This window comes from Porites lutea, chromosome 4, assembly GCF_958299795.1.
Source record: "Porites lutea chromosome 4, jaPorLute2.1, whole genome shotgun sequence".
Taxonomy (NCBI): Eukaryota; Metazoa; Cnidaria; class Anthozoa; order Scleractinia; family Poritidae; genus Porites; species Porites lutea.
Genome location: NC_133204.1, coordinates 45,571,906 through 45,622,470, shown reverse-complemented (window position 1 = coordinate 45,622,470; position 50,565 = coordinate 45,571,906). Strand labels below are relative to the sequence as shown.

General features: G+C 38.5%; 3 protein-coding genes across 3 annotated transcripts in view; 2 read left to right on the top strand and 1 right to left on the bottom strand.

Moving 5' to 3' along the window:
• LOC140933789 (catenin alpha-2-like) overlaps positions 1–14,630 on the top strand; it is a 21,476-nt gene extending 6,846 nt beyond the window's left edge. Inside the window, exons 9-26 of the mRNA XM_073383436.1 lie at positions 1–8; positions 568–817; positions 1,482–1,682; positions 2,542–2,645; positions 2,777–2,824; positions 4,121–4,241; positions 5,257–5,523; positions 6,339–6,539; positions 7,835–8,098; positions 8,593–8,799; positions 9,333–9,478; positions 10,350–10,531; positions 11,469–11,517; positions 12,022–12,078; positions 12,230–12,364; positions 12,653–12,745; positions 13,073–13,093; positions 14,157–14,630. The exon at positions 1–8 is cut by the window's left edge and continues 145 nt beyond it. Coding sequence (XP_073239537.1) covers positions 1–8; positions 568–817; positions 1,482–1,682; positions 2,542–2,645; positions 2,777–2,824; positions 4,121–4,241; positions 5,257–5,523; positions 6,339–6,539; positions 7,835–8,098; positions 8,593–8,799; positions 9,333–9,478; positions 10,350–10,531; positions 11,469–11,517; positions 12,022–12,078; positions 12,230–12,364; positions 12,653–12,745; positions 13,073–13,093; positions 14,157–14,333 — 2,531 coding nt within the window. The 3' untranslated portion in view covers positions 14,334–14,630. The remainder of the gene's footprint in view (positions 9–567; positions 818–1,481; positions 1,683–2,541; positions 2,646–2,776; positions 2,825–4,120; positions 4,242–5,256; positions 5,524–6,338; positions 6,540–7,834; positions 8,099–8,592; positions 8,800–9,332; positions 9,479–10,349; positions 10,532–11,468; positions 11,518–12,021; positions 12,079–12,229; positions 12,365–12,652; positions 12,746–13,072; positions 13,094–14,156) is intronic.
• A 3,695-nt stretch (positions 14,631–18,325) lies between these two features.
• LOC140933790 (vesicular integral-membrane protein VIP36-like) lies at positions 18,326–27,436 on the bottom strand. Its single transcript, XM_073383437.1, has 9 exons — positions 27,276–27,436; positions 25,217–25,332; positions 24,701–24,815; positions 23,143–23,225; positions 22,675–22,770; positions 22,510–22,581; positions 21,606–21,720; positions 20,829–20,951; positions 18,326–19,392 (listed from the first exon to the last, which is right to left on the bottom strand). Exons 1-9 carry the CDS (start codon positions 27,385–27,387, stop codon positions 19,238–19,240), a joined length of 987 nt encoding a protein of 328 aa, XP_073239538.1. The 5' UTR covers positions 27,388–27,436; the 3' UTR covers positions 18,326–19,237.
• Positions 27,437–27,713: 277 nt separating this feature from the next.
• Positions 27,714–38,621, top strand: LOC140933788 (pre-mRNA-splicing factor SLU7-like). Its single transcript, XM_073383435.1, has 18 exons — positions 27,714–27,870; positions 27,993–28,055; positions 28,220–28,307; positions 29,113–29,193; positions 30,155–30,255; positions 31,189–31,252; positions 31,645–31,790; positions 31,939–31,984; positions 32,669–32,766; positions 33,506–33,573; positions 34,098–34,237; positions 34,509–34,565; positions 34,975–35,017; positions 35,652–35,713; positions 36,011–36,124; positions 36,627–36,698; positions 37,425–37,514; positions 37,795–38,621. The coding sequence occupies exons 1-18, from the start codon at positions 27,755–27,757 to the stop codon at positions 37,969–37,971; spliced, it is 1,626 nt and encodes a 541-aa protein (XP_073239536.1). The 5' UTR covers positions 27,714–27,754; the 3' UTR covers positions 37,972–38,621.
• The last annotated feature ends 11,944 nt before the right edge of the window (positions 38,622–50,565 follow it).

Sequence of the window (50,565 nt, the reverse complement as noted above, 5' to 3'; positions counted from 1 at the left end):
TTGAAGAGGTAAGTTTGTGGTTTGTAGTTGTCAGAAGGTTAAAAACCCAGTTCTGGATTATTGTTATTATTTTTTTTTTTACACTACAAAAATGAAGATGATGCATTTACAAATAGGGTAATGATTTCAAATGATTCAGCACCCTTTAAGTGTGGCAATTTTGAACCAGCTTAACCCCAGTTAAGTGCCACCCTCAAATAAGAGCCCCATTTGGGCCAAAAAAGTTAGTAGGCCCTGCCTTGAATAAGCCTTCAACCCCAATATAATCAATGTCAAAAGATGTTAATTCTGTTAGTTTAATATAGAAAATATCAATACTGTAATTAAAACAATTCTTAGTTTCGTCCAACTTTCAAACAAAACCTGGCCCTCAAATACAACTATGAATTACTGCCCTCGGATAAGCACCTTATTTAATTCGTGAAAAATTTAATAAGTGCCACAGCGCTTATCCAAGTATTGGACAGTGGTGCAAATAACCATACAAGTCTTCTTTTTATTTCATGCCCTGTCATCTTCTCAAGTATCATCATTAACTTACACCAATTGATTTGTTAAATTCACCAGGTAGCCAATCTTGCCTGTTCAATGTCTGTAAACCCGGAGAAGGTGAAGATGGTGAGATTAGCAGCCAAACGCCTGCAAACACTGTGCCCTCAAGTGATCAATGCTGCTCGTACTCTTGCTGCACGTCCCCACAGCAAAGTGGCACGTGAAAACATGGATGTGTTTAAGGAAGCGTGGGAAAAACAACTACAAGTCCTGACAGAGGCTGTTGATGACATCACCAGCATTGATGAATTCTTGGCCACAACAGGTGGGGTAAAAAATGTGGAGAAAGTGTTTTTCATTTTTGTTGTTGGTTAAGGAGACCCAATTAACCTTTTGAATTCTGTTTATTTTCTGAATTTTAGTCTCACTTAATAGACAGAAGCTAGTTTAAGTTGCTACTAGATGTGAATGATAACTACACAGATTGAAAAAGAACTGACATTTCTTTGTGGAGAAACACTTTGCTACAATCCATGTATTACTTTACAAAGTAAAACCATGGAATATTTTGTTCCTCTCACGATGGGTTGTTTATTCACAAACTCAAGGAAACTACAAGCAGTTTTCACATTTCCATGAACGACAGGTCAAATGTCAATCACTTTTTCAAATCTGAAAACTCAGAAATTCCATTTAGTGTGCTGATGACAAGCTCAAAGAATATTTCCCGAAATAAACTTAAAATTTTGAAAACTTCAATGCCCATTTTCTTTCAGCTAATGCTAGACAAGATTAGTTGGTTTTACATAGGACGGGTCATCAATAAAACTTATGCGAAATAATAATTAGTGCTACTTCACTGATTTTCGTGCTATGCATTTGTCATAGTGCTTGATGAGAATCATGCAGTTTGCCATGATTCTCGTCAAGCAGGAAACGAGATGTGCAACTGGTAACTTACTTTTGAGTGGAATTGTATTTTCCATCAGAGGCACATATTTTGGAAGATGTGAACAAATGTGTTCAAGCGCTTCAAGACAGAGACCCAGAGACAGTTGATAGGACCGCTGGACAGATTAGGGGACGTACAGCCAGACTTGAAGATGTTGTGAGTGCCGAAATGGAGAACTACCAACAAGGGCCCTACACTGATAATGTCATGAGAGCAGTCTTGGTTATGCGCAACGAGAGTAAGTTTACAGTTCGTCAAGACTTAAAACATCAGAATGCCTCGTCATCTGGCCACTTCATCTCCTATGGGTGGTGAATGATAGTTAGGATGTTGACTCCTAGTCTGTACTGTAAATGATCTAATAGATGTCCTCTCTCTCCTGACTAATAGACCCCTCTGTAAGAGGTTAATTTTGAATTAGACACCCTTCTCTAATAAACACCCCATCTGATAGATGCCCCCAATCACATTTACACAAAAGTATTAGGAATTAGCAAAAATGAGCAAACTCATTAGGGTTATATGTGCATTGGATTTTGCTCAATGTCATCTTCAAAGTAAGGATAGATTAACAAAGATAACAAAATGACCTTGAGCCTTGAGCGAGGATTCTGACCGTGAAGTTAAGATGTGATCATCTCTACTGATCAGCCTCTTCATTTTTCGCTGAAAGAAAGATTATTACAGAAATGAAAACAATCGACTCTCTGTTTTAAAGACCCCTATCTATTAATTAAATGCCATCTCAGTCATGGACCCCTAAAATTAAATAGATACCCAAGGAATCTATTAGATTATTTAAGGTAGTCCAATTCTCCCTTTAATTTATGGTACAAGCACATGCAAGGAAAACTAGAAATTAATTGGCAGTTAGTCTCTTAGGGCTTCATTCTAGGCACCCCCTCAGTAATTGAGGATTTTTGAAACTTTTCACTCGATCTCAAAATCTTGGAAGCACTTTTGAGGAGTCTTGAATTCTCATGTTTTTCTTGGATTTTTGAACTTTTTGTAGCAGAGTCTCAAATTTTGAAGTCATGTCTATGGACCTTCCCTTATCTTGGGACTGACTGTTTTATAATTATGTTTCTTCTTTTCAGTTATCCCTCACTTTGCACAGAATGTGGAGAGGTCAGTGACCTCGCTTGCCAAAGATCCTCATGGGGAAGTTGATGAAGCACAGTTTATTGATGCTTCTAAACTGGTGGGTAAAACTTTCTTAACTTCTTGACTCATTTTTTGTGTAAATATAATCCAACTCCTTCGTCCCCTGCATTAGCACCCATGCATTTGAAGTACATGTACGCTAAACATTGTATATACATGTCCTTTTAGGTGTATGAGGGCATCAGAGATATAAGGAAAGCAGTTTTAGCTGGGAAAGTAAGTGTGCTTTTTTGTCATATTAATTTACAACCTGCTGTACATATTGTTTTTCCTGTAGTTATGTGGTTATAAGGTTCAATCTAAGTACGTAAATACAATCTTAGTACGCCTACGTCAGGTTTCCTAGCATAAAATATGTTCCAATAAGAATTGAAATTTTGCAAATTCATTTTCTCAAAATATTCCGATTTTCCACAATAAAAGAAAACTCTAATATGCCTATTATGGCAAACATCTTGTAATGCTTAGTACAGTTAATGGCACCGATGAAAATAATCAGTATTTAAGAGGCGTCTTAGGTATCTTGGAAGTGGCACTTGCTTTCACTTATTTCTGTTATCAAAAGAGGCAAGAGTCCCTAACTGAAACAAATAGATTGTATGGAAAATTGACAGTTCAAACAAAGGGGATAGTAGTTCTTTTCAGTTAGGATGGGGAGGGTAGGGTTGGAAGTTTCTATGTGTTTTCTAACAGAAACCTAAGGGTTCAGGACAAACTTAAAGGTTACCATCTTCACATTCACTTAACATTGTGCTGACGGTTGTAGATTGCGACTTAGCCAGGTGGACTGATAATAGTTAGGACCTTTGAAAGACCATTCACCATTTCTGTTAGGTCCTCATTGGTAAGATATGAGTCACAGACTGAGTGCGCAGATTAACAGTGTCCGTAAAGCAGGATTGATGATATATGGAACTTTGTGACTCAGGACGCAGGAAAATTTCCGTATTAACCGGTGTCCGTATTACGCGGGTTATTTTAGAGAAAATATATATGAGCTTTTGGTCAGGAGGGAAAGCGAAGCTGTTCATGTATATGGGTGTCCGTAAAGCGGGGTTCCACTGTACACCATAAGTTTTTTTCTTCTGTCCTTGCATTAGGCAGAGTTTTTACATAAACTACATGTACAGTCAAATCCCAATTGTAATGTACCTATTGTAAATTAAATTATTATTGCAGAATCGCGTGTTTCTCTTCCTTACTTATACTAAGTACATAAAAATGCATACAGTTACTACTAACATCGTTTCACATATTGTAATAAATTCATTAAGGACTTTTTTGACATTGTTGAGAAATCTTATGTCACGAATAAACAAACAACAACAACAAGTTTATTTCAAATTAAATATAGCTTACAAAGCTTGTGCCCGCAATTAGCGAAGGCTATTCGAGGCTGCACGAATCTATCTCGTTCGTGTTACAAGTATCAATCTATAATTATTCCAGTCGCACTGGAATCACATACTCTAGTTGGTTTTCTTTCCGACATTTTTCAAACATTTTTTCCAGAGCCGTGAAACTGGTGGAGTGGGCGAAGAGTATGAACTGGAGGATACAGCAGCAGAACTCTTTGCTGAAGCTCAGGCACGCGCTCGAGAACAAGCTGCTTATGAACAACTCAAAGCTAGTGGTAAGTGTTAGAGGGGAAAAATTCAATGCACACAGGGTTTGTAGAAAACCTAGAAAGCTTTAGAGTTTAAGAATTTCCTTTTCTAGGTCTGGAAAGTCATGGGATTAAAATTGTTGGTTCTGGAAATTATGGAAAATTATGTTTAGTAGATAAGTTATTGCAGATGCCACAGAAAGGACAATGTGATAAAGAGATGAGTAATTGAACAGCGCGAACGGCCCGCATTTTGGTGGACACCAGAGTTTTTGTCTGTTGAACTGAGTTAGGTAAAAAAAAAAATTTTGATACAAGAATAGTTTGAAAATTTTTGCAAGTGACAGCTAAACCTGAGGTATTGGAAAACTGGAAACGGTCATGGAAAAAGTCATTGAAAGTCCTGCAATTTGAAGAGCTCGTAAGAGTATGATCCCTGAAAGGTTTTGAAGTGCAGTAGATCCCCGATAACTCAAACTCGGATAACTCGGAACTCCCCGCTAACTCGAACTAAGTCCAGCTTCCGTTGGATTTCACCCCACTTTCCAGTCATTTTTACTCGGTTAACTCGAACACAGAAAACTCGAATTCCCCGGTTACCCGAACTAAATTTCCTTTCCCTTGTTAAAAGTTTCACTGAAATTTACCCAGATAACTCGAATTCTGCTCCTTGTAACTCCACTTTGATGCCATCCCTTTAGCTCTTCTTGCTTTATGATCGGCAAAAACCATGACTAAAACTATAACTTAACATCAATGATTTTAATTGGTGCAACGAACAGATCACGTTTTATAAAAAAAAAAAGCATAATCATGTTACCATTTCAGATGAAATTAATTAAATTTATACACTGAAGGGCTGAAAAATCAGTAACTATCAATTGTTAACATGGCAAATTGAATATTCAAACGATCCCGATAACTGTTTTTAGTTTCCCTTCAGAATTCGAGTTCCCAGGGTTCCACTGTAATTATTAATGCCCTCCTTTTCATGGTTTTCAAAAGTTGTAAAAGTAAGTCATTTTTATTATTATTATTTTAGGTAAGGTACAGTTTGAAGTGCGAGCCGAAGGAGGTGAAGATGAAGGGGGTATGGGCACGGCATCTATCAAAGTGAATGGTGTAGAGCATTGCCCCAGAAAAGTTGGGCACAATGTTGTAGTTCTTGATCCCAGTGGTGATGTCTGTGCTGTTAAAAATTTCAACACGAATGCTGGAGAAGGTCCTGCATTGGGACAGTTCCTTGATCAGTTGCCTGAGGATCATGTCGTTCTTGTAGCCACTCAAGGAGTAAATGGCAAAGAGCAAGGTGAGATAGGCTTATACTGTACCATGATGTAAGAAATTATGAAATAGCCTGGTGTCCAAGACAAGTACGTTTCAGCACTGGACTATCATATTGGTACATAATTTCGAGATTGTTGCGAGAAATTAACATTTGCGGGATTGTATTTTCGCGATTTCAAAGGGCAAATACGAAAAAAGGGCTATATTAAATTTTCGCAAGTCAAGTGTTGTCAACCTTTTTTAGTTTTCAAAACGTCTAAAAAGCTGTTGACCTGCGTAAGCTTGGATTTCATTTTTCTTTCTTAAAAAAACAGCAGTTTAAGGTCTCATTAGAGCAACATTTTTATATATATATATATATTAACTTTAAGATTGTCTACTCCGCCATATGTGAAATCTTTGCAAATTACGTTATTTCACAACGGAAGATAACAATGGAAGATACCATAGTAAACCCAGTGAGTAGTGTGGGTATTTGCCGATAGAATCATATCCTTTATATGTTTTTGTTATTACGTGATTATCTTTTCTTCTGGGATTTGAATTTTCTGTACTTTGGGTTCTATGGATTTTTATTTTCGCGATTTTTTCACAATTGCGACGCAAAACGCGAAATTAAAGATCCGCGCTGGCCCTTATGGAGAATTTTTTGAGAAAGTCTTGGATGTAGGCCATAGCTACTAACTTCAGGTGTTTTGATTAAATGCAAGAAAACAGCTATTTGTCACTTTTTTCTTTTGACTAAACCCTTACAAGTGCTCCCAATGTTTATGTGTCTATTACCCCCCTCTCCCTTAAAAAAGACTCTTTCATGCTTATGATGTTCATTGGTTTTAGGAAACAATGTCGCCGCAGCTGCTCCAGCGTTGGAACGTTTGGGAGCTGAGGGACCGTTTGATCCAGGTTACCATGGCTCATTCGCCTTCTCAGGCTGTACTGGTCCGACCCCAAGATTTTACTCTAAAGCAGAGATACGGCCACGATACTACGGACCAGCGATTGTTGCACAGCTCATCCCAACACCTGCTGCTCAGAAAGGTTTGTTTTTAGAAGAACAATCGAATCGGTGTAGTATTTCAGCTGCCAGGGTTTGTACACAGTCTTGAATAATTTCTTGAACAAATCTTGAAATTGTTTTACCCAGCAATTTTCTGGCCTTCGTCGCAGACATAATTTAACGTGCCACAAATGCTTTATAAGTGAATTTTTTCATTTTGGTCAAATCTTATTCAATCCCGCCCGTACGTTTGCACTGCATCATGAAAAAGCTTTGTTCCTGCGTTTTTAAGGTCTCTATTGATCACCCTTTTGATAACCTTGAGAAAAAGAACTTATTGTTTTGGAAAGAGTCTGGAAAAAGTCTGGAATTTTAGATCCGAAAATCTGTACCAACCCTGAGCTGCGTTTTGGAAATTATTCGAAAGTTCAGCGATTAGGCTGAAGATTACACGTGTTTCTTTCATTCACTGTTCATTGTTATAACGAGTTCAAAACTGATTATTCTTCTCTCAGTGAATTTTTTAAATGGAGGATGAATACCTGAAGAAGGGGAAAAAAAACGGAGAAAGGAAACTGAATGCCTCATGACCGAGTTTGAGTCACTCAGTTAGGAGGGAGTTCAGAAATGCAAGACGCTAGCCCTGTAATAATGAAGCTATCTTAAAAGTTATGAAGGATGCTCAGTGTCAACTTAAATCACAATCCTCACGAACTGCGGTAGTTTCGGAAAAGTGTGACGAAATCTCCACGGCGATTGATATTCAGATGGTACTGTAGATAGAAGGAACATATTAATTATTAATTGCAGCTATTTACTGCTTTGGCGGCCATGATGAAACCCTTGTTACGGGCCCAAGGTTGTTCTAGCCAAGAAGATACCTGCACCTGTAACACTCACGCAAATCCAGTCCTTAGCATGCGAGCTCCTCTTGCCATGATAGTAAAAGAATAGAATGATCTTCCCTTAGCTTGAGCAAGAGCTTTCTTGTCAAATGCCAAACACACTAGTTACCACTTGGAACACTAAACGTTCAAGTTTGTGGCGACCGGTCGTTCCGCTAACGCCCCGTTCGCTAACTTCTTAAGTAGTTTCGCTTACGAAACGAAACGAGCGGTACTCATGTGTATACTTCGTTCTTTCAGCCTTGCCACCAAAATGTCTGATAAACGTGTGTATACCTCGTTCTTTAACCAATTGATCAAGCAGTGGCGAAATGACTTAAGACGCTGGCGAAACGTCGGCGAAAGTTGCATGGAAAGTGCCGGTGAATATTGACAAAAATGATATATGCTAAAGCTTCTTGTTGCTTATACACCGTACCTATTCTTGACAGGTTTAGTGAAAGTTAATATAGTTGCTGAAGGAGAAGATGATCCAAAAGCAACAGGCCGGACATCAATCAAAGTCAACGGCATTGAGAGATCTCCAATGATGCGAGGACACAACATAGTCGTCCTGGACAGTGACAGAAATTTCATTATGGCTGCTAACTTTGACACAGCAGATTCAACCAAGGGGGAGGGTGTGAAAATGGCCAAGTTCTTACAACAGCTTCCCCAGGAGAGGATAGTGCTGATTGGTACTCAGGGGACTACTGGTGGGTACTGGTTTAAACACAGGGGGCCCACACAAGCTACTTGTGTAGTTGTAACCTTTTTTTTTCTGGGAACTCCACGCGTTTTACAGCGTAATTGTTAAAGATCGACAAAATACGTACTAATTGCCAATCAGCCTAAGACGAAGAAACTGAGCGTTCTCAGGGATTTTATTTTTAGACTTTACCTGATTTAACAGGATGAGACCCTTCTTAGACACCTTCTTGTGCCCTTGCTTTTGCTGTTGTTGTTATTGTCAATAAATTAGCCTGCGAGCAAGCTCTCCATTTGGGGGAGTCGCAAGAAGTCTTGCGTGAGAGGCTCGCGAAAGGAGACGAGAGCACGAGGGCGGGGAAAGAGCGCTCGCGGGTTCCCTCGCGGCTCGCGAGTTTGTTCGCAAGCTATCAATAAAGTATACCTGATATTCTGCCTTGTGTCGCTGAGATAGTGCTCTTAGAAATCACCACAAGCTGACACTAAACGTCTCCTTTATCAGGCACATCAGTGAACAATGCCAAAGAGGCCCTTTATGACTTAGGCGCATCAGGAAACGTCCACCCGGGCTTCCATGGATCATGGGCCTTTGTAGGTTACACAGGTCCGGAGCAAGTAAAATGGGCTAAGACAATCAGCCAACCACGATACAAGGGACCTGCTGTTATTGAGGAGATGATAACTAGTCCATCAGCTGAGGCAGAAATAAGTGAGTTATTAACCAGTCTGATTTTGACGACAGTGTGTTATTTAAAGGGCTACATAAGCTAGAATGATTTCGTGACCATTGCGACTGAGATAGGTCCCGTAATCAGCCTTTGGAAAACTCAGAGCCGGAAATATGGGGCATATTTTAATTTACCAGTTAGCTATTGCCCACTTTGTACCTACGGACCGCTGAAATTTTCATAGTACAATTTTATGAAAACTAGTTTTCCAGTCCTACACTGTTTGTTTACGTTCTTTTGTCCCCTTTCCGTTTTTTTTAGCGGTAAAACGTTTCAATTGCATTTTGTTGCCGAATTAATAGTGACGTAAACATCGGGAAAGTGAGAGATCGAAGAACTTTAATTAATTATTTCAGCGTTTAAGAATGGGGTTTGAATTTTTAAATCTTCAATGCCACCACGTTTCCTTTTAAAATTATAAACCATTTTTGTCAGTAACATGTCTAGCATGTCTCTCTCTGACACTCTCATGTCGGAAAGTTTCTCGAGCCATTGCTTTTTTCCGTGGTTTTAGGTGCAATGACTGCGACAGAATCCGAATATGAACCGGTATCAGATTACGAATGGGAGGGAGCTCAATCAGATTACGAAGCTCGGTCAGAGTTTGATGACACTGATGACTGGGACAAAGACAAGAGCATGTCCAAGAGAAGTGCACGGGTATAGTTTAACTTATTATTATGGTGGTAAATTATCAGTAGAGTGTATACTACATGTTTCAAAGCCTGCGAACGGAGCAAGCCGCGAGAGACCCGTCTGCTCTCGCGTGACTTCTCGCGAGAGCTTGCTCGCGGACCGCATGCTTCATGTTTCGTAGTTGTCATAACTAAACACTTTGCTAGTGTAATTGTGAAAGCATTTAAATGTAAATGGCGAACAACTTAAACTTAAAGAATTCGCTCTGTATTAATTGTTAAAGAAGTCATTTTTTTAACTACCGAAATGACGATAAGTTTAGTCACTCTGCTGCGCCAAAATCGCCCGTTTTGTCTGTTATTATGCCGCTTTCTTGGCGCATTCATGCCTGATTAGCCCGCCTCAATGGCTCGTTCATATGCGTAAATGTCCGACCATTTCTTCCGATGGTGTGTTTCATTAGATTCAAAAAGCGCCAATAAGAATCTTTTTTACTAAGATGTCGGGCAAAAGGAACTTTCATGTGTTGCCCAGTTTTGAAAGGCGAATAAATTTGAATCAGCATTTTCATGACTATATTTAATCATATAGCAGGCTCCATGAGCGGGCAAGGTAAAGCAAATTGATTGACCTAGCTTGGGATTTCTCGCTTCGTTCAGAGAGAATGTTTTCTCTTTTGTAGCTGTGTTATATGAAAAGAACAATTCATGCGTGCAGAACCAAAACCGCAATGGCTGGTAGAAAGCGCGGGAAAATGCTTGCATTTCTGATTGGTTGAGAAAGTGCCACGATTTATTTTTTTCGGCCAATTGCTACCCAGTAGCAGATTAACCACCAAATTAGGAACTCATTTGAAAGCTACTCGTAATTTCAAACTGTCCTATATTTTCTACAGTCACTCATGAGAGCTCTACCAGCAGAAGAAAAAGCCAAGATTGAGCAGCTGACAGAAGGACTGAAGTTAGAGAAGAGGAAGCTGGAAAGAGAATTGACCAAATGGGACCAGAGCGGAAACGATATCATCATCCTTGCAAAGAAGATGTGTATGATGATGATGGAAATGTCGGATTTCACTCGGTAGGTCTTCATTTATCGCGCAGAATCAAATGTCGGAAAGACCGGTGAACATTCCTTGTGTAGAAAGTTGCCAATACTGATAGTTGGGCACAGGCGAGAGGAAAACCTCTAGGATAGTTACCGTAAGGACAACACGATAAATTCGATTTGTTAAACCTGCAAACGTTCAGTTTAGTTCTCTTGGCACATCACCTTTAAAGCCCGAGAGGACGATTACCTCCGAATTAAAAAGCATCTGTTTAAAACAATCGCCACAGATGTTAATACTGCATATAACTTTGAATGAGGACTTATCAAAAAAATTAAGTGAAAAGTTATTTCTTTCGACTACCCTTTAACTTTCCTCTTTCATGTGCAAAGACAAAGGTCGTGGGATCGGACTTACATGGTCCTTACATCCTTTTAGTGATAGATTAGAGAGAACGTACGGTATTTGGGACTTTGAGCTGGTACGGTGTTGTGACGAAATGCACTATGGGACTTTTTTTAGGGACGCCATAACTTCTGTTTGCTATCACAAGATTGCGCTAGAAACTGGGGGCGCTTTCCATTCAGCCAAAACGTCGGGTTTGAATTTTCGGCAACTTCAGGAGCGAATGGAACGGCATTCTCCAAAATTTCCAAAAACAGGGCAACCTCGCGAGGTATACCCAAATTTTCGAAATTTTTTTCCCGGAGGTTTTCTTTCCATTCAACTTTGCTCCCAAGAAATCTAGAATTTTTGGTTGAATGGCTCCTAATTCGGAAATTCAACAGTTTCCGGAATTTCTGGAAACTTCTCCGGGAAATTTCTGTACGATTTGGTGCCGTTTCCAAATTTTGGAAAGTTTTGGTTGAATGGAAAGCGCCCTGGGTCTAAATTCGACACGACACTGTCCCAGTCTCTCGCGCGACCTCAAATGGCCATTCTCAACTGAATTTGCTATTTCATTCTTAGGGGAACTGGGCCTTTGAAAACAACAATGGATGTTATTGACGCTGCCAAGGTAATACTGTTATCGATATTACGTTTAGTGTCGATCAAAGGTGTGTCAAATTCATCCACTAGGAGCTGGCCGCCAAATTGAACAAAACACCTGTTTACGGTTAAAAAAAGTTGATGAAAGGCTTGAATGACACCGCAAATATAAAGAAAGCACGGATGGGCAAAATTAAAGAATATTGGAACGGATTCAAATAGGGTTTTAGAGACTGTTTAACCTAACATTCATAGAAGTTTCTCTCTGTTTTCAGGAGCCGATTGTTTATTTTTGTTTGTCAGGTAGCAGATTTCTCATTTACTAGTAATTTTTTCGCAAAACTTAAGTCCTTAAGGATTGGTAAATGAAAAAACTAAACCAACGGACTGGACTGTGACCAGTAACTTGATTGGTGAACAACCTGAGTCTTAAGAAAGTAAACAGTTTTTTTTGGTAGTTGTTGTATTAGAAAGCTTTGGTAGGATTTTCCCTTATTTATCTCTTATATAGCTGTCATTTTTCTTATTTTAGAGGATTGCTAAGGCTGGAGCTAGGATGAACCAAAAGGCGTCAGAAATTGCATCAAGGGTGAGCTCTGAGCAATTTTATTTGCTTTGACATAACCTGGAGTTGATAGTGCGAAACAAGGAGTTAATAGGTTTACGATGAAATGTTGACTCTTGCTATTCTTTATGTATTCTCTCTCTGAAATACTTTTATTATTTCTGCTTTTCAACAGTGTCCTGATTCAAGTTCCAAGAATGACCTGTTAGCGTACATACAGCGCATTGCACTCTACTCTCACCAGCTGACAATCACAGCGCGAGTCAAAGCTGATGTGCAGATGATTAGCGGTGAACTTGTCGTGTCGGGGGTAAGTGGTTCTTAAGTTTATTTCAATGACCAGCCCCGCATTTCTTCCTCGCAGGAATAATTTGCAAAAGAACTATGTACTCGCCGCTTGTAGCGTGCTGCACGCACAGTACGCGAGGATCATTCGTTAACGATTTTTCGATCGAAAAGTACTTTTAGGGCTGCATTGTGGTAGGAGTGGTTTGGGGGCGGTTTATGTTAACTTTGAAGCTTAAATGCTATGCACTAAGTTTAATGAAACCATTCTTTGACCCTCACGTTATCGTAATGATATATACTTTTCTTGCAGTTGGATAGTGCCACATCTCTGATCACAGCTGCCAAGAATCTTATGAATGCTGTTATCTTAACTGTCAAAGCATCCTATGTAGCTAACACAAAGGTACAGCAAACTGTTCATTTCAGTCTATTTCTATCTCTGTCTCTGCCTCCTTATTTTCTCGGAAAATTTTCTGTGTTATTTTTAAGGGAATCCAATCATCAACATCTTGCCAGAAAGAATTAAACTGAATTTACTTTTTAACCTTTCATATCTCAATTCAAATTTCGCACTAACCCTGGGTTATCTTAACGCAGCTTTGAACAACCCGGGCCAGGTTGTTATTATGGTGGAAAATATATGGTCTTTCCGTTGTGTTATAATATGCTTGTAACCAATTGTATTAAGCCTTGGTCTGACTTTATTTTGTTTATTTTCATCTTTCTGCAGCACAAGTCTGGAGAAGCTAGGGTAAGCTGTTACTGTAGGGTAAATTATTACTGTGTACATGTATATAAACCTTGACACCCAAGACTATTCACACCTCTGTTTTCTCGTATTAAGATTAACGCCCAAACTGGGAATATATTTTTAGTCTCGTTCGCCAACTTTCCACTCCTATCAGCTCACGCTTCGCTCTAGTTTTCGCTCACTCTTTTTCGCGGTCCTTCAAGTTTTCGACTGTTCTGTAGCCTGCGCCAAAGACGAAACTAAACCGACTTAGGAGTGGACCGTATTTACTTCCTCGGTAGCCTGTCATTTCCGTGGTGCTCTTCTCGCGGCTCCACCATCATCAAAAAACTGAACTACAGCACTCAAACGCTACTCCCTCCATATCATAGTTAATAGAATGCAATGGTTATGAAACCTGACGGTGCACAGCGTTCTATAGCATTCCTAACATTTTGATCTTATTGACCGACAAAAACGTCCCATTAATTTATTCCTTGACAATAGACCTCTTTAGCTTGTATGTTTTGTTTTCCTAATACAGGTCATGTGACAACACTCAAGGGAACTGTTTCTTTCAGATTTTGCCTTATTCACATGCATATCTACGCATGATTTATGAAAAGACAAAGGGTCAAGTTCCCCTGGGACCTCTATTAGGAAAACAAAACATACAAGCTAAAGAGATCTATATGCCAACAGAAAACAAGGGAGCTTCCAACATAAAGTGCAGCACTGTTGTTTTTGTATTTGATGTTTGCCGCCCTTCATAACCAGTCTCCTCTAATAACTATGTCCAGATACACAGGCTACTCTCTGAGTAATAGCCTGCGTAGCAAGCGTTTCCGCGCGTGTTCGTCGACAAAAGTTGGGACGAGAGCAGAAAAAAAGGAATGACGGGGTTTCTTTTTTTGGCTCCCGCTCAAACTTTCGCGCAATAACTCGATTGGAAACGCTTGCTACGCAGGCTATCCGAGTAATTAAGTCGAGGTTGATACAGAGCAGTAATGGGCCTCGACTGGATGCTAAATATGTCAATTGTATGCGATTCTTGAAGCGATGCTTTTCTCTTTTTCCATTGCAGACGTCTAGTATCACGTGGCGCATGCGTGCGCCGGAAAAGAAACCGCTGGTTAATCTGGAGAAAGACGACCGCGTTCCACAACTACAGAAGGCGGAGAAAGTCAGGCAAGAGTCACCCATACAAGCGCTTTCTGAATTTGACACTTCAGAGCAGAAACGACAGCCCGACTTCTACTAGTCTCCAGTTCTTTTTTCGGTCCGAAGTTGGCGTCAGCTGAGAAACGTCAAAACGCACAACCCACAACTTTGTAACGCACAACTTTGAAAGTATGGAGTTGATCTTCAAGTTATCTGATAGGATTTTAACTGCGATGGCTGTACATATTTTTTCGCTCTCTCCAGAGAGTTTTTAAACTGAACGAAGTAGTTTTGACACTGGTTCTGCAGGCCCTAGAATCTTTGAGAATTTGAGAAGTGCAAAGAAGTTAAGTTATGAGATAGGCTCTTTGTCATAAAAGGGGTTATGTCACAAGGATATTGCTGTTTTAGGTCAATTCTGTGATTAAGTTATTAATTAGTGTCCTTACCCATACACAAAATGCTCCTGTAGAGTTCTGTAGAAGATAACAGAGAACCATTTTAACTTTTTGGGATTTTTTTATGGCCTGCGACCAAGCTCTCCGGGGCGCTCTGGCGACGTGGCGGGAAAAGGAAGGAGAGCTTGCAACTACGTTTCAAATTTGAATATCTGCATCGAAAAAGTCGATGCGAAATGCTGATTGGCGGAGATGACATAAGTAATGACGTTATTATCCTTGGCACGTTTTTTTTTTTTTTTTTTTTTTCCAATGTTTGTCTACATTCTCGCTCTTTTCCCCGTCACGCTGACTGGCGGAAATCTGACAGCTTGGTCGACGGGGAGCCACAGGGGAATTGGAGGTGGAATATCAAATTCCAGAGACGTGTTGCAAGCTCTCCTTTTTTCTTCCGCCCCGTCGCCATAGCGCCCGGATAGCTTGCTCGCTGGCTAGATTTATTACAGTTGTAGCATTTTAAAAATGGTCCTATTTTTTAAAGTTTCAATGGCTCTTGTCTATGCCCATCCTTGCCATCCGCAGCAACAGACGACAAGAAGCTGTTTCAATGCCTAAGGGTGCGTTTCTTTAATAAAATCCAAGATCAGATCAAAAATCCAGATCATTAGGGTTTTCCGTTAGGAAGAGAAACGATGTATCCAAAAAAGGATTATTTTTCATTCATTTCCATAGAAACGACCCACAATATCGACAGTATTTCGGAGAAACAATAACACGGCTGCTGACAGTTGAAAGTTTACTTATCTTCCATTGTAGTTTGGACCAGGAGCTCAAGGATACTGAAGACAGGTTTTTGTTTTTCAATAAGATAGTAAATAGCCTGACATAGCTCCTTTAAACTTCATCACCATCTCATTGTATGAAATGGCTGGGGTGTTCAACGGTTTTACTTGACACTCCCTGACACAGTTGAGAGCAAGCACCAACATTAAGAATCGTGAGTTTTTGTTAGTAAGAAAACAACATGGTCACTTACTGTCGAAAAAATCGTAGAGTTGTAATTGAGTAGCTGGCTTATAAGAATTCTGCGGTCTCTTATCCAGGATGGTGGAGCTTTTGCAGCGTGAAAACAACCGCAGAAAGTGCCTCAAGGACCGCTAAAGAGATTTGTGCTTCCATATAATATCATCAGTTTTTACAACATCGAAACTGTAATGACAATGGGTGTAAATATAATTTAAAGCACGGCTGGTCTTTGTGGAATAAAGCTTGAACAGTGTCTTTGTCTAGGAGTTTAATTCAGCCACTGGCAATACAGTTAACTTCCGCTTATGAGCCCTGGGAATATCCAACGACTTAAGGGGGTTTAGGAGGGCTTATAAACGCAGGAGGAGCTTAAAACCGGACTGAAAGAAGCGTTTCCAAACAAGCTACATAGCAGTGATGATCAAAATACCTTTTGAAGTTACAAGCTCTTTAAGCTTCAAAACGTAGTAAACGTCGAGTAGACCTTTTTACCGATACGGCGGCCATATTGAATTAATGCGATGTAAGAAGTATTATGGGATGCCCAGGGGGCATGAGCACGATCCGTTGTACTTGTTTAGTATTAGAAATATGGTCTTTCAATGCATATTTCTCGAGAAAAACGCGATCATTATTACATCCAAACACTGCACAACGATCTTAACGATCTTTTTTCCCATTGCAATCTTATTCTAGGAAAACTTTAAGAAAAAGTGCCCCGAAAGGCGCGCGTTAAATCTAAGTGAATATACCGGAATGTGCTAATGCCCCCTGGGAATCCCATAATACTTCTTAAATGTAACTAATTCAATATGGCCTCCGTGTCGGTAAAAAGGTCTATTCATTAGGCCATTTCCGAGTTCCAAAAAATCTCACTTTCAAAGCGAGGCTAAGTGCGAAACCTTTGTTGTGAAAATGAGTTTTAATTTTGATGCAAATAAAACTCATTTTCACAACAAAAGTTTCGCACTTAGCCTCGTTTTGAAAGTGAGCTTTTCTGTAACTCGGAAATGGCCTTTTCAATAGAAGCTAGAGTGGGGTTTATATCCAGGTGGGTTTATAACCGGATGCATTTTTTTGTTTAGAGGAAGATGGGCCTAAAACTGGGGGGGAATACTTATACGCGGAAGTTTAAAACATATGTTAAAAGAAGTATTAGTGTATACCAAGCCAGTCAATAACGCTTTTCGAGCGCCCTGATTGGCTAGCTTAGAGGTAATTATCCTGTACTTTTCACCTTCAGTACGGTGAATAAATATTAACCATTGTCCTTAACACCCGATAGAAAGCAGGGGTGGGGTGAAGTAGAATGTGCGATCAATAGACTAATATTTCATGATAGATTAACATTCATACTGGACTCCGAGGACTTTGGGAGAACATAATAGAAGAATGTATTATTTGTCCCCCAAATCCAAGGTGGTTTCTTTTTTAATATTCTCTCGAGCTTTGGAGCCAAGAATAAATTAAATATATCGGTCGATTTGATCGTGGGTGGACATAAGCCAGTTAGAGTGCAAGCGTTGTTACATTTGCTGCTTGTATACGTCTCCTATTCGATTGAGTTCGATTTTGTTCGATTGACTACGCCGGGATAAAGGAAATAAGAGACGCTGGCACGCAAGCTTAAGCTCAAGCGACGAGTGGAGAAAAGGGGAGAATCACCTTCTCCCACTACCTGTTCCCTTTGACTTGTCTACCCCATTTCTCGAACAAATTGTAGTTCTTCCCGCTAGTCTCCTTAACAGCCGCTTGGGGAGCTTGCGTGACTCCGGCCCGAGTGGCCGCGAAGGAGACCAGCCTCTCAATAGAGCAGGGAACGAACTTTTCGAAGCAAAAAAATGATGCGAAGACTATGGCTTTGAAGACTATCAGCTCAATACTAGTGTTCAACATTGAGGTCTCCTTTCAACGAGAACGGCTTAGGGATCCATGCATAAGGCTACATAGTCTTCTTTTCAAGCTCTACTTGGGGTGGGAGTAGAGTTATTCGAGTGAGGTCTAATGCTCAAGCGCGCACCCCACTCCCCCACCCCCATGGCAGAGCCTCTTAAAGGACTGGAAAGGAGATATCGGTAAAGGGCCCTACGTCACGCTATTTAGTATCATTTTAAACCACTACAACTTATATTCACATCAGTTGAATAACAAAAACCCACCTCGTCTAATTTTGTTATTTACGACTATATTTAGGCATTGAAACTTGAAATGTTGGGCCAACCGTTTTAAATTTTAATGGCATGCCTGCAAAAATCTCTCCAAAATTACTATGGTTAGAGCTCCCTGACGATTATTGTTATTAAGGCCTACAAGTGTATCTAGCGCCTATTTCCAGAATTTGAAAAACACATGTGGGTGTGACACAAGGTCTACTCCTTTCCTCTTACCAGAAAAGCACTTAAGCGATCACCGTTGCACAAACTCAAACTTTTTCAACAATACTTCTTACGTTTTTAGTTTTACTTACACATGGGACAAAGGATAGTCCGAATAAACTGAATTTCAGGGTGCCTACACCAAGAGATGGAAACACAGCAAGTGTCAGCGGGTAATGTTTTTTTTGGAATTTTTTTTATTAGTATTATTATTTCCATAAGACACTGTTATCAAGGAAACATCCTCCCACTATTACACTATTCCTTTGCAAAGCCAGTAAAGCCAGTCTAAATCAATTTTAAAAAATGTTTTTTACTTATACACACGGGGCTTATACATTTCCTAGAATTACTGTATACTTATTGTTTTAGCTCGACAAAACACCGATCATAGAATGCACCATGTGAACTTCGACTAAGAACAACGTATTGCAGGCCATACGTAACTCTGCATCTATTGTTGCGACTTGTTAAAAGCGTAAATCTAGCATTCCTAGGTATTAAAACTGAGGTATCAGATTTTATCAGCGTTCGCTAATTTTTTTATCATATCCAACAATTTAACATTCTGGTTTGAAGGCTGCATAAAAACTGTTTAAACCTACCATTTTCACACATGTACACATCGTGACAAAAAAAGCCATTCATATTCGCGCGAGAACGCTTCAAGCGACCAAGAATTTGTAATTTATTCTAATTCTGGGTGACTAGTTAAAGTACTTTTCTTCGTACAGTTTCTGATGCTAAATAAAAGGGGGTTCAACGTTTTTTTTTTTTTTACGGATAAAATGATAAAGGAATGGCCATTTTTAATCTTTGGCTCTACCTTGGCCGTCGCGATACAATAACTATTACTCAGGTGCTCAGAAGGTCACACTAGTGACAACCGTCCAAAACTATTCTGTTGTTTGCGGTCCATTTAGGAGCGTGGCACTGAAAGAATTGACTTCTCTTAATACATTTATAACAGTAACGAGTTAATTAATGTGCTTCGCCACTGACTGATCACATTATTAAAGGCTCAGATTGGCCGAATGACAGATTATACCAAAAGTCAGTAAAAACGAAGATCTTACAAAAAACATGCAAATAATTTAGATAAAAAGGGGTCATTTTTTTGTGCTCTTCTCTGAGGGCATCACCGTTTTCTCCTGGTAACGCGTTAGGTTGTTTTGATATCAAACTTCAGTCTTCGCTACTTATAATTAGTAGAATCGCTTTTTTGAATCTTCCTGGCGTTTTTGGTAGACATAAAGAGAAATTCCAACGACACAGACAGCTACAAGAGCGAACCAAAACAGCCAGGTAAAAATCTTTACAGTTCTTGAAGAGAAGCTTCCCTGCACGTCCTCGACACGATCTGAAGACAACAAGTAAAAAAGTTAGTGAATTAAAGGAGATCAGTTACGAAATTTGTCAAAAATCAAACAGTGCGAGCTGTCACCGAACTCGGTCAAACATACACATAACTGCTTCAAACATTCAAAGACGAGGTAAAAAATACGGCAAATACAATAAGTCACGAATGGAAAAATTGAAGAAGATGGAAACAGATTGCAGTCGTGGTTTTTTAAAACTTATTAGCCTGACAGTTTTTCCGCAAAGTTCATTTTTGTTGTTTGTATCGTTTGATTTCATGCTTGGGAGACATATTCCAGTGACACGAACCTGTAATGTTTTTGCCATTGACGAGTATTTTTGCAAGTTCCATAGCGAATAAGGATGCGTAATTTGCATCATAAACATAATGAACTAGACAGCCGTGCCGGCACAGCCCCTTCAGTACTATGCTAAGTCCTTTTCTTTTGTATCAATCGCTGATTGAATTTGTGTTTTTTTTTCCTCCCATTCCCGAGACAATGGTTGTTAGTTTTGTTTGAGTTCGTCAATAAGTTGTTCCAATACGGTGTCGTTTACTACTGATTTCGACTCAGCAGCGTTTGTTACGTTCCAAACAAGACCCCCATACAGTGGCGGTTCATTGTGCTGCCGACTGTGGTTTATAATTCAAGTCGTAGTTGTGTAGGCAACACAAAGCAATTTATAGAAGCGCGATGCAGATGCAGGTCACAAAGCATATTTTTCATAGTCCTCTTTGCCGTCCCAGGTCCCCATAGGGATTCCCGTCCACGTGTTGGCTGTACTCCTTTCGAACTAATTTCGGTATATGGAATAAATACATTAAATTAGAGATAGACCGTAAAAAAAGTTAAGGGGGAATTTCTGCTTTGCATGTAATTTTTTTTATTCACCATGTATGCACGATTTGGTTTCTTAGCTGTTATTTACTTTTTTCAGCCTGTCCCGGATGTATCAGGATTCGTACTCGTTTGAGCTCTTCAAATTCCATGACTTTTTCCATGACGTTTTCAAGTTTCCCATGACCTTTTGGCTTAGATTTAGCTGTCACTTGCGAAAATTTTAAAAACTTTCCTTGTTTTAGGGTATTTTTTTACCTTAAACAGTTCAACAGACACAAACTCTGGTGTCCACCAAAATGCGGGCCGTTAGCGCTGTTTAATCACTCCTCTCTACATTATTGCATCTTACATTGTCCATCTGCAGTAACTTTAATTTTCTATGACTTTCAAGGACCGACAATTAAATTCCATGACTTTCCAGGCCTGGAAAATGAAATCCTTACATTCCATGACTTTCCAGGTTTTCCATGACCTGTACGAACCCTGTGTATACATATTCGATCTTTCTTGAATGGACAGAAGGATTTTAAGTTTGTTCACCCCTTCCAATGTCCCATCTCTTACTACCCTTTACTATTAGTATTTTACACACTACCTCTGTAAGGTTCAGCTCCCGAAGCATATGGAACTATTGTAGATCGGTCTTCATCTTTCTTAGTATCAGACATAACAGGTACTTCAGTTTCATAAAACTTGATGGACATGATATCATGATTATCTGCACAGGCAACAAAGTGAACACTCAACAGTCAGAAGTTTGTATTTGATGTTTATCTTAAGGCTTTAAATAGTTAGGGTTTGACTTTATTACAGGTAAAAGTGAGACACGTGCATTGTTGATAAACCTAATCATAGCGGAGCTCTCTACCAGAGAAATTTTAATGGGTTCTGACAAAATTGTCCGTCCGTACGTTCGGTCCGTCATGTTACTAGCTTGAAGTTCCAAGGCAAAAACAATCTGTGATTAACTTGATATTGGACATCCATGTTATGGTCAATTGACAGCTGCCAAGAAACTAGGGTAACTGCTAACCATTGCCACATGCCTTTATTGCCAATTGAGGTGTACAACTCACCAAGAGGTGACTTGTTTTTCTTAAGTTTTCGGCTGACAGTTAATGGTTTTCAGCTGATCGCAGGCTTAAGTGCGAAATAGGAATACGAAATAGGAATTCAGTTTGCTACTTGCTTATGGCAAAAGTTTAATTACCTCAAAAGGACATTTCTTAGAAGACCCAACAAGAGCTTTGCTTTTGCCCTTGGTTAAACTTAATATTATAGCTATTACATAACTAATATACTGTAACAAACAAAGTAATATTCTCACATTGTAATTTCAGAGAAATTTTCATTTATGCAGTAAAATTTATACCTGCAAGTTGGCCAGTGGCAGCTGATGCTCCAAAATACAATCCTGTTGGAAGTTTAACTCCTCCAACATCAAAACATTCTCGCCACTCATTCTTGTTATCAACATCCACCATCATCTAATTAAGAATTTAAAACATATCAGCATTCAAAGGATACTATTCCACACTCTTTACAATCACTTAATATATTCAAGCTTGTCATTTTATTTTTTTTAAACAACATTGAAGTGACAACAAATGAAGCACTTGACAATATTAATGGCAGTCTTGAACCAGTCTTGTTATGATAGCCTTGACATTATGCAAAAGTAAGACTGAGCTAGCACTCCAGTGCAGTTAAACTTTCTGGACCTTATCACGGCCCTTAAGTTTCCCAAATATTCTCTATCAAACTTAAACTTAACATTAGTGAAAATACTACTTTCAAATGACAAAATAACAGAGTTGCATTTGTGAAAACCAGATGTCTCTATCCTAAACAAATAAAGTTTTGAAAAACTGCTAGGCTGAACACGTTTCAAAATCCCTACTATGTTGCAATTCACCTTATGCCCATATGTACTTTATTTGTATCTGCTGTATTATTGCTTTACTGGTCTCAGTTGTTATTTAAAGTACTTCCATGCGATATGCAGTGGTGGCAAGTTCCTTATGGCTGAATTTGGATAAACTGCATGACACAGCTCCTTTAATTAATTACCCAAGTGCCACACTACAGAAGTGTCCGAACTACAGAGACATGGACTGTGTGAAATTTAGTTTCTCTGGAAACAAGGGAACTGTTGCACCTTCACGATAAAAACACTTCTGTATTAAATGCAGAGGTGTTTTTATCACAACAGTGTTTAATAATAACAAGAGGTTGAGATGTGCGAGCTAATGACCAATATTTGTCCATGAACTTACAGTTAAGCGATCTTGTGTTCCAGAATAACGGATCAGGGCAAATGTGTCATGTCCTTGGCCACGGAAACTCGCCTAAAAAAACAACAACAACAAATTAACTTTTTACTCTCTGACTCCCTGTTTAAGGAAAACAGTTGAAGTATACAGGTGTATGCTGGTACTTACCGAGCAGCCAGCCATCTGGCTGTGAGTTCCATCAGAATCATGATCATAATGAACAGAACCATTATTAACCATGGCAGAAATGAAGGGATGTTCATGCTGAAAATAAAACAAAAGTTAACAACAGTATCAAATGGCATAGGTAGAGGAAGTATTATGTATCTTGTGCCAAAAGTACTTTCTGAAAAAAATATTGATCCCCTCTTCAACCCTGTGCTCTAGCAGAGCCAGCTGGCCAATGGCACCCACATTTTGCTCCCAGGGGAACAGAAATCTTAGTTTTCTCATAGACTCATAGAAATCATATGCCAGGCACATTAGATTTCACAGTTTTAGAGTACTGGGCTCTTTTAATTTTTCTTAGAGCACAGCCTTGCCTCTTTCACAATGGCAAATGAGACAAAGAGGAAAAGGTTCACTTAGCCACTTTCTGTTTCTTTCAAACAAACCTTTGTAATATGGTACATGTACCTGATGTTCTCCATTATGATTACTGTATGTGTCAAAGAATATGCCAAGACCATAGAAATAATCTTTGCTGCCAAATACACTGCCTGAAAGAACAAAGGCAAGAAAATAATCATGACTACCTTCAAATACATTATTATAAAAGTTGTAATTGTGCTCAGCAGTCTAACAGCTGTTAATCTAACTTCAAATTACTTTTAACAGGCAAGCAATACGGTCGAACCTCCATGTGCGACCACCTCTCGTAAGCGACCACCTCCCATAAGTGACTGGCTATCCAAAACACCAAAACTTTTCCAGTCAAAGCCTTCCAATTGGAACCTCTCATAAACGACAACCTCCTGTAAGTGACCACGACCAATATTTGGGGCTTACAGTTTACTGATTTCCATTGTTTTTAACCTCTTGTGAGCAACCACTTGATGATTTGTGTGATCTCTTATGTTTGCTGTGTGTACTATGTTACTTAGAATAAGCAAAGAATTGTAGAATCAATCTGGAACTACACATGTTGTAACTTAGAAATTGTATGCAATAAATTATTTTTCATAAAGTAGATGTGTCCGTACATCTTCTCAGAATAGACCCCTGTCGTTTGATTCTTGTAAGCAACCACCTCCCGTAAGCGACCACTAAGTCTTTGCATCTTGGGTGGTCGCTCATGGGAGGTTCAACTGTATACTCAACAAAAACGTACAGCCCACCGATTTAAAACAACTGCATTTGAAGCTTTAAGATATTTTTAATGCTTTTTACTGGTAAATCACCTTGATATATTAAGCTTGGAAATCTTTTCATCTATTACTGTTAAATATTAATTTACTGTGATTTGAAGTCAGCTGTGTGAAATCGCACCATCACTTAAAAAACCAGAAGCCCTGATTCACATGACAGACTGACGTCAAAAAACTAGACTAAGAAGGTAACAGCTACAAGGGATTTTCATCAGGGACTCAGTGGTAAATGTTTTGCCCCATGCTGGAGGAGGTTGTAATACCAGCCCATTAACAAGCTGGAACAGAAAACTAAATACTTTTCCTACTTAAAATCAAGTTAACTCAGGCTCGGATTTTTCAAAGCTGAGATAAGATAACCCAAGGTTAGCCAGTCTGTGAATTGAATTCACATAATATGAAAGCTTAAAATAAATTAATAGCAACAATTAACATTCCCTTTGTTTACAATTTGTTGAGAGGATGCTCTAAACAGAATTATAGAGAAAATTATTGGGTGCTCTTGAACAAAGAAAACGAAACTCAGATTAAAATTTATCTCCAGGTTAGCACTAATCGGCCTTCAAACAACTGGGCCCTGGCTTCAGTTGTTCAAAAGGTGGATAGTGCTATCCACCGGATAAAATTATCTCTAACACTGAATAGCGCAATTGGTTTCCCTAAATACCTATCCACTGGATAGTGATTTATCCGATGGATAGTGCTATCCAGCTTTTGAACAACTGGGGCCAGATCTGTTAATGGCTCAGTCAATTCCAAGCATGCCTGTATTTCAGGAGCATACAAAAGTCACATCGATTATGTAAACATTAGTTTCTCAACCTTACCGTCTTGCATTCTTTCTCTGCTATACCAAAATGCAAATCCATCTCCATACAATGCATCTCCAGTTCCATGAACTTTAAAGTGGAGCAATACTTCCCAGTCTTTAACATGACATGGCTGACAAAAAAAAGTCAAATAATTGAGCAATCTCAGCACAGGAATCCCAATACACCCCAAATGCATGTTCTTGGAATGCTATCTAGTTGTCAAACAAACTTTTTTTAGCCACAGCTGCGGGAGAAACAAGGAGATAATTAATGAAAGATGGGCACACCCAGATGAAGAACTGAATGTTGGACCAATGAGTGAAAGGCCCACAGAGGATCAGTGCATATGGAAAGTGAAACTAGACAGTATCAGCACCTTTTGCACTTTAACTGTGAAAATTCTGGATATGGCAGATAATGTTATCCAATTATGTTTCTTACGTAGTGAGACATATCATCTCGCAAGTCAGTAAGTAGGATGCACATAGGGAATATAATATTATAATATTATTATTCTTTTACAAGACCTACCACAGTATTCCAAATAGCACCTCTCTTACTCTGATGGTCAGGTGTCAATCTAATATAGCTACTTGATATAAAAGTATTTCCATGGAAATCCCAGTATGGTATAGACGGACCAGAGCCTACGAAAAAAGTCAGTGAAAGAATGTTTACACCACATGATAATATTATTCTTTTACAAACGTGCATTAATAATAATTAAAGAAAGAGCGGCAAAAAAAAACTGTCTTTGTCTGTCAAAGGTAACCCTTCTGCCATTTAAATATGTAACAGGCAAACCATGTGTTTCCTACCTTTGTTTACAAGAGAAATGGGTTATTCTAGAGGAAGGGTTACCCTGTCTGCTCCCAACCCTGCCGGGTAGGGAGTGGGGAGGTACTCATAAATTTCAGATAGATGACTGTGCCACCCAACATCTTAAAAACTGACCCTATTTAGGGATGAGACAAAAGAAAATTGATACCCTACATGTGCATTATGTATTTTGGGTCCAAACCCGAAAAAAACTCCCTACTCAGTGGAAAAAAGGTAAGAAATAACAATCAAATAGCAAGACAGAAACTTTCATCCTTTTCATTATACTAGGAGATGATTAATTTCTCATGTAGCTGGGGAATGTTCTGCACTTGAAATTAGCTGATACAATCTAGGTACCCTATATAAGGATCACACTGAGAACACGATGCCAACAAGTGTAAAAATGATACCCTTTTGTGAGGATCCATACCCTAAAAAAATTCACTTTATTTGAGTGGCAATGTAGGAAAGAACTAAAAGGGGACCCCGGGGGGGGGGGGGGGGGTACTCCCATACATTGCCTATACGGGTATGTGCCGCCCAACAGGGTCGTGATTTTGAAGCTCCTGATTTAGAACGGGGTATCCATTTCAGAGGCGTTTTCTAGAACAGGGTATAAAAAATTGTGGATCACGGCTTTATCTTCTGCTTAAAATTGTTCCCGATTATGAAGAAGCGTTTATTTGATGTATGAGTCGAACAAATAAAGAAATATCTTTTAAAAAAACAGGGCTATTTCAATTTACAAACTTTCTAGAACAGAGTATAAAAAATTGGCCCATTTCTAGAATGGGGTATCAGTTTTAAGGCGAATTCTAGAACGGGGTATAAAAAATTTGCCCATTTCTAGAACGGGGTATCAATTTTAGGGGAATTTTTTTTTAGAACGGGGTGCCAATTTGGAGTCCTGGGCGGCACATACCCACCCAAAAACTACCCAAGTGCCCCCCCGGGCTGGGGACTCTATTTTTACATCTCCAACTTGAGCCGGGACCGTCATTTTAGGTGGTCTTCCAAGCCATGTGAAGGTCTCGCCATTTGCAGTGAAAAGGGAGTACCGTCATTTCTCAGTTAGTTTAAGACCCTGAGTACTGGTCCGGCTTTGGGAATCGAACCCACGACCTCCCGCTCTGCAGTTTCTCATTTTGGATACTGAGCTACATTTTGTAATCCACCTTAGAAACATTCTGAAGATCATTCATGAAATCGTTTATTTTCATTTTTAACTGATCTTCAAAACAAACAAAAAAACAAAAATCTTAAATGTTCATTTCATTCAAATGAATAATATGAATACAAGCAGCAATCACGTATCTGATGAGCTGAGATTAAAGTTTAATGACTCAAAAGGAACTGCAAGCAAATGAATATGATCAGCAAAAATAACTCTCGGGAAAAAATATAAGCCTAATAGTAAATGTTTTCTATGTATTCCAACACAATCATACAATTTAAGCTTATGTCTTCTTTTTGCGCGCGTTCGCGACGTGCATGCATGTCACATGAAAAAACTGCCACTCATGATCCGCAGTGACTATCAAGCTAAACCAAAGCATCTTCCTACAGGTATCCATCAGACATCCAATGACTCAGAAATGAAGATATATTAAAAACAAAATTCAAAGAGACGAGAGAAAACTTGAAGAAATCAAGCTTTCTCTAGACAGGAAATGAAATATACGAGAGAACACTGCCTTCTACGACTACAAAAGTTAAATTTTGGAAGACTTTTGCATAAAGATTTTTAACAAGCACTTTGTCATTTTACCTTTAAAAATTGAATGTTCCCTTCTAAGATATCCTTTAGAATATTCATCCGCTAAAGCTTTGGATATAAGGAGGAAGCACAACGATAAAAACATGTTCGTGAAGTCCAGCATTGCTCAATCGCCAGTTACGATAACGTTACTGAACTCTGCAATTTCTTATTTCAATTGGTCACAAATATTTCTACCCGGGTACGTTGAGTATGACTTTTGTCATTGGTAGAAAAGGTATTTTTTGACGAATTTCTGGCACTTTTTTACTAAATTATTGATATTTTGAATATAAAAAATTATCTTAACGTACTTTTTGTTGTATTTTGAGGCGTAAAAAGGGAGAAAAATCAATTCTTAGTTAGAACAGCTAACCGTCCCCTCCCTTAAATCTAAAACAAAAAGACGAAAAAGGAAGTGACGTTGTTCTTGCTACGCACTCACTAACTTCCACTACACTGGAATTGGACTATGGGAAGGAAAACACAAGATGGCGGCCAAAACGGAGTCGCAGAAAAAGAGTAGGTTAGATTGGCGGAAAGAGAAAGAGTTAGAAGAAGCTAGAAAGGCTGGTACAGCGCCAGCTTTGACTGATGAGGAGGGAAAGTGAGTCGATGCTTATGATTCTATTTTAGTCGAGTTCTGTTTGATTAAAAGCCTTACCGTTGAAGGTACTAGCAGCATTGTTTAGATGTCATACTGAAATTTGTTTTATTATATTTTTCCAGGGACATTAACCCTCATATTCCGCAGTATATTTCCCAAGCGCCTTGGTATTATGGAACATCAAGGTAGGAGAACAAAAGATGAATAATTCTAGTACATAATGTATAAAGTTCCTTTGCCCTTTTCATTCTCCTTTCCAGCTGGTCCTTACTGTCTACCCAAACTTGTTCTGACACTTGTGAAAGGAAATTAAAAGAATGTTGATCACTACATTGCTTTTGTCCTTTAGGCCTACTTTGAAACATCAACGACCTCAGGAAGACAAACAGAAGCAGTTTTCTTCCATAAATGAGTGGTATAAGAAAGGAACAAATTTAGTAAGTAAAGAGTTTGGAATTTTACAAAAATCTTTTCCCCCTTGACAGCTCTGTCATGGAAATGCCAAGGGCATATTTGATTGACCATATTTCCAATAAAAATACATGGAATAATTTTTTGGCTTTCATTGCCTGCTAAATTCAGAAATCTCATGCCACCTCACCTCACCTATCCTCTTTGTGCTTTGTAGCACATAAAGCTTTCACAGAGTCCCTCCACTTATCTCGGTTAGCTGCAATGGTCTTCACTTCCTCCTATGATTACCACCCTGCTTCTACCCTTTCCTTTCCAACCATTTGTCTGAAGGTGGGTTTTTAGACTGTGAGTAGTCCCCTATTTTTCCTCAGGGATTGAAGAGCATGCTTGAAAATCACCCCATGTGAGAAGAGGAGACACACAGCAGGGAGAGAGAAAATTGAGGGACTACCGACTCATTTTTCTCTCTCCCCGTCGCGTAACGTCTTTTCTCACATCAGGTGACTTTCACGCGCGCTCGCATTTTGCTCGCTCTACTATCCCTTAGGAAAAATGGGGCACTACTCATAGTCTAGGTGGTTTTTGGTCTTTCTCTTCTTCTTTTTCCTTCTGGTGACCAAGTCATTGCTATGTTGCAGTTGCTGTCTTGGTCCTGTCTTAGTATAACGGTATGTCCAAAATCCAGAAATCTGGGGGATAGAAATATTTATTTAAAACAGTTGAATGAGCTGGAAATTTTGTCCTGTAAATGTATATTGTTTTTTACATATTACAGCTGTAATTATATAAACAGAAATATAACATTAAAGATCTTATTTACATTTATAGGTGCCATCTGCTACTAAGTTTAGGAAAGGGGCCTGTGAAAACTGTGGAGCAATGACACATAAAAAAAAAGACTGCATGGAGGTATTAAAATAATACTTTTATCCTTGATGTCCTTGAAAATCAGTATGCGTTATGCATCATTGGGTTTCACTAGTCTTTATGTTTTGGGGAAAAAATATTGGGCCACAATTTTAATGAACATACAATCATTTTATTATAAAATTATTCATTCATTCATATATTTACTCTTTGCTAGTCAACCCTTGACATAATCTCGTTCACAGATCTCTCTGTATTTAGACAGAAAACTGTTTCTCGCACACAACTGGGAGAAGCTGACCATGCAACAAAAACAACTTTTAAGTGAAAATATTTTCTTGAACGAAGAGACTTTGCAAAGAATGAATAAATACTGTACATGCCTAAGCACACGCAGATCACAGTGCTCGTGTCATTCCCTCACAATCAAGGCAGTTTAAGTAACTAATCAAAATAAATGGAATTTTCTTGCTCGACCAGATCTCTCCTTCAGCTTTGTTGACCACAGAGGGTTCAATATTATCCTTGAACAATCTTGCTGTAAACTTAAACTTGTGACTGTGTGTTTATATATACTGTATCTTTTAATCTTGAGTGGAAACCAGTTTTACACTAAAAGGGCTAAATTATGGTTTTTTAGCTTTTCATTTTCAAAGCATTTCTAAGATCAATGGTAAACATGACAGTAGTAGATTCAGTATTCCTGAATTGTAGAGTCTTTTTTCTTTTGAGAATAAGCCATAACAACAGTTTTACTTACCGTTACTCCTATTTCAATGCTTTGAATGATAGTTCCTTGCAGTGTAGTGAGGAGAGAGGTATAAAAATTTGTCTAAATTTACCTCATCCATGGATCGTATGTGGATCCCTGAGCCAGAAGTGAACACCCTTTTGCTAAATTTCTTTCAGTTCTGTTGGTTTCCTTGAGACACATATTTCTAGTTGTAATTGTTCTTTTCCAACTGGGCTGATTACTTCCGTGTATTTTGTGTGCACTGTTCAGAGACCCAGAAGAGTTGGAGCTAAATTCACTGGAGATGATATAAAACCTGATGAACATCTACAACCACAACTGTCGTTTGATTTTGATGGCAAAAGAGACAGGTAAGAGAGACAGGCATTGTTTTTTTTTTTTCCTTTTCTTGGATGCTTTAATTTTAATAATGATGAAAATGGCTAGAATGATAATATTTATTAATTTTCGGCAAACTCCACAAATCCTTGCTCTCTGAAGAACTTCCACTTTTACCAATATTTTATTATAGAGTTCTGAAGTGTGATGTCATAAAAAATTAAATTTGTGAAATTATGGGATTTTTCGGTGTATTAAGAATGAACCACTTTCAAAATGCCTAGTTTCCAAAAATTAGCATTCCAGGGCAAATTGCCTTTGTGATATTAGCCCAGTTATGCTCTGATGACTCCATACAAATCCTTCTAAATTTGACTCAGTTCATAACGTTAGGAACGGAGTCAAATTTGGAAGGATTTGTATGGAGTCATCAGAGCAAAACGGGACTAGTATCTCTGAGACAATTTGCCCCACAATGCTAGTTTTTGGCAAGTAGGCCTTTCAGATGTTGTTCTTTCAAAATATCCCAACAAATCCCATAATTTAGGAAAATTTCATTTTTATGACGCATGTCATCACTTTAGAACTCTATGTGTCAGGGTTTTAGCTAACCTGCTCCACACACAGAACATACTCAGGCTAAGTCAATCTGTGAAAGAGCAACCAAAATCCTTGTTCTGGGTTCACACTTGTCATTGCCATTTTGTCAATTTGCCAATCAGGATGAAAGGAAACTTGAATGCACTACTGTTGGGGACACGGAAGAAATATCTTGGCACTGTTTCGCTGACTTTACAAACCGAGGTTAAATTGCGCCTGTGGCACAGGCTAGGTTTTAGCCAGGAAATTGTAAGCAGTCCAACTCAACTCAGCTGGACTCCAATATGCCCACCTGCTAACTAGTTATAGTCACCATGCATCAGACTAATGATTTTTTTGTTTGAATGTTTTAAATGTCATTTTAGATGGAATGGTTATAATGTTGATGACTACAAGAAGACTGTTGAGGAGTATGTTAAGCTAGAAATGGTACGTATTGGACTATTAGTTTAATTTTTCACAGTTGAATAACCACAGTCATTGCAAGATCAACCACAGTAGAGTACCAGGCAGTCAGTAAAGATGAAATTGTTTACTGGAATCAGACTAATCTGACTACAGTCAACATTCTCATAGAGACCACTTCTCATAAGCGACCAATTTTAAATAACCATTTTGTTTCTCAGTCAAATACTGTTTTAAAAACTCTCTTGTAAGCTTTGTTACTGCTTTTTAAGGTCTGTATTGATCATCTATTTGATACATGTAGCCTCAAGTCTAAAGAAAGAAATTATTATTTTGAAAAAAAGTCTGGAAAAATCTGTACAAAACCCTGATATAAGCTCAACCAACAAGAAAACCTTTCATTTGTGTATCTTTAGGCCAAACAACACCTGAAGGCAGAGCAGCTTGAACAAGAGTTAGCAGAAGGCAAAAAGGCTGAAGTAGTGGATGATGCAGATAGTGGTGATGAAGACAAGTATGCCGACAGAATTGATATGCCAGGACAAAAATTTGACACTAAGAGGTCAGTTTTATTCCTCATTTTTGAAAACTTCAAAGTTTGTGGCAAACCAAAATCTTCTTATTACATTTCAGCCAATTAAAGTAGTTACTCCAACTTATGCCTTATTGAAATTATTGATATTTTCTTGGTACTTTTCCTGAATTCTTAGGCGAACAACTGTGAGAAACTTGAGAATTCGAGAAGATACAGCAAAGGTATAATGAAGTATATTATTTATTTTATTATCATTAATAATCACTGTTGGTGGTGGTTTTATTGAAAGTGATGAATTAAAACTCTTGATGTGAAGGTTTTACATGTATGTATGTTTTTGAGGAGGGGGTGATGTCTTTGTAATGTATTAATAATTATTGTTATTATTTTCAGTTTCAAATTAATATTAACATTTGCCAGTAATTCTCAAGAGATGTTTTCCCGCAGATCATTCTGCTGTCATACCATGTATTAGATTTCATGCACAGACTCAGACAGTTAGAACCATATTACCTGACCAAAATATTCTGTTTTAGTAAAATCCAACTAGTGGTCTATCATCAATGCTGCATTCTGATTGGTTGAGCTACTACAAGGCTATATGTTATAGCCCACTAGTAGCGAATAGCGCGGGCTTTTTGGCGGCAAAAAATGATTAAAGTCTAGCTTTAACTAGCTAAAGTTTTTTTATTCTCGATATTTTTGACCAACTAGTTGGATTTTACTAAAACAACTATTCCTCTCGCCTTCATGGCCTCTGAGTCAATAGGCTATTTGGCCTTCGGCCTCATGGACTATGGATTCAGAGCCCATTCGGGCTTGAGGAATAATTGTTAAATAGTGTCCAAAACTACCATTACCACTGAGGTTCAAGTGTGAGCCTAACCTTGAGTTTATTTTTCCAGTATTTGTACAATTTGGATCCCAACTCAGCATACTATGATCCTAAAACAAGATCCATGCGAGAAAATCCCTTCAAGGAAAGCGAAGGAACTCAAAACAAGTAAGTGCATTATAAAACGCTGTCTTATCAGACACCTAGAGCTATCTTAATAAAGACAGACACCTAATGTTCTTCCCCACTGTTCTTGTTCAATCAATTTTTACATTCTGTAAAGAGGGCACCTCCATTTAACACTGACTTTGGGGCATTTCCAACCGTGTCCGTCAAAGAGAGAGTTAGCACGGTCCATGTTCTATTTTGCGTGGCGAGCTCTTTAAATCTTTCAAAGTGAAATTTCCGTACAGCATTTGGTTGGACAATGTCTGTAGTATAGTGTTACACATTTTTGTTATAGCCTCAATGTGTTCTTAATTGTCATGGCAAAAGCAGTGGTTTATAACAGTGGCAGAAGCCACTTAGTACTTAGTTGAGAAAATGTTCTGCTACTTGTAATATTATTATTATTATTATTATTATTATTATTATTATTATTATTATTATTATTATTATTATTATTATTATTATTAATTTAGTTTAGTTGAAATGAATCGTTTTTTAATTGAATTTTTTTTCCGAATATATGATATATTTTAATGGAATGAATTTTTTTCAACCAAAACTAAGTGTCTTTTTTTTTAATTGAAAGGAATAATGTAAATAGTGCTTTGACTGAATAGTTTTTTAAGTGAAATTAATTGTAAATAGGATTTTATAGTTAGCTTTGTTATCAATAAAAGATTTGGATATTTATAATTTATTATTATCATTACTATTATTATTATTATTATTTTATTCTCAGTGTGACCTATCAAGGAGATAATTTTGTTCGTTATTCTGGAGACACACGGAAAATGGCTCAGACACAAAGTAAGTCCTGCATCTCAATCGTTGCCCTTTTTTCATTTTAGCTAATGAGGTTAAGCTCGATTTCTTTATCTTGCACCAATTTTCGGTCTTTTTCTAAGCAGACCTTCACTGTTTTGATGGAGTAGAAATGTAGAAATGTATTTGATAAAAAGAAAATACAGAAGCCACACTTCAAACATTTGATTATTATTTTTTTATCATGTAGTTAGTATTTGCACTTACCGTGAACAATACTTGTACATTGTATAAACAGTAATAACATAATTTTAGCCATACATATACTATTAATATATTTTGTAAATCAGATATGATGTAGAGCTATTTGTAATAAAGTTTTGTTAACAAACCATTATAATTAATTTTTGAAAAAACAGTGATGTTTTATTCCATACACCTAATGCATGGCCTTTTCACAAGCTCAGTTTTGATTCAGATTTGCTTTGATTAAGATACAACTGTACATGTAGCTTAATTTCTTTAAATTTGCAACTTCTTATTTTCGGTCATTTTCTTTTGACAATCAGTGTTTGCTTGGGAGGCTTATGAGAAAGGAGCTGATGTTCACTTACAAGCTGATCCTACCAAACTTGAACTGTTGCACAAAGAGTACAAGGTGAAAAAAGGTGACTTTGAACAAGACAAGAAAATGTCAGTTCTTGAAAAGGTGAGAATTGTGACCATGAATGAAGGAAATTATTAAACCCTTTTTATATCAGTCTTTAAATCCACAGTATTTTACTTTGTAACAAGGAAGAAGAAAGTTGACTTTATCAGAAAAAAGACACAGAACAAAAGTGGGAACAAAAAAGCAGGCTAAAATATCATGAAATTCGGAGTTAACGAGATGGGATGCAATAGTCTCCTCCAGCAAACCTTAGTATAGAGTTTGTGACAGAGTTAGTTTTATTCTCTAGTCTAATGACTTTCTTTTACAGTATGGAGGCGAAGAACACTTGAATGCACCTCCCAAAGAACTGTTGTTGGCACAAACGGTAAGTTTTTAAGAAGTACAATATATACATATTTTCTCTATAGAATTATGAATGGTTCATATTGTACTAGAATTGTTTGCACACATTCTGCTCAGCTACTTTATCTAACAAAGAAAACTGCATCCCACCAAAGTGGACACAGCACTGCAATGTCTACAATTAAATTCTAACTGATGTCGGAGAGTAATGGTATACAAATGCCAGTGAATGTTGACCACTGAACACCATTTTCTTGTTTGCCCTGCTGTGGCATTAGATGTGCTATCCAAGAAATTCCAAGGTCTAGCTTGTTAACCAGTTTTTTCCTGTTCCCCTTGGAACCATTCATTAAGTGGTAAATCTTAGATGAATTATACATGTATGGCATATCAATATTGACTTACTGTTATGTCATCTTTTTTCTGTGCAGGAACAATATGTTGAATTCTCAAGGACTGGAAAAGTTATAAAAGGTAAGCTAAGAACTGAGACCACAACAATTTTTCTTGTCTGTGATTCCCATTTTGTATTGCTAACATTGGTAGGTTTCACAGCTCTGTTAAGAACATGTGTTACCCATCAAAATTACATTCATTTCTAACCTAGATTGATTCTCAGTTTCCTTTGTCTCCTAATCCTGATTATTCGTAATGAACAGGCAGTTTCGTATACCCGGGCGGCCTCAGATGAGTGCTTGTTTTGAGTGAAAGTGAGGCTAATGCATGTCACTTCTCACCAAGAAAACAAACAAACAAGAGAAAATTTTCCGGCTGAGTTGCTTAAAAAAGGGAAAATTCTAAGGGTTGAAAGGTTCCTAGTTCCATAGTACCATAGGAAAGTACTTGTAAGAAGCTTTATTATTTGAATGGTCCACTCACCCAAATTAAACGAATGGAATTAATTCTTAATAAATAAATCCTTAAATCCAGATTTAGATATGATCAACTTGATCTGATGAATCATTGTAGTGTGAATATAATCCATTCTTCTTTATTTTTCCAAAGAACTGTGCATGTTTTACCTCTCTTTTGCATTCAACATTCTGGATTTGGATTTTCCCACAGAAACACACCCTCTGAATGGAATCCCTTGTTTTATTATATACAGGTCAGGACAAAGCTGTTTCAAAATCCAAATATGAAGAAGATGTGTACATAAACAACCATACGGTATGTTAGCATCCACATGCATATTGACTAGATTTGCCTCAATGCATATTTTATGTTTCTAATGAGGAGAATTTGTTTATGATTTCAAAATTAAAGTGTTCATTTTCCTTACAAACTAACAGCCTTGTTAAAGAGCTAAAGTTAATACAGTGCTTTTTTTGATTTGGAAAGCCACCCTACAATCTCAAAACTCTTTAGTTATTTTAGGCATTGATCCAGGGACAGGAAAAATTTTCATTCATTGAGGAGTGCTGCAGTTACAGATTGAAGTTTTGGTGTCCTGATTTTATTTTACAGAGCGTTTGGGGTTCTTACTGGCAGGAGGGAAAATGGGGATATGCCTGCTGTCATTCTTTCATTAGAAACTCTTACTGTACAGGTGACGCTGGCAAAGCAACATCAGCTTCAAGGGTAGGTGTTGAATGCACTCTGACGTGACAGTTACATGTCATGTCATAAAAAGGTAGTAATTGTATAGAGGTTGTTATCTTGGGGATCAGGGGAAATAGTAGAAAGTGCACTAAGCTTGATTATCTTACCAGTTTAAATTCAGGCACTCCACTCGAGTAACTCAAATAATTAGAAGCAAGTAATCCAAAAAGAACATAACAGGATTAAAAACCTCAACTGGCTGGAGTTAACTAGTTGGCTATTTACAGGCATGGCCGAGGTTTTGCACTCAGAACATCTGAGAACAAATCCAGCAAGCAGCCCACAAGATTGTGAGTTCGAAGTGCTGGCCACTCTGTGACTTTGCTTTCTGAGAACTGTCCATAAACATAAACTTAAGGTGTCCATATTATGTCGGTTTCTGTATGGAGAAATTCTATTGTATATAGGTGAATGCAAGTTGTGATCTGGTTCAGTACAGAATTGAGTAAATATTATTAACTGAATGATCTGTGATCTGCAGGCCATTGCACCTCTAACAGATGCAGCAACAAGAATTCAAGAAGCAGAAGAAAGTGGGAAAACATTCCTGGAGGTTTGTTTGATTCATATGCATTATGGACCAAATATGAGGCCAATTTGCCTGGATGTTGGCCAAGTCTTTTTTTTTTACATTTTTGAGGAGCAAGACTAAGTCAATGTTACTAAAAATGCAAAAAAGGGTAGGCCAATACAGACAAGAGTATCAAATTCAAACCTGCTTTGTTGTATGCATAAAAGCAGTAATTTTAGACTACAACTTTCCTGAATAATTTTTTGGCCAGACTGAAAATTTTTTCACACATAGAATGCCTGGATAAAAATCCTCTGAAGACATTTATATCAGGTCAAAAAGAAAGCTGAACTGACAGCAAATGTATGCAAGAATGAAAAACTGAATCTGAATAAGTGAAAACATTAATAGAATGTATGGAAGTATTCTTGACCTGGCTTGATATTAGATGATAAAAATTTTGTGACCTATGGGCTAGCCTTACTGTAAAACTGTTTTCTCAAAGTTGGGCCATTCACGCAAAATAGATGTTGTAATTAATTTTTCACCGCACTTAATTTTTATTTTTCCTTTGTTTCAAATTCAGTGGCATACATAACCATACCCAAAACAGTGGAAAAATTGAAATTACCTGAGTTAAAAAATTAACTACAACATATACCTCTTTAAGAAGGACACCTGGCAGTGATTCTGGAATAATTATTGTTTCTTTGAAAAAAATTTTCTTTCTGGCATAACCAAAATTATTGTATTTTGCTAACTTTTCAGCTTCATCAAGAAAATCGAAAGAAAGGAAAGAAAAGAGAGAAGTCAGTAGATGAAGATGATGAGGAAGTGAAAAGGGACAAACTTGAAAAGGTGGGCCGCTCATATATAACTTTGGATTAAAATTGTAACCTTTGATTGTAGCACAAAGGGAATGAATTTGCACATGCTACCTCCGTGTCAGTAAGTTACTTCTTGTGAGTTGCACTGATGAAGATTGTGGTTGCGTTCCAAATTTAAGATGTGGACAGAATCTGTGGCCTGCTGTCACTATGTTTTTTATTTTGCATGGAGCGAGATTTGATAATCATTCAGAAGGCATTAAAATAATGTCAAGTCATCACACTCTAATGCTTTCTAATTCGTGTTTTAGGCACTAAGGAAAGAGGAACGTAACCAGCAAGAAGCTGACAAATTACTGGCTATGGATGAACGTAGAAGGCCTTACAACTCCCTCAAAGGTGATTATCATGAGGTGACCGAAGAAGAGATGGAGGCTTATAGGTTAAAACGTCGCCAAGAAGATGACCCAATGAAAGACTTTCTTTAGTAATGGGAACAGTGTGGGAAAGAATACTCCAAAGCTGAATTGCATGTTCAAACTTCTGTCAAGCTTTGCAGTCAACGCTGATAGAAAGACTTACTTACTTGAGGAAGTTACATCAAACATCGAGTGTATGAGACAACAGAACTCGATCATTGAGGACCGACCGAATGACCGGACTGATCAAAGTAAACCACCTTGAAAAGTGTTGATGACCAGTTTTGAACGAACCGAACTGGTCCATTCCATTTGATTTCTAACCGAAGTTTCCGGAATTTGGGGCTGAATGGAAAGCGCCCTTCCATTTCTATGGCTTCTTGGATACAGCCAGTAAAAGGCTGCTGAGGTTGCGCGCGCGTTGATGGTCTTAAGGAGGATCTTTTTTGGTCCGCTTTGTCGTTACTTTTTTATTTAACGTTTTCCACGCGTCTGTCATCGTTACACGAACGTGATAGTTCAGCAATACGTGGTGGTAGTGGCATGCAGCGCTCGACTGGGTCGAAAATCAATTTTGATTTGATTTTGTATTGATTTTATTTCATTTTCTGTATTTGTTTTTTAATTCAAAATGAAAAAGAAAAATAGTTACAAATAAAATGAAAATTATCAAAAATAAATTTTAAGAAACCTCCCAAATCGGAGGCAGTTCTCAGCCACCATAGATATGTTTCGGAGTCAGTACCATATTGTCACTTAGATATAAAACTGTTTCAGAAGGGTAGTACTCTGCAAATATGGACCTTTTATTATTTTCTTGTGAAACCTGAACCATCTCGATACCTAACAAACAGTCGGTGAGTTTTCCTTTGCAAAATTTGTAGTTTGGACTTTGACTTCGTCTTTGAATTGATTGTAAATTTATTGTTTCCCTTTGCTTCGAAAATTTAACCATAGTTAGTAGAGAAGACTGGTTATGAAAGCCAGCAAACATCAAAGTTGAAAACAATGGTGCTGAAGTTTATGTTAGAATCTCCCTCACCGTGCACAATCCTCTGTTTTTTGTTCACAAATTGCGACTGGATAAATAAATGCGGTGTCTGTGTTGGTCAGTAAGCTTCAAAATGATAGGAATGCTATTGAACGTCGTGCACAGTCAGGTCCAAAAAAGCTAACAAAAACATATAACGAAGGAGTCTAACGGGTTTCATAACCATTCCACTTGAATAACTATGATTTAACTAGAGACTTGCCAACCCCCAAAAGGCAAAGAATGTGAGATTCTGAACCTAGGGTTGGGAAGAGAAGTGAGAAATGGGTAAAAAGTCGTGAGGTGTCCCAAATTACCTAGTGAAAGGACTTTCAGGGGAGATAATGGGAATTAGAAGTCACTGTCTCACTTTAAAGCTCATGGAGAAGTAAACATCACGATCAATTTTACGATTTAGGTTTTGTTATGTTTTTTGTTGGCGCCATCTTGAAACAAGAGAAACAGGAAGTCCGCACATTTGGTGGCAGCGTTAAGACGCGGTAGGCTAAAAGAATGTAATCAAACGAGGTTAGCGTTTTTTTGGGGGGTTGAGCTTGCTATCTATTGATATCTAACTTGGAAACGAACCCTACAGCTCCAGAATATTTTGGAGTTTGAATTTTCGAGAAAGCGTGAGAAATCAGTTGCCAACTCGTGAGAGAGTGAAACAGGTCCTAAAATCGTGAGACTTTAGAAGTCTGTAACTAACCATCGTGCATACTTGACAAGTTGTACAAACAGTGGAATAGAAGGTGAAATAAAAATACGTGCAGGTTTAATTCAAAATTTCGGACGAGCATCCCCGCCCCTTTCATATGGGAGTCCCCTCTCCGGGGTCCAATACTGCCGTTTTGTTCCAGTCGTGAATTAGTTTCGTGGTTCCGGTTGCTACAACTTGTACAAATCGCGATCGTGAGTAAAGTCTTCAGTGGAGTTTTGCGTTTCGTACAAGTGGTGAATAGGATATAGTGAAATAATATTCAATTATTCCTCGAGCCCGAATGGGCTCTGAGTCAATAGCCCATGAGGCCGAAGGCCATGACTGGGTCGAAAATCAATTTTGATTTGATTTTGTTTTGATTTTATTTCAGTTTCTGTATTTGTCTTTTAATTCAAAATGGAAAAGAAAAATAGTTACAAATAAAATGAAAATTATCAAAAATAAATTTTAAAAAACCTCCACAATTCGAATTTTTTTAAGGCAGTTCTTGGCCACCATAGAGACGTTTCGGAGTCGGCATCATATTGTCACTTAGATATAGAACTGTTTCAGAAAGGTAGTACTCTGCAAATATGGACCTTTTATCATTTTCTTGTGAAACCTGAACCATCTCGATACCTAACAAACAGTCGGTGAGTTTTCCTTTGCAAAATTTGTATTTTGGACTTTGACTTCGTCGTTGAATTAATTGTAAATTTATTGTTTCCCTTTGCTTCGAAAATTTAACCATAGTTAGTAGAGAAGACTGGTTATGAAAGCCAGCAAACATCAAAGTTGAAAACAACGGTGCTGTAGTTTATGTTAGAATCTCCCTCACCGTGCACAATCCTCTATTTTTTGTTCACAAATTGTGACTTAGTAAATAAATGCGGTGTCTGTATTGGTCAGTAAGCTTCAAAATGATACTGGTATGTTATTGAACGTTGTGCACAGTCAGGTCCAAAAAAACTAACAAAAGCATATAACAAAGGAGTCTAACGGGTTTCATAACCATTCCACTTGAATAACTATGATTTAACTACAGACTTGCCAACCCCCAAAAGGCAAAGAATGTGAGATTCTGAACCTAGGGTTGGGAAAAGAAGTGAGAAATGGGTAAAAAATCGTGAGATGTCCCAAATTTCCTATTAAAAGGACTTTCAGTGGAGATTATGGGTATTAGAAGCCCGGGGGGGGGGGGGTACTGCCATATATGGGCTATATAGGTATGTGCCGCTGTGAAGGGTATGGTTTTCAAGAAGTTTACTCTAGGATAGGGTATATAAATCAGAGCGTTTAGGTCTAGAATAGGGTATCATTTTTCAAGAAACTGATCAGTTGGTTGAAGATTTTATCTAGACTAGGCAAACAGCTACTCTAGGATAGGGGGGACTTGGGGTGTTTACTCTAGTATAGGGTAGCAAAATTCAGCTGAACTAGCTCTGGTATAGGTTAAGGGTTCCAAGGTCCCAGCGGCACATTCCCACCCAGAAATTCCTAAAGTACCCCCCCCCCCCCGGATTAGAAGTCACTATCTCACTTTAAAGCTCATGGAGAAGTAAGCATCACGATCAATTTTATGATTTACGTTTTGTGATTTCTATGTTTTGTTGGCGCCTTCTTAAAACAAGAGAAACAGGAAGTCCGCACATTTGGTGGCAGCTTTAAGACGCGGAAGGCTAAACAGTCCGGAATATCCCTAAATTTAAGGACAGGGCCAACTGGTCACGCGCCACTTTTTAACCAGGGCGGATAAAGGTTGGGCGGTGAAACGAGCGCGTCCGAGCAAAAAGGTGTGATGCAGTGGACTGGGACTCTGCTTAGAAATGTCGCTTGTTTTCGACTTCAGTCACAGGTGACCCAAGCGTAATATGAGAGTTTGTATGGGAAAACTAGAGTTTGAAACTTAGATGAAATAAATGAAGTAAAAGCGATAAAAGTTATTAATAAAGTGTAAATATTGTTACCTGGAGTCTTTGTCTTTGTTTTTACGAAGTTTCAACGCGATTTGAGTACTTTTACATCATCTGGCCTGACAGTGTAATAATAAGAGACAAGGTCTCTTATTATTACACTGTCATGTCAGATGATGTAGAAGTACTCAAATCGCGTTGAAACTTCGTAAAAACAAAGACAACGACTCCAGGTAACAATATTTACACTTTATTGATAACTTTTATCGCTTTCACTTCATTTATTTCATCTAAGTTTCAAACTCTAGTTTTCCCGTACAAACTCTCAAATTACGCTTGGGCCACCTGTGCTTCGGTCAGGGCTTGCGATGTTGCGATGTGGTTTGTACATTAGATACTGCCGCTGTCACTGAATTATGGCAGCTTGATTTATTTTCTTGCACTTCTTCCTCGTTCCTTTGTGCTGGTACGCTGTCTCCGAGAGGCAAATGTTGCTATTTTTTGCGGGAGGTTTAGTTGGAGTAGACAAACATCTCTTTCAAAGGGTTTCTTTTATTACTTCCATGACTCTACCACTGAATTATATTTTCGTTCTGCTACTCGCCAATGTCGATGTTATTTCAAAACAAAAACAACTAAGTACTGTCTAAAACACGAAGGAAAATCTCATTCATGTCAGTCCAAGGCAAAACTAAATGACAGCAGATCTTGTTTCATAACTAGATGACGTGTATTTTTTAAATGCGTGCAGCTCGTGCAAGGTGAAATTATGCTAATTTCAATCACCATCATCCTCTTTTTTAATTTTGAAAAAAACATCTCATACGTCTTTCTGTTTGTTCGAAACTTCAAAATTAGTTTCCCCTCAGTTTTTACTGTTTACCTTGTTTAGTTTTAGAGAGAAAAACTGAGAAAAAACCTTACAACAAACCTCAATAAATTTTGTTTACATGCGGTTGCCGGATTTGCAACGCATTGCGCCAATCGCCATGGCGCGTTGCACCCGAGAAGCAAAGTTTGAAGAAGTACAACGCCACTATATCAATATATATCAATCTAATTTTCTGTTATGTTATATCAAATTTATCCCCCTTTAACATATGTAAAAATTGAGGTTAAGAAACGGCGAAAGACGATTAGGTGATATTAAGTGGAAGGAGGAGGTATTCAACACTTTCAAATTAAACTCAAATTTTGGCATTATACGACCAACAAGTTTGACTTCTAGACGTACAGACACAAACATATGAAACTGTTTATTGATATTGTTATGAAACGAATTTATCTATTTAACATTGTAGCCTGAAATTACCGAAAGAAAATAGGATTTCCAGTTTGCAAAAAGGAAAATTTCGCCGGCCTTCAAGCGCACCGGAAGCGCGGAAAGAGCGCTCGTGCCAGTCCTACTCCGCATCACACATTAAGGGTGTCTTCCTTTCGGTGAATCCAAAAAGGGATTTTAGATCTAAGAACGGATTTCGCGTTCCTTTCGGCAAATCCAAATCCCGATTTTTGATCTGGTGAATCCTTTTTGAAAAAGGATTCATTGGATTTGAAATCCGAAGAATCCAAATCCAGATTAACGGATTAGTGATCTACGCTGTTCCATTCACAGTGGATCCGAAATTAGTCAGATGATCCAGCGGTATTTCCAGTTGAAGTATTCCCATATAGGCCGTAGAGTTTCCTCGATGCTGTCATTTGCCCCAAAACATCTGAAAACATTAGAAGATTGTTCCTGGTACATTAAAATATCCATATACTAACCATTTGTCTCTAAAGATTGCTTGAAATCAGAAATAAGTAAAAGTAACAAATGAACTGCTATCTAACTACAAAAACTCGCTTGTAGACGCGACAGGCACTCGATCGTGTTACATAAAAAAATCCGAGCTATGGAACTGGATCAAACTGGCCGACATCCTTTAGATAATTTTCAATTTTAATGGGCTTCTTTCTTTGCCTGTTTTATATGTTCCATCTTCGCTATTCGAACTGCCGACCACTAAATTCTGCACGGTATAATCGCATAATTTGTTAAACAGTAGAAAACACGTCATTTTTTGAGAGGCTGTCGTGCATATTGCACGCGTGCAAAAGGTTACCAAGGTTACAAATCCAATTTCGGATTTCACGTTCCTTTCGACCGCGAAATCTGGCAAATCTTGGATCAAAAATCCTTTTTTGGATTCGCCGAAAGGAACACACCCTAAATGAAGAGCGGAGCGCTCGTTTCACCGCCCAACCTTTATCCGCCCTGTTTTTAACCAATGAGATGGCGCGCTTGTGTTTATCAACAAACAAATCAAAACATCGCCCCAGTCATCAAAAAGTTTCAAAACAACGGACGGAGTCTGACAGAATTAAAGATGAGCTTACAGTACTCGTCTAGGTTTCACATTTAATATTTCAAAGAAAACATGTCATGTAAGAGAATAAGAGCATTAATCATTGCAAGGAATCATTGGGGTGTTCGAACTGATTGCGGACCGATCGCAGAGGTCGTGGCTTCACTGGCATGGCTTGCAAGATTTTTGATAGAAGCAAACTAGCCCCATGTAAAAATAGCCTTTGAGAGAGTGTGAAATTTGTTGAGATCGTACAAAACAGCATTGGTACTACCTATTAACTTCTACAGGACAAGAATCAAAGAACCAGTCATCATAACAAGAATAGAAAGTAGTTCAAATTTATTTATTTTTCTTGTTTGTTTTTTTGTGTTGTTTCGTGTTGACTTCACGCATCTGGTGCTTTCTTTGCTTGCTGTAGTACCTGCAATGTTTTAATTTTATCCCAGATAATCAGTGCATGTTCAATGAGTAGCGAACTACAGCATTTACAATTGAGATTTGCCTTGTTTCTTTGATTGTTTTTTAACGGCGGATGAACATTTGGAGAATCCAACAACATTAAATCTTTCCAGATTAGTGAATTTCAGAAACAAAGCGGTTAGTATCTACCTCGCGCTTATGATGTTCAATTTCATCCCCGCAAATTCGGCAAAGTGAGGCGAGATGTTGGACGTGAATATCCATAAGACTAATAAAGTTGTTTTGGCCTTGAAAAGAAAAAAGGCAAAGGCTCGTACTAATGCGAAAAAAAGTAATAACACGGCTTTTGTGAGAAGCCCGGGAGTGGAAAAAGTATGTGTTTTGGACCTCGGAATTCAAAAATTGTCTTCCAAAATTCTAGGTTGTCTACCATCCCCACCTTCAACATGATAAAAGTTAATCGATATGACAATCGAGGAAAAATATCTAGAACTTCGTAAAAAATCTGTGAATCGAAAAAATACTTGTTCACCTACCTTGAAAGCCGACCAAAATCTCTCCTATACATCGCGTTGTTTTAAAGATAAAAGAAGAATAAGCCACAAAATGTGCTGAATATTTCACGAGACACTTCCAATATGGCTTCCGATACGCTGTCCACTTAAAAAAATTTTGTGTGTCTCATGAAAAGTCTTAAAAATATGCCTGAGAACCTCGAAACGATGACTGATTCTGTCCGACTCCGTCCGTTGTTTTGAAAATTTTTGATCACTGGGGCAATGTTTTGAATTGTTTGTTGATAAACACAAGCGCGCCTTCTCATTGGTTGAAAAGTGTCGCGTGACCAGTTGGCCCTGTCCTTAAATTTAGGGATATTCCGCACTGCTAAAAGAATGTAATCAAACGCAACGGCTTAGCTTTTTGGGGGGGCGGGGGGTGAGGTTTAGCTTGCTATCTATTACTTCGGCGGAGCGCGAAGAAAAGGATTCGCGACGCTCAGGAATGTATCAAAGTTGCAATTTTTTGACAAAATTGGGCAAGTAAAGTCTCTAGGTTTTCGGCTCTATTCGGCTATTTGACGAAGTGAGAGCCGAATTAGTTCGATATATCTCGAGATCACTTCGATTTCTTTGATTTATTTTTTAAATTTTTCGAGGAAGCAAGAATTACTATTTTGGCCTTCCCAGGGTTTGAACCGACTCACCTGTGTGACCCGTCAGATCAAAGGAGACTCTAAGTCGAGGGATTAGCGGATTGCGCTACTGCGACCCAAGGTAGTTTGACATTTGAAAAATAGTTATGAAATGATGCACTAGTTTCGGGACAAGATTGTGCGTGCAAGTTCGTGACTTTTCGGCTTGTTTCAACTATTTCACAAAATGAGATCGGACTACTTCGTGATATCTTGAGATCACTCCGAGTTTAGTCTTTAATTACTCGAGGAATAAATAGAGGATATTTCGTGGCCGCGCAGAGACACGAAATTTCTCTTCGAGTGTTGAAAAACATTTCACGATTGAGCCCTCCTTTCGAACTGTTTTATGATGAATTTAAAGTTACAAAATGCTGCACAAAGACATTTTGTCTTTGTTGAGTGTTACGTAGTAAAATTGGTTTCATGCGTTGCGTGACTTTCTCGAACGTTCTCTACGTTTTTGGATTACATGAATAATTAATTAGGGCATGTTTACATTTCAGCATGAGTCAGCAGATTTGCATCAGTTACTGAAATCATAAAATATGTCGAAAAGCTACTACTATTCGCCTGTTTAGTATTTTCTAGAACCTTATGTCAAACGGTATACAAGTTCCAAGCGAGTTCTTTTGACGAACTAAGTTTTTTTCCCACGAGCTGGACTGCTGTGTTTAGTCAAGTGTGACGAAGGTCGATTTTCAGGTTCTCTGTTTACAAGTTCGCGGAAGCCGTAAGATATCTGAAGTTACTGTGAGAGTTTGTTATTATTGGTAGAGGCTGTTTAGTTTTACTCAAAGTTCAAGTCAAGTTTGTGTTGGCGGATGCTCTGTTTTAAAGCTCTGTAAAGGCTATGTTCCTTTGGTGTTAAACTTCCTTGTATTAATCCGACATCCCTGCGTGCTGATAGTCAGTGAATAATTATCGAGGGGGGCGTAAGGGGGGTCTGAAAACCGCAAAACCGCACAGAAATACGCCGAAAAACCGCAAACCGCATCGGATTTTTACCCGAATACCGAAACCGCGAGTACAAGTAGGCCACAATATGAAAGCTGACGTCAGCAAGACTTGTGATATATTCTGATAACATTGTGCGTTAGTATTAAACATACCATCATGACGATAACGATATATTGTACTACACTATTATACTCTATTTACTACTAACCAAATGCTATATCGGCTGAGACACATCTGGAACGACTATCGACCGTGTCTCGACCGAGTGTCGACCCACTATCGACCAACTATCGACCGCTATATCGACCGAGTGTCGACCGAGTGTCGACCGAGTGTCGACCGAGTATCGACCGACTGTCGACCGAGTGTCGACCGCTATATCGACCGCTATATCGACCGACATCTCGGTCGACATTACCGACGGTAAACAAGATCCATCGGATCTTGACTTTGAAAAACTCTGTCACTGATCCTGTACGTCTTACATTGGGTGACTGATTACTTTGGACGACCCTGTGCTAGTTGTGGAACGCGGAATAAATGTTTCTTCTGGAATTGGGACCTTTTTGTCTCGTAAAGAGTTCACGTTCAGTGGAGAAGACGATTGTTAAAACGTATAGCTCTTCTGAAATTCTCTCCTTCCTTTCCTTCTTCATAGAATATTGCCACGCAATTAATTATTACGTCTTCTTCGCCTTCAGTTGCGACCTCGACGATCTCAGTTGCCATTGTCGCGCATTGAATCAAAGCAACGAGAACACGAGGCTGTACGGCTGTGCGAGCTAACATCCGGCATTGAATTTCACGAAGTCTACACATCTTTGGCCAAAACGGTTAATCACATTAAGTATTAACTGGAAAAGGCCGTAATTGCAAACCACAGAGTTAAATTGTAAGCTGATATGATGAACCCTGATTCGTTGTAAAACAAAACACTTGGCTCTCGCTTGCAAAACAACCGGATGCTGACCGTTCTAAAGAGTGTTATCACCGCAGACACTTTTTTTTCACCGAAAACCGCGACTTAAAGGTTGTAATAACCCCAAACCGCTCAGTGTTTTGAAACCGCAATACCGCGAGTTGAAATAAAAATTACCGCAAAACCGCACCAAAAATAACCCAAAACCGCATCACCGCAAACCCTTACGCCCCCCTCATTATCCTCAAAACATTCGAACTCGTGACTTTGAGTTTTAGCCAATTCCATGCTCAACGTAATTGACTCCTTACCCATGCCTTACATATCTTTAATAAGTACATGAGACTGCTATGCTGTTTTTGAAGCCTGATGTGACTAAGAAAAATAGAGAATTGTTTTTTAGAAGGATTTGTATGGAGTCATCAGAGCATAACTGGGCTGATATCGCGGAGACAATGGGCGCTTTCCATTTAGTCAAAATTTCCGGAATTTCTGGTTCGGCGGTAAATGGAACACGTTTCGTCGGCTCGTCCCACTGGAAAATTCCCAGAAAAAGTGGGAAATCTAAAAAGGTGGTCCTGTTTTCCCGGTTGGAATTTCCGAACGGAATGTCGTGTTCCATTTACGTTTCTCGTAGTTTGTACCAGTTCCAGGTCCACGGTAGGGCACCGCGACGTACCGGGGTTTAAGACCAAATGGAACAACTTTTTACCAATCGGAAATTCCACTTTTGCTCCCACCGAAATTTCCGGGTTTTTTCCCTAAATGGAAAGCGCCCAATTTGTCCTGAAATGCTAGTTTTTGGCAAGTAGGCCTCTTGGATGTTGCTCTTTTCAGAATATCCTGACAAATCCCATAATTTCACACCTTACTCTTACCATATTTGATTTCTTACTATTCCTCCGCATTTACAATTAATTAGTTCCACAACCACGACGCCGAAGTGTACGCTAGCTCCGTAGCGTCTTGTTGATATCTAACTGGGAAACGAACCGTACAGCTCCAGAATATTTTGGAGTTTGAATTTTCGAGAAAGCGTGAGAAATCAGTTGCCAATTCATGAGAGAGTGAAACAGGTCCTAAAATCGTGAGACTTGGAAAGTCTAACCATCGTGCATACTTGACAATTTGTACAAACATTGGAATAGAAAGTGGAATAAAAATACGTGCAGATGTTAGTTTTGGTTGTCGATTTTTCTTTGAAACATTTGCCTTCTGCCCAGCAAACCACAGGTCACCCATCCAAGGGTCACCCCTTACCCCACCCTTCCCCTCTACAGACGACAAGCCATCTCTGGTCTACAATAACAACAACAAGGTTTATTTACATGACTGTTGATAACATTGTAATACAGCTTTGCAAAAGCCACTTAAATTTAATTCTTATTTATTTAATTAATTAAAATGACTTTGAAATAAGAAAAGGAAAAAAATGCAACCATCACTTAGTTTTAACCATTCTTAAGAGCAGTTATTTCAGATCCCAGTTTGTCTTTCAGTTCAAAGCATGATGAGATGAATGAAATTAATTGAATGTTGATAAAATAGTCAGTAGAATGGACCTTACGCATGTCCTGCACGTTTATGTCAGACTAGCAATTTTCACCACCAAGCCTCTTTTGTGAACAAAATTCTGCTGTCGTACGTACTGTTTTGGAATTCATATATGGAAGACTTCTTAACGTTCATTGTCGGCAAAACGTGGCTTGATGCTTAAATTTATTCGTCTGACGTAAACATGCATAAGGGGAATTCATTAGATTTGATCAGAAGGTCTCAATTGATAGTAGACGTATAAATGGGATTTTAGGATCTGTTTTAGAAATTGAAGATCATTTTTCTTGTAAACGAGTAGCTTAGGCAATCTAGTAAAAAATGAATTTCATCTTCAATTCTGTTACAGTTGCAGTGACTCATACATAAATTTTCGGGGTCACGCGGTATATTGTCGTATCTACCTGTTTCAACCCTTAAGGTTTGTGACTGCTAAATGTCACCATGTTTGAAGGTGTGCAATACTAGCGGCTTGTTCAAGTCGTGAATTAATTTCGTGATTCCGATTGCTACAACTTGTACGAAGGATACAAATCGCGATCGTGAGTACAAGTGGTGAATAGGATATAGTGAAATAATATAAGATATTATTACTAAACGTTGAACCTCATCTCATTAGCGACCATTAGAATTAAGAGTTGGCAGAGAGGAAGCCGTTTTCAAGTCGGTTTCGACTCGTACAAGTCGTGCAACTGCTTGAACTGCATCTCATCTGAAACACAAACATGTGTTGCAAGACACAACTGTCCTGTTATTTACAACTGAATATTCCTCGAGCATCAACTAATAAATGTTTCCCCCTAACAAGAAGAAACTGTAAAGAATTAGCCTAACTCCGACATCAGGAGACGGTTTAAAAGTTAGTAAAAATCACTGTAACAATTAATCTCAAACGATCTTAGTTAAAAACTTATTATAACTGACAACTCTGTGTGAGTTATTTCAAAAACAAAAACGGAATTGTCAATCTTGAATTAAATCTATATACACATCTTTACTGTTGTACAGAACAAATCGACCCTATCATTTAATTATTGAATTTAAAAAAACGCGAATTTAATCCTGTATTTGTAAGGACAAACACGAGGGAGTTGGGGAAAAGGACCATCGTTCGTTTTGTTCATCAACTTTTACTGTCCTTTCGATGACCTTAACTTGTCAATATCCAATGTCACGTTGTCTCCAATAAGCATAAATGGCGCCCACTGCGACACCTTGGAGAAACCGTTTTCTCTCATCCCTTTCATGGCCTGTTGAAGGGATTCACTGGCGCTCTTCCCACGAAGAAGGTTCTCGTAGAAAAGACTCATGAACTGCTGTGTTGCTTCGTCTTCTATGGCCCACAGAGCCGCCAACACTGAGCGTGCCCCGGATCCTAAAAACGCACGAGCAATTCCAACCAAACCCTCGGCACTACTCTGTCCTTTTGCACTGTGACAGCAGCTAAGGACCACCAGTTTGGCTCGCAGTTGAACTTTTGAAATGTTCTCCATAGTCAGTAAGTAGTCTTCCTCTGGTGCAGGTTTCCTATCAGGGATGGATGGAGGGGCAAGAAGAATTTCACCTCTTTCAGCATTACCGTGACAAGCAAAATGTATCAGAGACACAGAATGAATGTTTTGAA

Excerpts from the sequence above, each read along its gene's own strand:
- LOC140933790 (XM_073383437.1), bottom strand. The coding sequence starts at position 27,387 with ATGCTGGACTTCACGAACATGTTTTTATCGTTGTGCTTCCTCCTTATA. Across the intron at positions 23,226-24,700 it reads CAGAGAAAGAATGCAAGACG|GCAGTGTATTTGGCAGCAAA; the intron begins GTAAGGTTGAGA and ends TTGTTCTTTCAG. Across the intron at positions 20,952-21,605 it reads TGCCACTGGCCAACTTGCAG|ATAATCATGATATCATGTCC; the intron begins GTATAAATTTTA and ends TTGCCTGTGCAG.
- LOC140933788 (XM_073383435.1), top strand. The coding sequence starts at position 27,755 with ATGGCGGCCAAAACGGAGTCGCAGAAAAAGAGTAGGTTAGATTGGCGG. Across the intron at positions 28,308-29,112 it reads ATAAGAAAGGAACAAATTTA|GTGCCATCTGCTACTAAGTT; the intron begins GTAAGTAAAGAG and ends TTACATTTATAG. Across the intron at positions 31,253-31,644 it reads AGTATGTTAAGCTAGAAATG|GCCAAACAACACCTGAAGGC; the intron begins GTACGTATTGGA and ends GTGTATCTTTAG.